The sequence below is a fragment of the Cornus florida genome, unplaced genomic scaffold (genome assembly GCF_030987335.1).
Source record: "Cornus florida cultivar Cherokee Brave unplaced genomic scaffold, ASM3098733v1 CherokeeBrave_3.0.0_Hap2_Chr03, whole genome shotgun sequence".
Taxonomy (NCBI): domain Eukaryota; kingdom Viridiplantae; phylum Streptophyta; class Magnoliopsida; order Cornales; family Cornaceae; genus Cornus; species Cornus florida.
The window spans coordinates 37,966,529-38,038,617 of NW_026775573.1; positions in this window are offsets into that span (position 1 = coordinate 37,966,529).

The following is a 72,089-nucleotide window of genomic DNA, read 5'->3' on the forward strand; positions in this document are numbered from 1 at the left end:
ATGCATAGATCACACTTGTTAATTAAATGATACTAGCATGCACCTACAACCAGATTTATAAATATATACATACTCCATTAAATTGCTAAAACTAAATTAAGCAATTAAACCTCTTCCATCCGTTAACAACCTGCACTGCTGTATACATTCCTACGGTTAAATCCATGCGTTCAGAGACATTAATTTATCAAGTGTGGCTCTAATGTAGCATGGTACAATGATTCAAAACCACGTTCTATCCCTTTTTAATTTCCAGACACCATTTGAACCATTAAATCCTTCCGGTCCGTCAAGTCCGTAAACTGTTGCGACTTGCCCTAGATTTTTCCTACAGTTTAAAACCTTAGCATATAAATAAGTTTATACATCCTAGGGCATTAATATTTCATGGTTTGGTGTTTAAAACCATCACAGTAGCCTAAACACAGTTCTGAAATCCACAGTTGAACCAAACAAGCCCCAAACTGCTTCAGAACACATAAAGAATCACAGAGCCTGCTCTTAGAATCAAAGAGCAGGCTCTAACCTGCCTTGAGCTGGCTCCTACAACCCTTGGATCCGGTTCTAATAGAGTAGGAGCCGGCTCTTTGCTCCCAGAGCCGGCTCTCCCTTTCTGAGAGTCTTTTCCGCCCACTTTTCTTGCTCTATTGCTCCGTTTTGACTATTAGCTTTGTCTCCGGCTATCCCCAACCTTCGGTTCATCTTTAATACTGAGTTTAAGAATCCTATTTACACCCAATATCATCCCCATGACTTGTTCATAATAGTTCAATTCAATTAGAGTGTTTAAAACCTTAACCGATTAAACATGCTTCCACTCCAAACTGCAAACCAGAGGTACAAGAACTTTAACAGAATAATTCCACACATATAGATATCTGATTTAGCATATAACAAACATGTATAATTTAATTATTGATCAATTAACACCCTAGAGACAGTCTAAGGATGCACAGAACGCAGGCAACGGGAGAGAGAAAGGAAAGAACTTGCCTCTGTAAGTTTGGTTTGCCATCCTCTGTCTAGACTTTTCGGTGACCTCTTGACTGTCGTCCATTCCATTGCTGCCCTAAGTTCAATCCCATGAGCAGCACCCCTTCCTCCTCTCATTGGTTCAACCTTAACTCATGACCAAAACCCTCGTTTCCTCCTCTATTTTCCTCACCATCTCTCTCTGTTCCCTCTCTGTTCTCTCTATATTATACTGTACGTATATAGGGTTCTAAACCCTTTGAAGACACATAACAGTGTATATATAGGCACTAAGAAACCCTAAGCCCAATCCTAATCCCCGATGGAAAAACCCTAATTCTAGCCGGCCTTAGTTAACGTAAATTTTAAAACCATTTAACGTAATTAAATAATTAAAATAAACTAAAAAAACAAGCCATAAATTTAAATCATTACCACCAATCAATTAAATCAAGGAATGCAATTAAATTAAATACTACCAATTAAATCATACAAATAAAGTAAATCAAGGAATGCAATTAAATTAAATAACCAAACAACAACCCTAATAAAAAAAATAATTCAGTTAAATAAAATCTGACACATAAGCACTTAGAATAAAATTTAAATTCCAATCTTATCCTTTTGAAAACTAGGGGTATTACAGTTGGCGAGGAGCTCGGTTGCTCCAGGGTGGTTGAGTGTCAGTTCTTATCGAATGGATGGCTTGGTCTTTTAGCTCATGGATTGAGCTATTTGGTTTTTAGCTATTTTTTTTATCCTCTTGTTGCATTTTGTGTGGTGCTTAGAGCACGACTTCGAATGGGTTGCATTTCAAGGCATCGTGACTACATTGTGTGAGAGTTTCATGCTTTGGTGTGTGGGTTCTGGTGACCGTGGAGGTCAGATGTGCGACTGAGGGTTTTAGTGTGATCATAGAAGGTTAGTGTTAGTGACTTGGGTCATGGTTTGGTGCGGAGGTTCTTAACGAACCGGACGTGGTAGGTGTGATAGAGATTATTTTAAGTCACAACTATAGTCTGTGAGTTGTAGATATGAATCATTTGGTACGGTCTAGAGGGATGTTGTTTCGGGCTGTCGTGAAAACTAGTTTATCGAGGGGTGATCCTTGTATTGGAGAACTACATGAGTGTGTTATGGGTAATTGACTCTCGGTGAGTTGATTGCATGGCTCAGTTGATGAGCGGAATTCTGGGTTGGTACGGCTGTCTAGAGAGTCTTGAGGTGGTGTATAGTGGTTAGTTTTAGTTGTGTATAGCGGGATTGCACTATAAGGCAGGTGATAGCTGGTGAGTATGGTATTATTAAATGAATTGTGTTTTAGAATTTGAAAGTTGTGGATTAAGGTTGTATTTCAGATTACGTTGAGTATCAGGAGATAGTGCTTGTTGTTTTAGGATTCGAATGGATAAACTAATAATTGGAGTGATTGGGATGAGGTCAATCTTGTAGGTCAATTGGTAGTCCCATTTGATTTTTGTTGGGACCAATGATGTTTTAGGGAAAGGGAATGGGGAAAACTAACAATGTTGAACTTGGGGTATGGAGTTTTCTTATTGGGATGCGTAGATCACTTAGAAAGAGTGGTTTGATGTTGTCGGTTAAGCATTAATGATTGATGGTATTGAGGTAGCAATTGGGTGTTGAGCATTTTAAGATTTGTGCTCATTTTGTTTTGAGGGTTTATCGGCATGACATTGCCGTATGGAGGTCCTTTTCTAGTGGTATGTAGTGATCATTATGGGGGAGTATCGAGAGTGATGCTTGTTCTTTTGTTACGATGATATTGTCTTAGGGATATTCAAGGAAAAATCCTTTAATAGTGGCTTGATGGTCCGGAGGGATGATGGGATAGTACTGTGATTGGAATGAGTGGCAGTGGAGGTGTTATGATGTTGTAGTGTGATGCTTAGTGCTGAAGAGTATAGTGGTTTAAGGTATGATCCAAATGCGATTTGGAAACTACGAGTTGTTGGTTGTGTCAGTGGGTCATTGTGATTGAGGTCACAGGTTTTGTGTGTACAGTGATTGAGGCAGTGTTGCCTTCAAAGGGTAGAGGTGGAACAGGTGATCATGTGTCGTTGTATTCCATAAAGTTTCTCATAGGGAGATTATTAGGTAAAATGGAACGTGGTGTCCAACGTACAGTGATTATTCCTAGTGTTAGTACGTTGTGGACGTTCATGCCCTTATCTGATTGGTTTGGTTAGCATGGTTGTTGCAGAGTAGTGTATGCGAGGTTCCTGTGTTGACTGTGTATGACGGTCTATCTGTGGTGAGGTCTCCTGGGTTTGTGTTCGTAGTCCCGTATGTGTTTCCAGTTGGTTCTTCTCCTTGTGCGTAAGGAGCTCTTTTCGTCTCAAGTAAGATTGGGTGTCCATGGTTGGATGATTGATGAATAGTGTGTGATAGGTTCTCGAGTGCACTCAGGTGTGAGTCGTTAGTTTCTTTTCCGTTGTTCTAGTCCTGGCAAAGACGTCGTATGTTATGAGTCTTGTTCTCTACTTAGGAGTTGTGCGCGTTCGTGGATGGACGGACCTGTGTGTGGCTTGTTATGTTGTTAGAGTTCACCGGCAAGGTTTGGTTGTATAGGTCGATTCACTCCCATGGAGGGAGGTGAAGTCTTGAGTTTTGTAGTGCTTATTCTGCAAATGGTTTTGACTGGTGGAATAAGAGGCACAGGTAGCCAAATAGGGATTTTGTTTCTGGTGTATGGTACTATCGATGATGGCTAAGAATTATGTGGTGAACGGTAGTTTGAGGATGACAAAGTGATGTAATGTGAGTCGTGTATCCGGATGCTTTTATTGATGTCTGAATTGAGCAGTGCCTTGAGGACAAGTGTTGGTATTGTTTGAATGTTAAGCAGCTAGAGAAAGAGAATGTGTGATTTCATTGAGGAATAATTAGAGTGATTGGCCTTACTTTTGAGGTTTTAGGCATGAGATGGTCGTAGTGTGTATTTTGATAAGGTAAGACTTGAATCGAGTAATGATGAGTCATTTACTTGACATGGGTGTTATGAGGAGATTAGAGATCTTTTATGCTGGTCGATAATTGTGACGTTTGGTGCCTTGTTGTTTCCAGCTTGTTAGGGGTTGTGTGATTAATGCGTGATTGGGATTTTTAGAGCTAGTATGTGACTGTATAGTTATTGAGTTTTGTATAGTGACGGATTAATTAGAGAGTGGATCTCATGGTTGTTTTGTGGACTGTGTGAGGTTGTGTTTAAGGTTTAGACCTGAGGACAGGAACGACGTCTGTGTTGAGAACGAATCGATGATAAGAATGGCCTCGCCAACCATTTCTCCTGAATCAATCCCTCTTTAACACTATGTCGGGTCAAAGGTCAATGATTGTTTCAGGTTGTCAAAAATAGTGAAAGTATGGTATTGGGTGTTGTGTCAGTGTGAGGGTGTGGATTTAGGAAGATGTCTCAGGTGACGAGGTGTGTTAGGTGAAACCAAGTGTCCAATCCGCTTGATTATTAAAGATCTGGTTTTGAGGATTTGAGTCCTGGGCATAGGAGGGTACGCTCTATCAGTTTGGTGGCTTATGATTGTATAATTATTGGGAGATTCATCATTTAGTTACCTTGAGGTTAATCAGTATACTAATTGCGGTTGGTGTGATTGGTGGTCATTGTATGATTATGTAGTCGTATAGCCGTATGTTGGATGGTAAGTGTTGGCCTGACTGAGAGGTGTAGGTCTGAGTTTGAGTCTAATTATGTGGTGGATAAGGCTCCTTGTTTGGGACTTGTGTGTCCTTTAAAGGGATAGGTTGAGATAGGATGTTATATTCAGGGGTCTTGCAACCATTCTTCTTTCGAGCCTTATGTAGCAGTGTAGCGGGGACTAGTGTTGGTTTTAAGTCGAGTGTAGAATTCAGCGGGTTTTGTGTATGATGTTATGAGTGATGAGTACCCTCATACGGTGGTGATCATTGGGTTTTCTGGCGGCAGAGTGTGGTTGCCTGTTGGCGCTGGTGTCAAAGGCAATATAGTTGTTGAGTTCTTAGTTTCGGGGTTTTGTGAGGTGTTCTCGAAAAGTGTGTAGCTGTGAGCCTCATTCTTTTAAGGAGGGTAGATTTTGAGGACGAAATCTCTTTAAGGAAAGTAGATTGTGATGTTTATGATTTTCACCATTTTTCAATTTTCTGGAATTTTGTCGCTGTAGGGGCATTTTTGTCTTTTCACGTTGTGCATACCAAACACCGTGGGGTGTGCCGGTTGTGTCCGAGAGTTGTCTGGGGCATTTCATTGAGTTCAAGACTCTTTAAAATGTAAGGGTGATTTGTTTTGCATATTTCAGTTTTTCGGGCCGGACGGTCCCGTATGGGACCCACTACTAGAACTGTTGCTTACGGGGATTTTAGTTGGGACCATTTGCACCATAATCATTTTTATTTAATGCATTTTATGTGGTGGTAATTTAATATGTGTATGTGTATGTGTATGTATATATATGTGTGTGGTGTAAAATGAGGTCAAAAATAAAAGAAAAAGAAAATAAAATTCTAGGTGGGGCCCACAGCCATTTAAAGTGGTCTAGAGACCACTTGGTCACTCATTCTTCTCACTTTCCCGTAGCCCTCTTTCTCTCTCTCTTCTTCTGGTTTTTTTCTTTTTCTTTTTCTTTTAGGTTTCAATCTTCAATCTAGGATTTGTCCTTCATCCTTTGGAATTTTTGAGTGCCGTTCGCGGCAAAATAAAGCTCACAACGAGACCTTCAAATCCACAGAAGCAATTTCAGTTTTTGGCCACTCTAGAAAGTCTGAAAATTGAGACCTATTTTGAGAGTTTTTGCATCCTAAGAGGCAGGGGTGTTTAATCCACAATCTTTTAGATTTTAGTGAATTATTTTTCATAATTTTTGTTTAATTTGTATTGTAATTTGTGTTATTGTTTTATATTTGTTATGTGTTGTATATGAGATGTGTATATATATATGTTAGTTGTTATGTGATAAAGAACCATGTTAAAGTGATGTTAAATTTCATGCCTATTGTGCTTTAAAATGCTGAATTTTATGATTTTGAAGCATGATGTAAATTTCTAAAATATTCTTATGAGGTATGTATATTGTAAATATTTGACTTGTAAGGAATAAAAATTTCTTTATTGGCATGGCATTGAAATGCATAAAACATATATGCATTCATTGGGAAAGAATGGGAAAAATTGATTTGAAAGAAATGAAATAGATTTTGGGAAAGAATTTTGAAAAGGATTTTGTGAAAAACCCGGCCGCCTAGGAGTTGCCTAGGGACCGCGGCATTAGTGAGGCCTAGAGGGGATTAGGGAGATCGCCCTAGTGTGGTTGAGTTATCTGGGCCCCAAATGATGCCATGGAGTTGCCATGGGTCAGGGACAATGGCTAATCCTCCTCTCGTGCCGCCATGGAGTTGCCATAAGACGGGTTTATTAACGGTTTGAAAATGATGATAGAAATGGTTTTGGAAAATGGGGAGTGACATTGCATGGCATGGCATATTCATTTGTGGTATCAGATTAATGATGTGGTATTGTGGTTATATTTTTTTCCTGCATGGTATGATTCCAATTTCTTTATTCCTATTCATTGTGTGGATTCACGGGATCTCAAGAGGTGCATCTTAAGCACCACCTATGGAGCAATTTGCTCACCCTATTTTATTTAACATTTTTCAGGGCCAGGAAAGGAAATAGTAAATGCCGATCCCTCTCAAGCATGAGAAGGACTAGAGATCTATTTTGTTACCTTTTGTGTTTTAGCTAATCGTTATAAAGTCTCAAATTATGGAAAAGAGTATTTATTTTTTTGTAATCATGGCTCTGTAACATAATTAAGATACTTGACTATTTTTGGATGTAAATTGAGACTATGAAAATGCTTAAGTTGAGTGAGAGGTTGATGTTATGTCTTTGAGAAATTAGTAATGGTTATATATGTGTAATGTGGTACATTTTGCCGTGAATTCGGAAAGATTAGATAAATTCTGAAGGTCCAAGAGAGGCCATTGCATTTTTTTTACGCATTTAAGCAGGTTGGCGTAGGACCCTTTTTGGCAGAGGTCATGCCAAATTTTGTTTTTATAAAATTGGCATCAGTTTAGGGTCGTTACAAAGTCGCAGATAAATTAAATCTAGTGGACTTAAATGTTGCGGCGTACCCAGTTGAAATACAACGTTCGTATTCAACAACTGAGTGGGTTTCTAAATTTGGGGTCAAATGAGGTCAAAATTGTTGTCACATTAGGGTTTGGTGGAAAAGGTAAGACAACAATTGCTAAAGCCATGTATAATCGCATACATCGTCAATTTGAAAGCACTAGTTTTCTCGCAAATATTGGACGAAGTTCAAGTCTTGTTGAACTACAAGAAAAGCTTCTTCGTGATCTCCTTAAGGATGGAAAACATGGAATAAGTAGCGAGGATCATGGAATTGAGGTGATAAAACAGTGAGCATGTGATGACCCTTGATTTTTCAACCTAGTGTGTCCTGCGATGACCCAAAACGGATCCAAAATGCGGATGCAAAAGATAGAACAATGGTCTCTCGAGATACAACACTCCTCTAAGACACCAATGTGACCCTCAACGAGGTCACCCAAAGGAAGAAAATGCGGAAGCAACGTTTCAAAAATGAATAAGAATGAACCTAGGGGCAAAATGGTCATTTTATATTGAAATGGGTGCCACCGTGCATACCATTGGAAAAACAACGAAAAATTAATAAATGTAGACTCAAGAATCACTTGATTCAGAGTATGGACAGCAAAGATATCAAGTCCTAAAGTTGAAGGAATGGAAACCCCATCCCGGTTCGAACCAAATTCTAACACTACTTCACTAAAACTCAAATATCCTGAGCTACAAGAATAATCTGAATATGAAATTGGTACCATTGGAAATCTTACTTTAACGCGGACAATTTAGACTCAAGAATCGCCTGATTCGGAGTTAAAACGAAGAAGATATGATAATTTGAAGTCGGAGGTGCAGTGCTGAACCAAGACACACACACATACACCTGTGAACAGTACCTAGAGCGCTCGAGCAAGGGCTTCAAGTGCTCGAATGGCACACGCCCAAGGGCCAAACTCTCTGCCCCAACTTTGAGTGCTCGAACCCCCTTTAGAGCGCTCGAACTGCTATAGGCTGCACCTAAAATGCAACTTTGAAATGCAATTTTGAGGACTTTCTGGGCCTTTTTGAAAGAAACACAAAGAAGAAACCTCTCTCAAAATCATGTTTTCTGGTCAACCTTGTCAAGACCAACATTTATTTTTCATGTGAAAACCCCAAAATGCCCTTATGCTTAGTTTAGGCTCAAAACGGCAAAAATGTGAATTTGCACCAAACATACATTTGACCCTAAATGCACTTCTAAGCTGAAACGAATATGCAAGCAAACGTAATAAGTGATTTTGAGAGCGCGGGAATGTTCTGCGGCTCCCAGAAATGGTCGAGTCAAAACCCGACCCCCCAACGGCCAAAAAGGCGAAAATGAACTTGAAATTGAAATTTTGAAAACCAAAATTTACAAATGGTTAGAAATTACTGTTTGGCCCTTGGCTTCACTTCATGCATGATTAATGAGATCCTACGGAAGAATCAAAATGGCATTCCCACACCCGATGCAAACATAGTGAGACAATAACTTAACATTTTTCAATATTTTCATAATATTTCATGAAGTCAAAACTACATAAGATACAAATACAAGTCATTGGCCTCCGGCCTCATCTTATACATGTCAAATACATTGTAAGGAGTGCACTCATGTGCACATTACATATATGGAATCAATTATACACATTTTGTCAAATAAAGCTACAATTGGCATTCCGAGCTAACCTTCACAAAAAAGGAACTCTTCAAGTCCACAAGTCATCCAAGCATAATGGGAGTCTCAACTTTAATTCTTATACCTGAAATATGCCCCAGTATCATAGGGGTGAGTAACATAAAGCTACTCGTAGGAAATGAGCATGCATCGACCTACGTTTTACAAGTTTGCATGATTTAATTATTGTGGTTCATTCCACCTAACATCTCTGTCAAAGATGAGACTCAAGGAGCATGCTAGCTACCCAAGGTCATTTCTAGCATCAATCACCTCATTCGTGCAATTTTAGCAACATAGGGTCATACTTACACAAAGCAACAACATAGGAGCATGCTTACACAAAGCAACAACATATAGATTCTCAAGGTAATCAACTTGAAGTCTAAAATGCAACATCAACTAAATATAAAAATTTAACATAATTAGAATATCTAATACCACACATAACAACATCAACTAGAAATCTAAAAGTGTGCAATCAACTAAATATAGCAATTTAGTATGAATGTACTTAACAACATCAAAATGATTCACAAAAATTATAATACATAGATGTATTTAACAACATCAAAATGATTCATTAAAATCATAAACATGGATGTACTTAACAACATCAAAATCGTCAATAACCAAAACCACAAGTTACAATATAAACATGATTGTTAACTTGGAATTAAATGCGAAAACAAATAGTGGAAGACTTGGACATCTAGGCTCGGAATTCTACTGAGACCTCAATGGTTATTCCGGGTACTAACCCGTAGGGAAGACCACCCTAAGTGCGCACTATCTCAATTGGGGAGAACTCATACCTCCCGCACTAGAGCCAAACTCTAGCCATGTTACTAGTAACCATGTCCTAAGAGAATCCAAAATAAACAAAATAAGTTCACAACTTATACATAACTTATATAATGCATGAAAACACCTTCTATGCATAAGTAGGTTGAAACCACACAATCCATGCCTTAGAATTTCAATTCTAAAATGACATACATAATGTCAATTACAAAGTGTGCAATTCACTACATATGGCATCAATATATTCCATAAAGAAAACATATTCTCATGAATATAAATATAACAACAAAGTTGTTCAATGCTGAAAACACAACAAAGTGAAATACATAACAAGTTCAAGTCCATGATTTGAATATAGAAACAACTTCTAAAATATCAATAGATCCATGGAGCCATTAGATAGAATTTAATTAAACAAGATAATCAAATTCTCTAGATTTCAAATAAAATTCGAATAACATCAAGTTAATATATGTTAAACAACATAGCATGCTCATTACATATATCAAATCAAAAGTATCAAATGAGCAAGATAGCATCATATAGAATTTAATTAATTTAAATTAATCAAATCTCTAGATTTCAAAAGTTATTCAAATGATTCCAAATTAATATATATTAAGTACCAAATCATGGTCGTACCATATCTCAAGTCTAAAATGGAATAGAAGTAAAATACAATTTACTAGAATTTAAATCAAATTAAATCCATTTAATCTCTAGATTTGAAAACTCATTTAAATCATCCCAATTTAATATACAACGAAAATCAAGTTATGGCCATGCCATATATCTAGTCCAAAATAAGTTATATGCAAGATATGATAAATCACTAATTTCTTAAATTCACAAAAGACATGCGTACAACTTATATAAGCATCAATAACATGTAAGAAATAAAAATATAACCCTATAACATCCCCTACCTCACTAGAGAAGTGTCTCTCTAAAATCCAAGGCAAAATCAACACAAAATGGCAAACCCTTCTAGGGTTATGAAGAGGAGGATGAAGGAAACAAAAAGTACTCCCAAATTCAAGCTTGGAAATTAATGGAAGGCTCTCAAAAATCAAGGTCAAAGCTTAAAGCTTTAGGCTCCATCCATGGAGGCTAGAGTTTTCTTTACAAGAGAGGAAGGAAATGGAAAATGATCAAGATGATATGTGAGTGGAGGGGATAGAGATCCTCCACTCACTATGTGCTCTTACACTACATTTCACACACACACTAATGCAAGATCAAATTGTGAGCCTACACTTGCCACTCATCCAAGCATCCATTGTAGGCTTAATCCTAAGCCTACACGTGTCAACCATCTAAGCCAACAAATGCACCAATCCTAGGCCAACAAGTGGGTGAATCTTCACCCTCCACATGTCATCATCTAAGGCATCAAGGTGTCCCCACACAAATGTCAACAAGTGAACCAATGAGAGTGTGACACTTGTCACACTTTTCGAAAATTTGCAAAAAGGTCCTTTTTGAAAATTTCTCCCAAATTAAATTGCAAAATGGTTCATAAGACGAAAAATAATTACTTTACAACAATTACACAAAAATCCCTAAAGTTAGGAAAATTACAAAAAGGTTATGCGTCTATATCCTTTACAAGAAAAGTAAGCACTTAGCATGCTTTTCTACAAAAGTAAAAATACACATAGCATGGAATTTAAATATCATGGATGCATGCAAAATCGGAATCAAATCCGAACATTAAAAGTGAGGTTATGCTAACAAAGTGACAACCGAGAAAAAGACAAAAAGTGAATAGTGTCACAAAGTGAAAATGTAAAAATGACTCGGTCCTCAAAGGAAGTCGTCAATCCACGGAAAAGAGTCTCAGAAACCATTCTCGAGTACTCAAGATGACACTAAGTGACGAGAAACTGAACTCAGAAAGGAAAAGATCAACGGAAAAAAAAATATCCGTGAAAATCAGAGAAAAGGAAAGGAAAGAAAATGACCGGGTCATTACAACCTTTCCACCTAAAAAGGAATTTTGTCCCCGAAATCCAGCCCCAACAAAACAAAAGGCGAAACCAAGATAACTACGGAGTACATTTCCGAGTATCCCACACAACATGCTACAAAAGTAATCCCAAAACTGAAAGACAAAGGACAAACCAATGTCATTCGCACCCACGTGCGCGCGACAAGACAACCTCTAAAAAAAAAAGTGACCACTCGGCCACACAATAAGTCTGAACTCACGCACAGAACTCAAGGTCAATCAAAGGAACGGAAGACTACAACCGTAAGCATCCCTCCTGACGAACTATTATACGGATCTGAAAACAACCACCAAAAGAACTCCAAGACATTTACGTATCAAATCAAGGTACTGAACAAAGACGACATGCCAGTACAAATAACGACCAGAACCCGCCCACGACGTACTCAAATGTGTGGTAGCAATGACAATATCTAGTGCCCGCCCACAATTACTCACCAGTAAGGTAGCATCGACGGCAACTAGCACCCACCCACAACATAACTTGTACGGTAGCATGACAGTATAACGCACCAATTTGTAACCTACCCCCCACTAGGTCTGCCCATGAAACCTCTCGATACAAATGACATCAATGTCAAAAATGATCATTACCAAAAGCACTACGGGGACCAACATTTTGTGAGAGTTAAGATATGGTCCAAAGATGTCCGGTCGGACCATCTTGGCCAATCCCAAAACTCTGACAACAATGCTATAGGTACCGCTATGCTTAAGGCCCCAAATCCTCAACACAGCAAAACCAACATCTCCAATGTCTCAAAATACCCCTATTAACAATATTAATCAGGAATCCAAAACCTGACAGGCAAGTCAACGCCTACAGAAGTCAAAACGAACCTCACAATAAGACATTTCATCGAAAGTCCTTCATGTCTCCCTGAAACAGATCAACTACAAGACTACACCGTAATCAAACATCAGATCCGCATCCCTATCATGGATAACTAAATCCTCAAAATACAAATCCACCAAGTGGCACACACATCAGAATGCCAACAACCAAGGTCACAAAATGAATCTCTTAAAATCGTACTTAGAAACACCAAGTTAAATCAAAATTCCTCAATTTTTTATCCACAACCAATCATCAGAACTACGATTCCTCAAAACTATACCTAGTCATAACTAGGACGAGAAACTCCATAGACAAGCCATATCTAATAACGATCTTTCAAAACTCTTCCTAAAAGTCAACCAGATCAAGGTCTCCAAAATTGAAACAAGTCTCTAAAAGGCATCCTCAAAAGAGCATCGAGCTCACCTTACGAATTAAACAAATCCTCAATTAAATGAACACAAGTTCTTGTAAAATGTTCTCACACCAATTCACTCACTCTGACCACCTCAACCAGTCAACAACCATGGCAAAACTCCCCAAGGGAAGACACGAATGAAAGGGGACCACTAGTCCTAAGAAGGACAACACCATGACTCAGTCTCTGAAATGAAAGACAACAAGGTCAAAGACTTCACCCCCTACATGGAAGTAAGTCGACCAAAATCAACCAAATCCTCACCAAGGACTCAAGACAACAATGGTGATCCTCACAGACCAACCAAACCCAAAACCATACACAAGGCAACGAAGAGAAGAGACTCGCTCCTTGTGAAGTCCCTTACTTGAACCAAGAAAGAGAAGAAACCCTATTCTCCCACAAATGTCAACACGATAACCACGAAAAGGGAACAAAAGGGAGAACCAAATATGAAAGTCATGCATATGACAAGGAATGCAACTACCAAATAAATAAATTTACTCACATAGATAAAAATCAAGGTTACAAGCAGCATGTCTCCATGTAAGCAAAAAATCATATCACTAAAGTACAGCAACAACATGGCATCTCTAAGCGTATAAAGAAGGCATGCTAATGCCATACAACAAGAAAGCAAATATGGACACACTTCCACCTACTCATGCGTCACAATATCAGAAATCATACTACTAACATGGTAGTAAATGAAACTACAGAAAATAAAATGATGCAACAATGAACCCCATGGACATCATGTCCTAGAGTGTCTGAGAAAAAGGGAAGACCAGTCCCAGCCATAACTGTCTCCAAAAACCAATGCGACAACAACCTGTCTCAAAACAAACGTGAGCCTTTACCACAATGGTAAGACTCTAACAATCAAACTCCGAATCTAGAGGTGACACTATAAATGACACTAACAATGCAAATCGACTTGATCCCAAAAGCATCATCACATAAAGAGAACTCAAACAAAATGGCCACTTTAGCCATACATTCAGACAACCAAATCAATCTCCAAAATCGTCCTCAAAATGGCCATTAATCACCGTCTCAACACTAGATGCTCAAAACAAAACTCACATCATCGCCAACCTAAAGGACAACGCCTATCACAACAAAACCAACATTGATTCCATCCAAACTGCACTTGTAGCTAGCCAGTACGGTAACATGACAGTGCCATGCACCCGCCCACAAACGTACCCGCCCATGAAAATTGCAATCTCAGAAGAACCTTCCAAAATAACTAAGGATTCTAAGAGGTCCATAACCTCATCATGGCCCAAAACCAACAAATCTACCACTATGGTAACGCCAAATGACTCATCTCACAAGAGCCTAAACAAAAGAGGACCATCCACCTACCTCAAAACCAATGCTAGGTCGACAACAACCTATACTACAACGAGACTGTGACTACAATCACCATCAACCTCAACTCGTGCCTCAATGACCAATCCCATGTCACGCCAAATATGCAACATAATCATGCATATACAATTCTAATCTAGCATACGTCATATGTCATGCTCTTTACATTAGAATAAAACAATGTTAAACAAATGGTATACAACATGTAGTTCGTTAGCACATAAACATGTTATCGACCAAAATATGTTATCATAAAGCATATAAACACATAGTGCATGGCAACAAAAGCATGATATGCACCCAAAACCCATCATCCTAAGGTTTTCGAACCTAGGAGCTCTGATACCACCTGTGACAACCTTGGATTTTTCAACCCAGTGTGTACTGTGATGACCCAAAACGGATCCAAAATGCGGAAGCAAAAGATAGAACAATGGTTTTTAGAGATACAACACTCCTTTAAGACACCAATGTGACCCTCAACGACATTACCCAAAGGAAGAAAATGCGGAAGCAATGTTTCAAAAATGGATAAGAATGAACCTAGGGGCAAAATGGTCATTCCATACTAAAATGGGTGCCACCATTCACACCATTAGAAAGACAATGAAAAATTAATAAATATAGACTCAAGAATCACTTGATTCAGAGTCCGGACAATAAAGATATCAAGTCCTAAAGTTGAAGGAATGGAAACCCCATCCCGATTCGAACCAAATTCTAACACTACTTCACTAAAACTCAAATATATTGAGTTACAAGAATAATCTGAATCTTAAATTGGTAGCATTGGAAAGCCTACTTCAACGCGGTCAATTTAGACTCAAGAATCGCCTGATTTGGAGTTAAAATGAAGAAGATATGATAATTTGAAATCGAAGGTGCAGTGCTGAACCAAGACACACACACACATACACCCGTGAACAGTACCTCGAGCGCTCGAGCAAGGGCTTCGAGCACTCGAATGGCACATGCCCAAGGGCCAAACTCTCTACCCCAATTTTGAGCGCTCGAACCCCCTTTAGAGCGCTCAAACCGCTGTAGGCTGCACTTGAAATGCAACCTTGAAATGCAATTTTGAGGACTTTCTGGGCCTTTTTGAAATAAACACAAAGAAGAAACCCCACCCTCAAAATCATGTTTTTTGGTCAACCATATCAAGACCAACATTTATTTTTCATTTAAAACCCCCAAAATGCCCTTATGCTCAGTTTAGGCTCAAAACGGCAAAAATGTGAACACCCAAATGCACTTCTAGGCTGAAACGAATATGTACGCAAACGTAATAAGTGATTTTGAGTGCGCAGGAACGGTCCGCGGCTCCCAAAAATGGTCGACTCAAAATTCGACCCCCCAACGGCCAAAAAGGCGAAAATGAACTTGAAATGGAAATTTTGAAAACCAAAATTTACAAATGGTTGGAAATTACCGTTTGGCCCTTGGCCACACTTCATGCATGATTAATGAGATCCTGTAGAAGAATCAAAATGGAATTCCCACACTCGATGCAAACATAGTAAGACAATAACTTAACATTTTTCAATATTTTCATATATTTCATGAAGTCAAAACTACATAGGATACAAATACATGTCATTGGCCTCTGGTCTCATCTCATACATGTCAAATACATTGTAAGGAGTGCACTCATGTGCACATTACATATATGGAATCAAATATACACATTTTGTCAAATAAAGCTACAATTGGCATTCTGAGCCAACCTTCACAAAAATGGAAGTCTTCAAGTCCACAAGTCATCCAAGCATAATGGGAGTCTCAACTTTAATTCTTGTACCTGAAATATGCCCCAGTATCGTAGGGGTGAGTAATATAAAGCTACTCATAGGAAATGAGCATGCATCGACCTACGTTTTACAAGTTTGCATGATTTAATTATTGTGGTTCATTCCACCTAACGTCTATGTCAAAGGTGAAACTCAAGGAGAATCCTAGCTACCTAAGATCATTTCTAGCATCAATCACCTCATTCGTGCAATTTTAGCAACATAGGGTCATGCTTACACAAAGCATCAACATAGGAGCATTTTTACACAAAGCAACAACATATAGATTCTCAAAGTAATCAACTTAAAGTCTAAAATGCAACATCAACTAAATATAACAATTTAGCATAATTAGAATATCTAATACCACACATCAAGACATAGGTTCATGAACAGCTCGGGCTCGGCTCGTTAAGGGCTCGGCTCGGGCTCGTTCATTAAGCAAACGAGCCGAGCTTCAGCCCAATTTCTAGGCTCGTTTACTAAACGAGCCGAGCCTGAGCAACGTTGGGCTCGGCTCGCATAGGCTCGTGAACAAAGCTCGTATCAGGCTCGTTACATATATCAGGCCCATTCTATATATATCAGGCCCATTTGTTTTTATTGTACATTTAAAATGTTTAGTCCATATTATTTTAAGTTTGGACCAGCTCATATTTTTCATTAATATGGCCCAAGCATTATAACTCATTAGCCCAAAGAAAATCCACCATAGATTCATAGCCCAAATAAGATTTCGTCTCACCCATTAAATTAGAACCCATCTCATCCACTGATTTTGTAAGATATCAAAAAACCCTAAAACTACATCCCACTATTCAGATCTGCCTCTTCTCCACAACATCGTCAGTCTCTCTCTCTCTATCACTCACTCACGAGTTACGAATCAACTCCACCGGCAACGACAACCCTTCCATCTACACAACTACCTCTCTGTCTCTCTCTAATCAACTCAATCGCCATAACTCTCTCTCTCAGATCTGAATGCATCGTTTGTCATTGTCATCGTCGGCTGTGGTCCTCTGTCTTCGCCATGGACGTCGTCCGTTTCCCACCGTCGTCTGTGCCGCTGTCCCTCCATCCTCGTCATCATCGTTGGCCATCATTTGTCCTCGCCATCAATTAGGTACTGCATCAATTAATTTTTTGGCAAAACTTTATTTTCACTTTAATTCCATGCATCTGGACAACCTTAAAACATTCTTTAGGCAGTTGCAGACAATTTTGTTTAGCCTTTTCTTCTGCTTCCTCTAAATTTATGAAGACTAATGCTCAATGGCCACAGGTAGCTAAATTAATTTATCTCCAACTTATTTTCCTCTGTGATTTCTTTTTCTACTTAATATATACAATGTTTCAATGGTTCTATAGATATTATTATCATGGGAATTTATAACTTTTTGATGTGTTGTATTTTCATAGAAAATGCATAATGCACTCATGCTCAATTTTGTCCTTTTTTCTTTTTTCGAAATTAACCCTTAATTTGTTCTTGAAACATAAAAGCTTGCACTACTACACCTTTTTTTTTTTTTTTTTTGCCCTTTTTCTTTTTGCTTATGTGATAATTGATAAAGCAATGGAAAAAGGTATTGTGGCCTGTAGAATACTACTTAATTTTGAATTTTATATTTATTTTTTTTTTTGTTAAATGAGCCGAGCCCGAGCTGAGCCCGAGCTGAGCCCGAGCTTTTAAAATCAAGATGAGCCCGAGCCCGAGCCCAAATTTTTGAGCTCGTCATGAGCCAAGCCCAAGCTCGAGTTGATCCCATAAACAAACGAGCCAAGCCCGAACAGCCTAAAGCTCGGCTCGACTCGGCTCATTTGCAGCCCTAGATCCATGGAGCCATTAGATAGAATTTAATTAAACATCAAATTCTCTAGATTTCAAATAAAATTTGAATAACATCAAATTAATATATGTTAGACAACATAGCATGCTCATTACACATATCAAATCAAAAGTATCAAATGAGCAAGTTAGCATCATATAGAATTTAATTAATTTAAATTAATCAAATCTCTAGATTTCCAAAGTTACTCAAATGATTCCAAATTAATATATATTAAGTACCAAATCATAGTCATACCATATCTCAAGTCTAAAATGGAATAGAAGTAAAATACAATTTACTAGAATTTAAATCAAATTAAATCCATTTAATCTCTAGATTTGAAAAATCATTTAAATCATCCCAATTTAATAGACAACGAAAATCAAGTCATGGCCATGCCATATATCTAGTCCAAAATGAGTTATATGCAAGATATAATAAATCACTAATTTCTCAAATTCACAAAAGACATGCATACAACTTCTATAAGCATCAATAGCATACAAGAAACAAAAATATAACCCTATAACATCCCCTACCTCACTAGAGAAGTGTCTCTCTAGAATCCAAGGCAAAATCAACACAAAATGGCAAACCCTTCTAGGGTTATGAAGAGGAGGATGAGGGGAACAAAAAGTATTCCCAAGTTTAAGCTTGGAAATCAATGGAAGGCTCTCAAAAATTAAGGTCAAAGCTTAAGGCTTTAGGCTCCATCCATGGAGGCTAGGATTTTCTTTACAAGAGAAGGAGGAAATGGAAAATGATCAAGATGATATGTGAGTGGAGGGGATATAGATCCTCCATTCACTATGTGCTCTTAGACTACCTCTCACACACACACTAATGCAAGATCAAATTGTGAGCCTACACTTGCCACTCATCCAAGCATTCATTGTAGGCTTAATCCTAAGCCTACACTTAACAACCATCCAAGCCAACAAGTGCACCAATCCTAGGCCAACAAGTGGGTGAATCTTCACCCTCCACATGTCATCATCCAAGGCATCAAGGTGTCCCCACACAAATGTCAACAAGTGGACCAATGAGAGTGTGACACTTGTCACACTTTCCGAAAATTTGCAAAAAGGTCCTTTTTGAAAATATCTCCCAAATTAAATTGCAAAATGGTCCCTAAGACGAAAAATAATTACTTTATAGTAATTACACAAAAACCCTTAAAGTTAAGAAAATTACAAAAAGGTTATGCGTCTATATCCTTAACAAAACAAAAGGCGAAACAAGGATAACTATGGAGTACATTTCCGAGTATCCCACACAACATGCTACAAAAGCAATCTCAAAACTGAAAGACAAAGGACAAACCAATGTCATTCGCACCTACGTGCGCACGACAGGATAACCTCTCAAAAGAAAAATGACCATTCAACCACACAACAAGTCTGAACTCGCATACAGAACTCAAGGTCAAACAAAGGAACGGAAAACCACAACCGTAAGCATCCCTCTTGACGAAATATTATACGGATCTATAAACAACCACCAAAAGAACTCTAAGACATTTACGTATCAAATCAAGGTACTGAACAAAGACGACATAGCAGTACAAATAGCGACCAGAACCCACCCACGACGTACTCAAATGTGTGGTAGCAATGACGATACCTAGTGTCTGCCCACACTTACTCGTCAGTAAGGTAGCATCGACGGCAACTAGCACCCGCCCACAACACAACTTGTACGGTAGCACGAAAGTATAAGGCACCAATTCATAACTTGCCACCCACTAGGTCTACCCATGAAACCTCTCGATACAAATGACGTCGATGTCAAAAATGATTATTACCAAAAGCACTACGGGGACCAACATTTTGTGAGAGTTGAGATATGGTCCAAAGATGTCCGGCCGGACCATCCTGGCCAATCCCAAAACTCTGACAACAATGCTATAGGTACCGCTATGCTTAAGGCCCCAAATCCTCAACACAGCAAAATCAACATCTCCAATGTCTCAAAATGCCCCTATTAACAATATTAATCAGGAATCCAAAACCTGACAGGCAAGTCAACGCCTACAGAAATCAAAACGAACCTCACAATAAGACATTTCATCGAAAGTTCTTCATATCTCCCTGAAACAGATCAACTACAAGACTACACAGTAATCAAACATCAGATCCGCATCCCTATCATGGATAACTAAATCCTCAAAATACAAATCCACCAAGTGGCACACACATCAGAATGCCAACAACCAAGGTCACAAAATGAATCTCTCAAAACCATACTTAGAAACACCAAGTTAAATCAAAATTCCTCAATTTTTGATCCACAACCAATCATCAGAACTACGATTCCTCAAAACTATGCCTAGTCATAACTAGGACGAGAAACTCCACAGATAAGCCATATCTAACAACGATCTTTCAAAACTCTTCCTAAGAGTCAACCACATCAAGGTCTCCAAAATTGAAACAAATCTCCAAAAGGCATCTTCAAAAGAGCATCAAGCTCACCTTACGAATTAAACAAATCCTCAATCAAATGAACACAAGTTCTTGTAAAATGATCTCACACCAATCCACTCACTCTGACCACCTCAACCCATCAACAACCACGGTAAAACTCCCCAAGGGAAGACACGAAAGAAAGGGGATAACCAGTCCTAAGAAGGACAACACCATGACTCAGTCTCTGAAATGAAAGACAACAAGGTCAAAGACTTCACCCCCTACATGAAAGTAAGTCGACCAAAATCAACCAAATCCTCACCAAGGACTCAAGACAACAATGGTGATCCTCACAGACCAACCAAACCCAAAACCGTACAAAAGGCAACGAAGAGAAGAGACTCACTCCTTGTGAAGTCCCTTACTTGAACCAAGAAAGAGAAGAAACCCTATTCTCCCACAAATGTCAACATGACAACCACGAAAAGGGAACAAAAGGGAGAACCGAATATGGAAGTCATGCATATAACAAGGAATGCAACTACCAAATAAATAAATCTACTCACATAGATAAAAATCAAGGTTACATGCAACACGTCTCCATGTAAGCACAAAATAATGTCACTAAAGTACAGCAACAACATGGCATCTCTAAGCATATAAAGAAGGCATGCTAATGCCACACAACAAGAAAGCAAATATGGACACACTTCCACCTACTCATGCGTCACAATATCAGAAATCATACTACTAACATTGTAGTAAATGAAACTGCAGAAAATAAAATGATACAACAATGAACCCCATGGACATCGTGTCCTAGAGTGTCTAAGAAAAAAGGAAGACCAGTCCTAGCCATAACTGTCTCCAAAAACCAATGCGACAACAACCTGTCTCAAAATAAACGTGAGCCTTTACCACAATGGTAAGACTCCAACAATCAAACTCCGAATCTAGAGGTGACACTATAAATGACACTAACAATGCAATGCTCTCACCAACCCAAAATATCGATTAATCGACTCGATCCCAAAAGCATCATCACATAAAGAGAACTCAAACAAAATAGCCACTTTAGCCATACAATCAGACAACCAAATCAATCTCCAAAATCGTCCTCAAAATGGCCATCAATCACCGTCTCAACACCAGACGCTCAAAACAAAACTCACATCATCGCCAACCAAAAGGACAACGCCTGTCACAATAAAACCAACATTGATTCCATCCGAACTGCACTTGTCACTAGCCAGTACGGTAACATGACAGTGCCATGCACCCGCCCACAAACGTACCCGCCCACGAAAATTGCAATCTCAGAGGAACCTTCCAAAACAACCAAGGATCCTAAGAGGTCCATAACCTCATCATGACCCAAAACCAACAAATCAACCACTAATTTAAGGAATAAGAAAGGAAAACACTTCTCCAATAAGTAATTACCAAAAAGGTAATTATAAGTTGACCAAAAATAAGTAATATTAATTGATATCTATTTACTTAGCCACCAAGTAATATGTGGCATGTCCAAATTATGTGGGCCACAATTAAATAAATAATCTTACATTCTCCCACTTGGCACATATGATAATTTCTGTAGTGGTTTAGTAAAAAAGTCATTAGTGTGCACCATAAATCAGATTAAGGTATTAAGTTGGTCATCATAAATACCATAGTAAACAAACTACCAATGTGAGTCATAGCGGTTGTATGTCCCTAAATGACACAATCCTTTCCATGTACCACAACACTAGTAACCTATTCAACATAGTCTATAAATGAGAAATATCAATAATGATCTAACAATAATGTCTTTTCCAAGACTATTCCTATTACCACTTATTAAAGCAATACGTACATGTACATTAATTAATAGGAAATATCATAAACACATTTAATGAGAGCAAAATGTCAAATATATATAAGCACTATTAAGCAATCCACAATTAAAAAATAATCATCATTGACTACATTCAAGACCCATTCTTTTAACATGTTCCATAAATGTCTTGGGTGGTAGTTCATTCGTTAATGGATTGCAATCATAAGTTGTGTGCTTATATATTCATTAAACATTCGTTATCTCTAAACATCTTCTTTAATGATAAAGTATTTCAACTTTAGAATACCTATCATTTTTCATACAAGAAGATCAACAATTGCAGCATAAATTTTCAGCAATCTGAAATGGTACCCATAACTTCAAATCCTGAAATAAATTCTACAACCATAAATTGTAGCCTCAAAGCATGCTGCAAATTAAAAAATTCATAATAGACAAAGTAATAATAAATTACTTTGTACTTTTTCATAATATTAGTCCTCCAACCAAAAAGAATAAATAACCAATTGTGAATTAATAATTATCCACATATTCATAAAAATGTCTTCTTAAGTGTGAGCATATAATCTTTTATCTCTTACCAACTTGTATATTTATCAAACTCCACAATATATACATGAGGAATATTTTTCGTTTTTTATTTTATTTTTTATTTTTTATATTCCAGCTAACTCATTCTTTGGAATTGCATTAGGCTGAATTTATCCCCTTTTATGTATGGAGCAATACTGGTTGAATAATGTTCCATACCAAATCTTTTTAGAACTCTTTCAATATATGCTTTCTGAGACAATCCTAAAAATCCACGTGATCTATCATGAAAAATTTCTATTTCTATCACGTAGGATACCTCATCTATATATTTCATTTCAAAGTTCTTAGAGATAACTTTTAGTTTCATATAATAAACTAAGATCACTACTAGCAAACAAAATATTATCAATATATAGAATCAAAAATATAAACTTACTCACACTAACCTTCTAGTATATACACTGATTAACAGTATTTTCCTTAAAACTAAAAGAAATAATAGTATCATTAAACTTAATATACCATTGTTAGAAAGCTTGTTTAAATCCATATATTGACATCTTAAGTTTACAGACCATGAATTCTTTACCCTCTAATGTGAAGCCTTCAGGTTGTTCCATATGGATTTTCTCTTATAAACTCCCATTCATAAAAGTTGTATTCACATTCATTTAATGTAACTCTAAATCATAATAAGTTACTAATGCCATGATATTTTAAAAGATTCCTTCTTCAATACTGGAGAGAAGGTTTCTTTATAATCTCTTCATTTATGGCACTAATCCATTTAGTAAAATCATTATTGTTAATGGTTTGTAAATATGTAACCGGATCCGTATATATCTCACTACATATCAAAATCAAATTCTTGCAAATATATCACATAGTCATCTAGAATAGCAGATCTCCTTTCTCCTTGAGATCGTCTTAATGTTATTCCTTATGATTCTCCTACAATCTATTTATTGGTAACAATCTCATTATAGAGTTGTTGATCATTCAATTGTTCTTCGTTGTTATACGGTTCAACAACTGAAAGGAACAATTATTTCCTTAGAAGTTATGAATAAAGAAATTTATACCATAATTTCTTGAATGATCACATTCTTATTTTTATCACTCCCACTGACTTCACCATTCTCAATGAATCTGACATTACCGGTTTCAATAATTATTGTACTATGTTTAGGATAGTAAAACTTGTACCCTTTAGATTACTTAACATCCACAACATTATGGGTAACGAGGAATTACTTAACATGCTCCTAACCAATTCCATAAGAGTACGATTATACCTTACAGCTACACGCTTCTGCTGTAGCATGTATAGCAAAGTGTATTGAGCACATATGCCATATATTTAAGGAGTTTAGCAAACGGTTAGGGCATTAACCCGTTTCATCATACTTTTCATAATATTCACCACCTCTATATGACTTTATAATTTTCACTTTTCTATCTAGTTATTTTTCAACCTCATTTATGTATACTTCGAGAGTACCCACTGCTTGAGATTTTTCATGGAACAAATAGATATATCCTTAACGTGAAAAAATCAGCTATAAAGGCTATAAAATACTTTTCTCCACCAAAAGATGGAACATCAGAAGGTCTACAAATGTCTGTATGAATAATTTTAAGAAACTCTGTACTTTTTGTGGCTCAATTTTTTTTATTTATTATTATTATTATTATTTTTTATGTGTGTGTTTGGTTTATTTACCCTTAATACAATCTACACACACACCAAAATCAATAAAGTTTAGATACAGAAAAATCTCATCTTTTATTAATTTTCCTAACATTTCACTGAATATTATTTAGTCTTTTATGTCACAAAATAAATGAATTTCATTAATTAAGCTACGTTTAATTCTAACGTTATGATGCAAGGTCAAAATGGTTTTAATAAATAAACTATCAAGTTTGAATTTATAGACATCATAAAAAAAAAAAAAAATTCCATAACTCACAAATTAGAATTTCTTGAATAAACACCATTATCAAACTTAAAGGAAAAATCATTAACATAAAGTTTTGAAATAAAATCAAATTGAGAGAAATTCAAGAAATATAAAGAGTTTAAAACAATTTAAATAAAATCCATTGTCTAAGACTAAACAAAATGTCTCAATGGTTTCAAAATGGTTTCAACAAAACTTTTTCTCAATTCTCATAAATAAGAAATTCTCATTTGAATTTGTAGTTTAGGCCATAAGAAATCATTGTATCTATTAGAAATATAAACATTAGTACCTAAGTCAACATATCATGTATTAGAAGGAATATCAATAAGTGATTCGAAATATACATAAGTTAAAAGACTTATCTTTCTTTTCGAATTATTTTTTATGTTTCATATAATCTTTCTAAAAGTGTTCAATACATAAATGACACTTTTACATTATTACATTCCTTTCTTTTAGTAGATTGACCTAAATCTTTTAATTTTGGGGTTGTTCACTTAATGCCCTTTCAGGCTTATTCCCAAATTTCTTTCTACCTTCTTGAGTCATGAGATAAACATAATGATTACCTGTTGCTTAAGCCTTGTCTCCTCCTAAATTAACATAATAGTCAATTCTTTCACTTTCCACTTATCTTAATAGTGTTAATTCGAAATGACCCATACTGAATAGATAAGAAATTAAGAATAAAATAAGAAAATTCTCATTCACAATCATCCATAAGGTTCTTAATTTTGCAATAACATTAGTCACCTAAAAATACGTTCATACATGATACGAGTATCAATAAAAAATGCATAGTAGTTATATCAATTAATAATTTTCACTTTAGATATTTATCTACAATACGAAAACATTCTTATAATCAAATATTCCTTAGCACTATCACTATGTGGAACAATTATTCACATAACCATAATGCTTAATCTGTTCGATCTCTCCTAAACTTTATGGAGAATCTTTTCTCCCTCACTATCTTTATCAATAATAACAGTATGTTTCTCAATTTAAAATGCTAAATCAAGATTTAACACATCTAAATTTTGAACTCAACTTACTCATTTCATTATGAAAAGTTAGTACTATTAAGAATCAGAACAGATGTCGCATGCGCATTAAGAGATATAATAAGATAAAATGCTCACAACAATAATACTTTGAGTTAACAACACGTTTGTATAACTTAAAAATATAAATACAATGTATAACTATAGTACCCCTTTGGGTGGCAACTATAAAATACTAATAATGATACTTATTTTTATTTATATGTATACCTTCATTGGTGATGCATTATTTAATTAAACAGATAAGTTACGTTTGGATATCCTATATCTACCTATTTAAAAAATACATGCAATTCCTTAATTTTTATTTAATCATTTGAAAATCAATTCCCTTTGGAGAATTATTTCTCATAATTAAATAAACTCAATATTCATGAATATCACAAAAAATAATAAGCATCATAATTCATGAAATATTGCAATTATGTTTACTACTAAAATTAATATTCATCAACCATTATGGTTAGGCTACTTTGGTAGCTACCAACCTTTATATAATATGAATATTAAATTAGATAGAAACTAATTTATGATTAATTATGTCTACTGCAAAAATTAATATTCATCAATCATTATGATTGGGCCACTTTGGTAGCTACTAATCTTCACATAATATGAATATTAAATTAAACAGAGATTAATTCATCATTAAGTTATCTTTACTACTAAAATTAATATTCATCGAACATTATGGTTAGGCCACTTTGGTATCTACTAATCCTCATATAATATGAATATTAAATTAGCTAGTAAGTAATTAATCATTAATTTACCCATTTAATATTATACACACATACTCATGCTGATCGATCCAAATTTAAGTAGGTTCGATCCCAGAAACTTAATAGTTCAAAAATTCAATAAAAAAATATCATTTTACTTTATATACATAATAAAATATGTTATTTTTACTTTCGGACATGAAGATCATAATTGAATCAATTTAAAATTGATTCTCCAATATGTATGTGTGTTTGGATACAACATAATAATTTATTTGTATGTCTAATAAAATTAAATTAAATTTCTAAACTCACAGATTATTCCAGAAATTTAATTTTCTACAATAAAATAAATCATTCTCCATTAATTTATCATATATGTAGTTAATGATATATGATAACAAGTATATATATAAGTTTGTATAAAAACTAGTAGTTAACAATAAAATTCATCACCTCGATTTACATAAAAAGCAAAACCAACTATTTCAATTCCAATTACTATTCTAGTCATAGACTGAATAAAAAAATAAACTCATACATATACTTTAACTATCAGACAATTCAATAAAGATAAGAAATCAATTTATAAAAATCAATTTACAGGCTCAAAAATCGATCATGCAAACCAAAATAAATTAATCAATTGATACATCATACTAATCCATTATGCACCCACGATTCCAAAACAAATTTAATTATTTAATTTTAATTTTAATTTAATATATATTATTTATGCAAACTTTAGTGGAAAATAACAAGTTCCTAAACTCTATACTCTGATACCACATGTAAACTTTAATAATTCGTGTTAAGCCATTAATCACAAATTTACATGAATCCCATATCTTTGAATTTCATGATTTTCACATATCTATAATGCATAAATAAATGGTTAGATATAATACCTGGATTCATAATAGTAAACCTTGTTGAGATTAAATCCAACGTTTAGATCCTTTAATCATGAACTAATATGCAACCCTGATCAACAGGCAAAGGTGGAAACTCGTTTTTCTCTCTTGGCCTTTTGCACACATAAAACTTTTACGTGTTTTATCATTAATCGTACACAATTAATGGAGTATATGCACTTTTATAAAGACAGAGACAGGACCAATTTTCCTTTTAATAACATAATTTTAATTTCCATCAAAGTAAGGAATAAGAAAGGAAAATACTTCTCCAATAAGTAATTACCAAAAAGATAATTATAAATTGACCAAAAATAAATAATATTAATTGATATCTATTTACTTAGCCACCAAGTAATATGTCAGATATTCAAATCATGTAAGTCACAATTAAATAAATAATCTTACATGCAAAACACATTAATGGAATCAAAAGCAGCAGAACTACGATTCCTGACTTTTTATGGTTGTCCCAAATTAATTAGTCAACAACAATGCTGCATATAATTTTAGAAGAAATCTCCTTAGTTATCAGGTACGGTACTCTTTCTTTATCTATGCGTTTTACTAGAAACCAATTAAGCCTCACCTCGTGGGTCTAATGTAGGGACTACGAGGACAAAGAGAGTTGGGTATTTGTCTTCCCGGGAGTGAGGTTCCCAGGTGGTGCAACTACCAGAATGAGGGAGGCGTTCTAGCTTTTCGGGTGCCTCAGCTCGGGGATCGGATAATACAAGGGTTTATTGTCTTTGTTGTTTTTTCTCACCACTGGTGCGGCGTCTTTGAACATGAGTCACATGATGATTTTGTCCCATGCAGAGTTACATATTGCATTTCTAATAAAACTAAGAGCTCTAGGAGAAAAAGTAGAAAAGCAAGCGTAGTTTTCAGTGCACAAAGATCTGAACAAATGTGCCTCTCCTACATACCAAACCCGCCACTTCTATCTTAGGGGGGACCCTCATATGATGACTCACTTCACTCATTCACTCCAGATCATCTAGAAGAAGAAGAATTTATAATTTTAAGGGAAAAAGGTACCCTCACACTGAATAGGCCCAATCGAAGCTCAATCCCAACCCAATTATAGCCCGCTTTTGGGAAAGTTCGGCCCAACCTGACTCCAATCCAAATTCGGGTTTCAGCTGTCGGTTTGAAGGCTTCTAGAGTGAAAGGTTGACGGAAAGTGTGTGCTTCCATGTATTATTTGTATTAATTTGGAAAGTGAAAGTAAATATTGATGCCACTAAAATGTCGGTGGATAGCATCCCCTTCTTTCCTTCTCCACCCCTTCTTTCCTTCTTTTTGACATATGACCCTACGAGTAATGTGTGACGATCTTCCAATAGAGTGCTTAATAGAAAAAGAATACATATGAAATAACTTGTTTACGTTGGGATTGTGTAGGTGCACAAAAGATTGAATATTGGAACGAGCACTAGATCCCAAACCAAAGATTAGTGACTACTTACACTCGAACAATAATAATGAAGAACAATATAAATGATAAAAAATATATATATATATATTCAGGGAGCCAGAATTTGGAGGCTTAGAATTGCTTAATCTTTATTGGGGACTTATGCCCCTATTTATAGAATACAAAACCCTAGCGGAGTTTCCTTAGAACTCCTATTCTTGTTGTACAAGTTCCTCAATGGGGAATTTGAAGGCTACTTTCAAGGAGTTAAGGTCTAAGACAGGGGGATCCACTCTCACCCCCGGCTTATTGTCTTAGCAATGGAGGTTTTAACATCTATCATCACCTATCAAATATCTTGGAGTGCCCCTTATATATGGAGCCAAAAGTGTATTCTTTACCTCGGGGATTGATATTGATTTGACCAATGATATCAAAACCCTACTTGGGTTTGAATGTGGTGAATTACCTATCAAATATCTTGGAGTGCCCCTTATCTCCTCCACACTTAGAGCGACAGAATGCAAAGGATTAGTAGAGAAGATCACTCGCAGAATTGTTCACTGGTCATCTACTTCTTTCTTATGTTGGAAGAATACAGCTCATTCAATCTTGTCTAGCATGTTAAATTATTGGTCACCATTATTCATCCTACATCACTAATCGCAGAAGTTGACAACATCTAAAGGAATTTTCTATGGTCCGGAACAGATTACAAGCATACGGCGGCTAGCTTGGCGAGCAGTGTGCCTGCTTAGAGAATGTGTTGGATTGGGATTCAAGAACCTAGCACTGGCTAATTTGGCTTCTAATCTACAACACCTATGGACTTTTGTTACGCACCGAAGGTATAATCTATGGGCCAGGTGGGTTAATGTTCAGCTAATTAGATCTATGGACAATCAACATACCACAGGCATGCTCAGGAAATTGGAAAAGAATTTTGCAGCTGAGAGGGGTAGCTAGGACAATGATGAGGAAGAGGGTGGGTCCAGAACTAATACTTTCTTTTGGGAGGACAGTTGGATTGGGGGAGTTCCTCTATCACAACGATCCACTACAGAGACTATTCAATTTTCTGGCATTCTTCCCAACCATAAACTCTCATCACTTGAGATCAATAACAAATGGAGCTTCCCAGCTGAGGTAATAGTGGATTTCCCTGAGCTCATGATGCTTGACCATCCGACTGATGCCCGTGACTCTACTATTTGGATTCCCTCTCCAACTGGTACCTTCTCCATAAGCCACACAATATTTTGGCTAACACCGCATCATGAACCAAAATCATGGCAACACCTTGTCTGGAACCCACTCTCAGTCCCTCTCAACTCTTGATCGTAGGTGTATGAGATCTGCCCCTGGCACCAAGCATAATGTTCGTAGGTGTATGCTTTCTATGCCAACAAGTTGACGAATCACATAATCATCTCTTTTTTTAGCGTGATTTCACTCCACTAATATGGATATCCCTTCAAGACAACTGTTGATTTCATTTTCGTCGGTCAACATAGATTGATTTGGTTGATCAGGCCTCAGAATGGTGGAATAATCGAAGCCTCTCTGCTGCGGTTTGTAAGCTCTTACTCTCCACCACAGTCAACAGAATCTGCACAGAGCGCAACAATAGAAAACACAAGGCTTAAAGGTGTACTCAAATGGCAATTCTGAAACAAATTATAGATATGGTTAGACAAAGGCTACTCACCAGAAAGGTGAAGGATTCTGCTCAAGCCAGAAGAGTACAAATCGACTGGGATCTTCCTTCTGCGTTTATTCGTCCGCCACCGGAACCGCCAAACCGATCTTCCGATGGGTCTCATGTAGTCCCATCTTCACCCACTGGATTGTGGTTGGTTTAGTAAACAAGGTTCACCATAAATAGTTACATGATAGATATGTTGGGAAACGTGCTAGTTTTAAAAACTTTTCGAGGGATTTAAATTCATAGATCTTGATTCATCACTTTGAGACAAGTTTTATGCAAAAATAAAACATGATGTATCATTCAATTAAAAGATTGAATACTTACATCAAGGTTTGAGTAAACCTTAGATCTCTCCTCTAAAGTGAATGTTCTCACTTATTGTAGATCCCTTTTGCTAGACACCTTTTCCATGGATCTCCATCTTCTTGGTAATTCTTTTGCCTTTAGGAATCACTCATATGCCTCCATGAATGACCTTGGAAAACTAGGCTTGTGGGAGCCTCCATTAGATGAGAACATAAACCCTAATTTTCTAGAGAGAGAAAATTTATTCCTTTTTCCTTCTCATAAAAATCACCCCCTAAAATATACATAGACCATGTATATTTATAGGCAACATAAAAATAAAGAAAAGGAAACAACAAATCCTTCTCCATCTCTAATTCATATGTCTCAAATCTAATATGATTCCAATATCAAGTTGGGCTATGAGTGAGAATCCATTGGGCCTATTATTTTATTGGCTACAATGAATTAATAATTGGCCCGGTCCATGGACCCAATTCAATTAATTCATAAATTAATTTCTACTCCACTAAAAGAAATTAATTGAACTCCAATTAAATAATAAATAACCTCTAAGTCAATATTGCACTTTGACCCCTCTATGCATAATTAGTTATCGGATAAATATAGCCATCAATCCGACTACTTAATTAATATATTTATTTTGGTACCTTTGATTATTTCTGGCTCGATCACAATAAAACATTTGTTTGACAAAAATAATAATTTAAATAAATAAATATATAATAAATCATTTTGTCTAAAAACACACGAAGGCCTTCGAATTTACTTTGTGATCAACCATAATCAATACAAAATAAATACAAGTAGCAATGATGCAAATATTGAAAATATAACCCTCTAACTATTAATTACATAACTACCCAAAGTGTCGGTCTAAGGATCCCGAAGAATCCGCCGAACAAATCAAAGTAATTATTAATTAATAAAAGAGTCTATACTTTTTTCATGCTTAAGAGTCAAATGCCATGACGGTGATAGGGAGTAATTGCATACGACGGCTCTCGCAATATATCTCAACCTAACGCGGATCCAGTTCAAGTCTTAATTAATTATGAGTCCATCCATAATTACCAACTATGAACAATTTATAATTACTATTTATATATCATGCATTGATTGTCATCACATACATATATATAAATATTTCTTGTAATTAACTGGACACTATCAATTTCATAGTGAATTGAAACATAATACATTGAATTCACCAATTATATAAATCATAAATATTTCAGATATGTCAGGAACATATGTCAATACAATCCAGATAGGAATTTGCTATGCCAGGGCATATAAATCCCAACAGCTCCCACTTGCCCTCATAGCCAATTCAAATTGCACCTAACTTCAATGTTATCCAGATGATGATCAAAATTATTGATCAATCACACCTTTGATAATGGATCAACAAAGTTGTGTTCCAATGCAATGTTTTAACTACAAGTGCATTTTCTTGCCGGACAATATCATGTCGAACATGATACTTCCTCTCAGTGTATCTTGTTCCTCTATGGAACCTTGTGTCATTGGTTTGGACTACTTCTGCACTATTGTCACAATATAGCTCGATAGGCAGGCTAGTATGCTCCACAACCTCTAAATCAGTGAGATCAAACCAATAGGCTTATATTGCCACCTTTAAGGCTGCAATATGTTCCACCTGCAGGTTTGAGTCAACAGTTGAAATCTGTTTGACAATCTACCAACTGATTTCCCTTCCATTAAGTGAACATACACTAAGTCATGAACCTCATAGTATCTACTTCTGATTGAAAATCAGAACTAGCATACCTGACTAGGACCATATCATCACATCCATAAATGGGTATGATATCATTGATTCTCCTTAGGTATTTGATGATATTTTTCACAATAGACCAGTTGTCAAGTCCAGTATTGGACTGATCTCTACTGACTATCCCTACCATGTAGCGGATGTCCTGTTTGGTATAGACCATGGCATATATGAGACTCTCATATGCCGAAACATATTGTTCCAGTCTCATTTGCTCAATCTCCTCTGCTAGTCTTGAAAAACTACTTACTAGAGAGAGCGATCCATATCAATAAAGCAAGAACTCATTCTTTGAGTTATGCATACCAAACCAGGTCAAAACTTTATCAATGTAGGATTATTAAGATAAGCCTATTTTCCTTTTAACCTGATCTTGCAAAAGCTTGATCCTAGGAATATAGCTTACATCTTGAAAATCCTTCATTTAAAAGTAATTGAACAACTACCTTATAATTGATGACAAAACTTCCACGTCATTATAAATGAGTAGGATGTCATCAATATATAGAATTAAGAAAAATAATAACATTCCCTTGTATACTCATGATTTATTCACTAAGAAATCTTCTGGTATCTTTTTGTAGATTAACTTGCCTTCCATAGGAATCACCCTACTAGAAAGTTCTACAAGATCCCAGAATTTATTAGAATACATAGATTCCAACTCTGATTTCATAGTAACTCACCAAAACGATCTGTATCCACATCAGTTCACGCTTCCGTGTAGCTTACTGGGTCCAACTCATGTTTAACAGGGATGTCCATAATGGTCTCACCTAAAAACATGATTCTGTCGAATTGGATGACAATCCTCCCACTACATCAATGTACCGATGCAAGAATCTGTGTAGTAGATGATGCTAACGCATCAATAGGGAATTCATATATTATTCTCAATCTCTATAATAAGTGTGTTCACATGTGGTACACCTGGTACTCATACCAAATTCTCTAACATTATGCTACTAGGTATGTGATTCATAATATGATTCTCCTATAGATAAACAATGAGTGAAAACAATCAACTTTTATCTTTGAGATCATAAAATAATCCATCCTAGTGACATTTAGAGTAGCTATCAAATCTAGCATGCCTATGATCTGCTTCCAACTTACTTGTCCATATCAAGCGCACATGTGCAAGACTACCCCATATGTGCATATGATTCAAACTAATATTTAGTCAAAAACACAGCTCAACGGTATCCTTGAGACAGACTAAGATGGAATGCAGTTCATAATGCGCATCGATGTCATTAACGCTAAACTCTTAAATGAAAGAGATAATGTGGCATTACTGATCATAGATCTAACCATGTTAAGTGGAATTCTGTTATTCCTATTTGACACCTAAATTAATTTAGCGTCAATTGCGGAAAACTGGTACACAACACCCTCATTGACCATATAGTCTTTGCACTATCCCAAGAAATACTCAAATACTCGATCAGATCGAAAGTGTCTTGATAAGTTTACCTAATCTGAGATCCACATTAGTCTTGACCCTCTCAGAATATACCAAAAGTATAAGACTTGTGTCGCAACAGGTAAATTTATCCAAAACGTGAGTAATCTTGATTGGATGTTCATAAGACTACACGTGTACGTGTGTACCGACTCCAATTGTTCTTTATGTCTATTTCATTTGGCTGATTAAGCCCTTAGAGTTATCTATCCTTCAAAACAAGATTCACAAGTTTGGTTTAGGCTCCTCTGCCTCACTAGGTAATAAACCTTCTTTAACCAATCTTTAAATCTCATTTTGATTGATTACAACCCAAAAATAGACACCAAAAATACAATGAGTCAGGAATAACAAATTTTCTCTTAACATTCAATCTAGAAGATGCAACATTAGTTTCTACATCCTGCAAATCTTAAGAGCTTGTGATTATAGTATATTAACCATCTTTCAATACACCAGAAGCAATCACATATCTATTCAATTTTATAAAACCAGTTTTACAAAATAACGATCTAGTTTTTATAAGCCAAAAGTGAAATAAGAATGAGATTGCGTTTCACTTCTGTGCATAAAGATAGTTCTTTAATACTAATATCCTCATACTCTCTAATTTCAGATGTAATACTCCCACTGACTTAGTTACAACCTTGGCATCAGGTCAAAAGATAAATATATACCCATATCATCAAGGCTTCTGGATTCCTGAAATCCTTACAATAAATTGCAAACATGTTTAGTGGCTCCAGAATCTATCCATCAGGAATTAATAGATACAACCACATAACATGGCTCAATGATTAAATATATATTTTCCTATGCCACGTCATTGCTTAGACAGTTTGTCCTTTAGTGTCTTAGTTAACAGCAAAAGAAACAGTTTCATTCGCCCTCAACATACACTGCCTTATTCCCTTTAACCTTTTAGATACCTATGTTTTGTGCTAGCCTAGTCCTATTATCATCCTTCTTCTTTGCTTTGCCCATCCACTTGGGCCTAGAAGAAGATGGTATAGACTAGGTTAGATTGATAGGAACGCCCATACTCTTGATTATCCCTTCTTCTGTTACCAATTCTATAAGAATATCAGCGAGTGTGAACTCAAACTGATTCCTTATTTAGTTCACTCTAACAGAGTCGAATGAGTTTGGTAACAAGGCAATAATCATGTCAACTTGAAACTTACCACCCAAGTCAGCCTTATTGATCTCCAGCTAATTTTTAAATAATAAACAATCATTTTCCAAAATTTGATTTCAAACTGGAGTTCATCAGGCTATCTTGATGGTATTTAAATTTGACACAGTACTTAGGCATATGCTCTATCTAATCTCACCAAAATATCTCATTGACATTTAATATGATGCTTGAAGAAAATAAAATAATACAAATGTTAGCTTTGGAGTATATTCGAGCTAAACTCTAGAATATTGCACCAAGTCATATCATTTGCCTTATCTAATTTATTAAAAGCATTAATGTCAAATTTGGTATCTCAAAGTAAAAGAGATAGGTATAGGAGTAATAAACACATTTTGTACCCTTACGTTGTGAATAAAATATCTAAGTTCATTTTCCAGTCATTATAAATAAGGTCCAATATCATAGAATATGTAAGCAAGTAGATAAACTGGATTAGACATAATTAATCTGAATATAAATGCATTCATACAATATGCAAGGTGAATTATTAATTCTGTCATGCATATTTAAAATTAAAATGAGTTTGTTAACCACATAATATAATAAATCTCAATCAAACAAGAGATCATTATCATTATTGGTGAACAATCCCTTTTAATTAATGCGGGTCCCTCAACTCTGTAGCATAATAAATCAACCAATCAATATGTCAATAACTTATCCTGTTGGAGGAGTTCATTATTACTATTGTTGAGATTCATTTACTATTAGGTGAGCACTTCCATTAAAATAGTATGTGGGTCCCTTAACCACTGCATGAAAAATCGGATAACCAATACACCAATAACTTATTCGGTTGGCGAAGTTCATTATTGCTATCGGCGGGCAAATCCCATCATCTCCATATCTCTTAAAACAATGCCTTGTCTATCTATATGAAATGACTCCCGATTATGTTTAGCCTTTCTAAAATCACCTAGTGTAGACCACTCCGTTGGGGAGCTAACACTATTGATTTTAGATTGAGTGTATAACATTATTAATGCTCTAATGAAAAATAAAACATTAAATATGTTGTCATTATAATCTAGACTCTTTAAATCATGCGTAGGGCCTTATTTTTAAAGATCTAATTACAATGAACATTTAATATTTTTATTTTCATGAGACAACCATTCTTGTAATATTAAGACTCTTCAAATCATGCGTGGGGCCTTATTTTTGAAGTTCTAATTACAATGATTTTAATAACGAAGGCCATGGGGCAATGTATAAAAATCCCCGCTCCCACTCAATTTTTAATCATTCATAATTAGGGTTTTCATTTTATTCATTTACATGATATAATGCATGCAAAACGTCTTGATTTTAATCCAATTAAATTTAGAAAATATTTGGACTTTAAACGATTCACTAATATTTAACTTGAGGCACACTTCAAAAATAATTTATAAAAATAATTTTTCGTTTCCCAATAAGTGCCCTCTAATTAATTAGTAATCAAATCCAATTAATTTTCATAATTTAACTAATATAAATCAAGCCATTTAAATAAATATCATGGATCCAATGCATGAACAATAATAATTAGCAATTAATTATTTCATGCATCTCATACAACAATAAATGACAGATAAAGCAAATAAAATGGCCAATGGAATCAGCTTTTAACATTTAATTGCTCTAATCACTGCGCGAAGATCTTCCATCAGCTTGCAAACACCCACATAAGGTTGGTACGCACCAGGAGAAGCAAAACACGGCTTGGAACGCGACTGGAGGGCCCCACACGCGCTCACACGCGCCTGGGGCATGCTGCAGGTGAAGCCACGCGCCCCCACGCGCTGGCACGCGCCTGGGGCGCGTGGGACGCGCCCCCACGCGCTGGCACGCGCATGGGGCGCGTGGGACGCGCCTCCACGCGCCTGCACGCGCGTGGAGGCCATACACATTTGGCTGGCGCGTGCAATGCACGCGCCAGCAGATGTCACCTCCTGGCGCGTGTTCCTCACGCGCCAGGCTCACCCCAGATGCACTACACTTGATTCTAGCCTCCTCCGACGTCTCTTCTCGCCGCCGGTGATGCTCCGGCCACCGGAAAAACGCCGAAAAATCCAGAAAAATTAATAAAAATTTCCAGAAATTAAATTAGGCCTTAAAAAATTCCAGAAAAATTTCGAAAAATTGCTAAAAAATCCCAGAAAATTTCTGAAGCCTAATTTAACCCTCTTGGACCTTCTTGAAGCTTCATAGCATCCTTTGACGAAGATTACATGGCTTTAAAAATATTTACAATTTGAAATACAATGGAAAAAATTAAATTACATCATTGAACTTTCAAACGGCTAAATCAAAGCCTTAATTACATTCATCCAAAGATAAAATTACATTAATTTAACCTATAAGCTTCATCCATGGCCCAACCATACATCATCATTCATTCACAATCATTCATACATCATTATGTATCAATATATATCAACATATTAAATCATACATCAACATACATCAATAAAAATATATATGAATATAATTTTGGATCCATGAATGATGATTTTCATAAAATCATGATCTCTAATAATGAATCAAACCATGCTCTGATACCACTGTTGGGAAACGTGCTAGTTTTAAAAACTTTTCGAGGGATTTAAATTCATAGATCTTGATTTATCACTTAGAGACAAGTTTTATGCAAAAATAAAACATGATGTATCATTCAATTAAAAGATTGAATACTTACATCAAGGTTTGAGTAAACCTTAGATCTCTCCTCTAAAGTGAATGTTCTCACTTATTGTAGATCCCTTTTGCTAGACACCTTTTCCATGGATCTCCATCTTCTTGGTAATTCTTTTGCCTTTAGGAATCACTCATATGCCTCCATGAATGACCTTGGAAAACTAGGCTTGTGGGAGCCTCCATTAGATGAGAACATAAACCCTAATTTTCTAGAGAGAGAAAATTTATTCCTTTTTCCTTCTCATAAAAATCACCCCCTAAAATATACATAGACCATGTATATTTATAGGCAACATAAAAATAAAGAAAAGGAAACAACAAATCCTTCTCCATCTCTAATTCATATGTCTCAAATCTAATATGATTCCAATATCAAGTTGGGCTATGAGTGAGAATCCATTGGGCCTATTATTTTATTGGCTACAATGAATTAATAATTGGCCCGGTCCATGGACCCAATTCAATTAATTCATAAATTAATTTCTACTCCACTAAAAGAAATTAATTGAACTCTAATTAAATAATAAATAACCTCTAAGTCAATATTGCACTTTGACCCCTCTATGCATAATTAGTTATCGGATAAATATAGCCATCAATCCGACTACTTAATTAATATATTTATTTTGGTACCTTTGATTATTTCTAGCTCGATCACAATAAAACATTTGTTTGACAAAAATAATAATTTAAATAAATAAATATATAATAAATCATTTTGTCTAAAAACACACGAAGGCCTTCGAATTTACTTTGTGATCAACCATAATCAATACAAAATAAATACAAGTAGCAATGATGCAAATATTGAAAATATAACCCTCTAACTATTAATTACATAACTACCCAAAGTGTCGGTCTAAGGATCCCGAAGAATCCGCCGAACAAATCAAAGTAATTATTAATTAATAAAAGAGTCTATACTTTTTTCATGCTTAAGAGTCAAATGCCATGACGGTGATAGGGAGTAATTGCATACGACGGCTCTCGCAATATATCTCAACCTAACGCGGATCCAGTTCAAATCTTAATTAATTATGAGTCCATCCATAATTACCAACTATGAACAATTTATAATTACTATTTATATATCATGCATTGATTGTCATCACATACATATATATAAATATTTCTTGTAATTAACTGGACACTATCAATTTCATAGTGAATTGAAACATAATACATTGAATTCACCAATTATATAAATCATAAATATTTCAGATATGTCAGGAACATATGTCAATACAATCCAGATAGGAATTTGCTATGCCAGGGCATATAAATCCCAACAAGATAATCATATGAAACTATAATTGATCCTCATTGTTCCAATCAATCTTTGCATTGAAAAGTATATTGGCATCAAACTAAACTTGTTCAACTTTGGTTACCAAAATGTGCCATTTTCACCGCAAGGCCATGTGATCCCTATGATGCAACTAGTATTATAATATTTTTTTGGTAAAGATGAATACAACTTTGGTTATCAAAATGTGCCATTTCCAGCACAAGGCCAAGTGATCATATTATGCAACTTAGGTTACCAAAATATGCAATTTCCAGCACAAGCCATGTAATCCCAATGATGCAACTAGCAATACTTCTAAACTCAATAGGTTTTATATTTGAAAATAGCAAACCTTCGTACAATTGCATCCATTTGAAAATTACAATTCAAATGATATAAAACTGATCCAAAACACATACAAAAAATTACAATAATTTAAAATTTTCATTGAATAAATTGTGCACTACTGATACTTGTGGTACTCACTCGTCCTCTCCTCGCATTTTAAGCAAACTTGTCAAGTAGGTATTTTTGTGATAACCAACAGCCTTGAATAGGATTATAAAAGTTTCCTTTACCAAGGGTATTTGTTTCTGAATTATGGTTAAAAATCTATTATAATTGAGACCATACTTGAGTGCAAGTAAATAAAAATTAATGTAAGAAATTAAACTTACTTAGTTTGTAATTTTGAAAACACTTTTTAATAACAGAAAAAATAAAAAATTATTTTTAAAAAATTATAAAAGACAGTGCTTGATTCAAATTTTTGAAAACTCAATATAAAAATATAAGTACTACGAAATTATAGTATAATTTATAACAATAAACGGGACAATATTGAAAGGGTTGACTCAATATTCTTATTCATCCACTTGATATTTTGAAAATGGGTTGATTCGATTGAATGAAACCAACAAAATCTGAGTGCTAACTCCCATTTCTTATTGAATTAACCAATCAAGTCACTATCCAACATTAATTTTGAATTCTATAATTTTCTCAAACAATTTCAACATATTTTAATTTATTATCACGAGAATCAATCCTACTACTTTTGGTCCTGGAATTCCCAATGCTTAAAAATATGTAAATAAATAAAATAAAACCCCGCATCTCTTGCCCATAATCATGTGAAATTTAATCCTATTCAAAATTATTTAACCATCCTCGTAATAGTTTTAAATTCCTAATCATGAATGGTTTGGGTGATAAAGAAACTACGTTACAATGATACTTGTGATACCACTCGTCCTCTCCTCGCATATTTAAGCAAACTTGTCAGGCAGGTATTTTTGTGATAACTAACAGATGATAAAAGTTTCCTTTACCAAGGGTAGTTTCAGAATTATGGTTAAAAATCTATTATAATTGAGATTATACTTGAGTGCAAGTAAATAAGAATTAATGTAAGAAATTAAACTTATTGGTCTGTAATTTTGAAATTCAAAAAATAAAAAATAAAAATTTTTAAATTATAAAAGAAGTGCTTGGTTCAAAATTTTGAAACCTCAATATATTTTTATATTGTCAAGCACTATTTTTGTACAATTTTCTATTTTCAGTTATTTGATAACAGAAAATTATTTTCAAAATTACAAACTAGCTAAGCCAAATAAATTGTCCTACAAGGGAAGTGAGAGACCAATTAAATAGCATTGGTATATCCTTAACAAATGCTTTTGTGTATGGGACAACCTGAAATATACGTCAAAAAAGTTTCATGTTTAATTTCCAATCCTCAAAACTGCGTGTATTTGTTTTTCTATTCTTTAAAATAAATAAATAAAAACTACTTTCTTCATTGAAGAAAGATCAGATGCTACTATTCAACGAGCTGTTTATGTATCAGCAAGCAATTCATTTAATTATTCCCGTGAGTGCACCAAAGTGTTATTAAAAAATAAAATAAAATTCTAAGTCCGAGAGACTTTATTCATCACATTAAATCTTTTATTATTGCAGACCCATCTCCAAGAGATGGCAGAAATGTCGTCACTTTATGTCCTTATTGATCCCAGATGCGAAACTCAGTCGGAAAGTTAGGACTTCCTTAATTTGTAATTATTGAAACAATTTTTTGTTCTTGAAAAATTGAAAACAAAAAATTTTAAGAAAAACTAATGCTTGGTTTAATTTTTTTGTAAACTCAGTTATAAAAAAACCTATTTTCAGAAAACAATATTTTATAATTTTTTAAAAATTATTATCCATTTTTTGAATTTGTGAAAACTGTTTTTAAAGTTAAAAATTAAACACCTCCTTATTTGCGTTCATTTTGGGTGAAGGAGTCAAAGACGATGAGAACAATGATTCCATCTATACCGACCAAACCTTGACTTATATTGTTTAGTGGCCCAAACGTGTTCCATGGATTTGGACACAAAAGTAAATAAATTCATTTTGGGCCAAGGAAGTCAAATGGGAATATTATTCCATCTTTACCCACCAAACCTGACTTATAGGGCCTTAGTGGCCCAAACGTGTTCCATGATTTTGGACACAAAAATAAATAAATAAATTAGTTTTGAGGTTCCAACGACTAAGTGGGTTAGACTATTCACAATCGTCAGTCTACTTTCACTTACGTCAATCTTCTAAAAAAAAAAAAAAAAGATAAATTATACTTTTATAAAATCTGGACAAATTTCATATGGATGGACGGTTTAATATTTATTATTTTAAATTGACGGATGTATTCAGTAGTATAATGGGGTTGGGGGCATTTAGTAACGTTCTAATTTTTTTTTTTTTTTTTAAATCACTTTTTATAAATACTTGTAAGAAACATCTATCCTTTATAGCACGTCATAGAAAAAATAATGAAGGTGTTGTCAAAATTTTGAAAGCACAAAAAAAATTATATTTTTAATAACTCATATTTGTATATATATATTTTCAAGGATTACATATTTTATATATATATATATATATATATATATATATATTTACTTTAACTTATCTATTGGTATTAAATGTGGACCGTGTCTGCTATTTCAGCATGTGGATAAGTGAAAAAGAGAGCATTAAGAACTTTTACTACTTTGTATTGTTACGCTATAATGGAATGGCATATATATATGGAATGCACATGCTAACTTATTATTTCCTTTCTCATGTTTGACAAGGCACATTATAACAAGAATGTTCATTTTTTTGAAATTATCATTCCCAATGTTTAAATGATCATATCTCTTCAAGAATTAAGAATGAACATCCATTTCAATTTATAATCTAATAATATAAATATGATATATAATATTCTATTTTGTGATGATATGTCTATATTAATATATAACACAAATAATAATAATTATATATAATATTCATTGTGTGATGATATGTTAATATTATTATATAACATAAATAAAAATAATTATAATTATAATATTTTTGTCTAAAAAGTTCATTCACACTATTATATAATATTATATAATCTATTAAAAATATTTATTATTAACATTTTAATATTACAAATAATAGGTATCATTAGTATATAATACTAATTTCTATTTGGAATGAACAATGCCCGTATGGTAAACATAGTTGTTGATGCAAAAAATTTGCATGGTCCAAAGCCACTTGTGGTCATTGCTGCAAGACAAGAAAGGTGATGACCAGCGTGGTGCCGGCCGGGTGCACTCTGACGATCAAGTTAGTACATTGAATATTAAACATGAAATTTATGGCATACCTTTTTTGGGTTGACGAATGACTTATTTTATAGAAGTATTAATGGTGGTAGTCCCCCTGGGGAACTAGTTCCTTTGACCTTTTCTATCACGATGTAGGAGAGTCCTCGGAAAAAGGTAATCATCATTAATTCTGCCACTTGTGGTCTATCCAAAAATTAGGACTTTTGTGTCGCTTGTACTTCGTAATCAGTTAAATATCCCGTGTACTTCGTAATCGGTTAAATATCCCGTATCAATAGCAAACATAAAAAGAAAATAAAAAAATAAAAAGATGTTTCCTTTTTCTTTAGAAAAATAAAAAATATTTTCAACTTTAGAAAAATAAAAGCATATTTTTGAACACGTTCTGTTTTTTATTTTTCCTTTTAAGGATTTGATAATAGAAAATAAAACAAAATTATTATTATTGAAGTTGATATTTCAATTTTAAAAAATCAAAATCATAATTTTGCTTTCACCAAAAGTAAAAGTAGGTAACAAACTCTGTTACTAAACGCATCATAGGGTTTAACACATTTACCTTTTCAATACATGTTTGTGTGTGTGTGTGTGTGTATATATATAAAAGTTTATCTAATAATTTAGGAATTCTTTCTTGCTAAATTATTATTCTATCTTTACCTTGACTTAATGTGTTAGTGGCCTCAAACGTGTTCCATGGTTTTGGACATAAAAATAAATAAATAATTTGTTTTGAGGTTCTAATGACTAGTTAGACTATTCAATATTGTCATATTTGATATGACATGCTAAAATAATAATGTTTATTTATTTATTTATTATTATTGATAGATGACTTGAAAGGTTGAAAGTAGCATTCTTTCTGAATTGTTCGTGGGGGCTGATTTTCTAAATATCTGAAAATTATTTTTAGAGTTACAAATCAAACATACCTTTATTTGCATTCATTTTGGGCCAAATAGGCAAAGTCAAGTAGGACAATTATTCCATTTTACCTAACAAACCTTGACTTACAGCGCCTTAGTGGCCCTAAACATGTTCCATGGTTTTGGACACAAAAATATATAAATAATTTGTTTTGAGGTTCCAACGACTGTTAGACTATTCAATATTGTCATCTTTGGTAGGACACGTTAAAATAACAATGTATATTTATTATTATTTATTATTATTGATAAATGCTTTAAAAGGTTGAAGGTAACATTCTTTCTGAATTGTTCGTGACTTATTTGCGGTTGATTTTCTGAATTTCTAAAAACTATTTTTAGAATTACAAATCAAACATACCCTTATTTGCGTTCATTTTAGGCCAAGGAGTCAAAGTCAAGTGGGACAATTATTCCATCTTTACATGTAACGACCCAAATCCACTGGATCCGGATCATTAAACAGATTCTTACCCGACCCAAAATCATCCAAGGGTAATACGGTCCTTTCATGTTAAATTTATATATTAAAGTCTAACAAGGATAAGATGGTCATTTATCACAATTCTAATGGTTTGAGACTCCAAGGGTAAAATAGTAATTTACTCGTGTCACATAATAAATAAGGTAATGTCCGGGGACAATACAGTCTTTTTTGTGATTAAAATATAATTATTGAATTATACTAGGTGTGCTACCCTTCGACTCCGAAACATGGGTTGATCAGACTCAAACCCAAACCTGAAGAAATATCAAACAATTAAAGTATTTAAACAAACACTGAATACAAAATAGATTTAAGAATAAAGAATAAAGTTGAAAGAATACTAAATAATAAATCATCATTAATTAATCTAATAAAAATTCTCAATTAACTAAATTCTATGATGCCAGTAATTAATTAAAATTACAACTTGGGAATCCATCATGTGGACCCCTAATCGAAAATCCAACTGAAATAAAATAATATCTGACTAAAACAATAATAAGGAAATCCTACGTTAAGCCAGATGAGTGAATAGATCGTCTCTGCTCAGTACGAACAATCCTTAAGCTTGGAACTGACGAACACCTAAAAAAATAATGATGGGTCAAACCCACAAACAAGTTCTAATATACTACATCCCAAATAGAGACTCAGAATTCATATACATCATAGTCAATCTAACAATAACTACATAGTCCGCACATATATAGATACACACTAAAAGAACCTCACTAGACTATAGGGTTGTCTCAACCTGAATAGTAGGTAACATGTAAAATGCACATATTGTAGGCATGAGTACCTAGACCTACCAAAGTACACAACTACATTATATCTAGCCACACATCTAGCAATATACGCACCCTAACCATGATCTTGAGACTTAAACTCATATCATGACATATAACTATATATATATATATATATATATATATAATCCGTCCTATCCAAATATAAAATAAATATTCGGTATGTCATCCAACTGATTCAGTTGACCTGACATGAAAATATGTAGGATTTAACATTTTAGTTAATCCATTCCGTTATACATGAATAAGTAGGACTTAACGTTTTAAGTTAATCCATCCCTAATATGCCATCATCCCATACTAATGTATATAATGCATACAAATCATAAATGATGCTACAGTTATAATATCACATCAAATAAATCCATATATAGCATGATAAAAATCATACAAATATTCTTTTGCATTTAATTGAGCAAAATATAACAATTCTAAGTAGCATGCATTGAATTTATCTCATAAAAATTATATATCTCAAATAATTGTACTCTTCCACAATTTGATTAAATTTATTTAAAACCAAATAATTTATTAAAATAATTTAATCCAATCATATTAAGTATTAAATTTCATACTTAATATGTGTACTTTAATCATGTTTTTAAAATCCCCCATAAATCTAATTTAACAATTTAAAAATCATTAAAACAGATTTAATAACATATTGTGAACAGTAGGCAAAATCCCAAACAAAACCCAAATAATTCCAACACAGTTTATAAACATTATTTAAACATTGTAGAATACACACCATGCATCAATTTGTTTAAATTACCAAGCATATACACAAACCCATTACACATATACATACACTGCAATTTCAGTTTTTAATCATGCAAATATGTTCAATTAATTTAATTAATTAATCCTGGAATTAATTTAGCATGTATATAATTTGAATCAAAGGAGAAGAAAAGAAAAAAACTTACTTTAAGGATTTTGATAAAACCTTAGCCTCCTTCTTCCTTTTTCTGTTCCTTTTTCTTCCTTCTTTCTCTCTCTAAACTCTATGCCTTTTTCCTCTAAAATATACTGTGTGATTTAATTTATAACCCCCTTTTTCTAACCTATATATATATATATAGGCTAAATAAAATAACCCAATCATTTTCCCAATCCAAGTTAACTTAATAAAAAAATAATAATAAAATTAAAATATTAAAAAGGTAACTAAAAATATATTACGTATATAATCTATGTATATCCTTATTATAAAAATATATAAGATATATATATCAGATTATTATTACTAAGTTACAATAACATTAAGTAATAAATTACTTTCCTTTTATATATCTAGATATATATATAATTATCCATAGGTAACTAAATATATGTTACGGATATAATCTATATATATCTTTATTATACAATTATAAAATATATACATCAGATTATTAATTAATATTAAAGTTACCATAATATTAATAAATAAATTACTTTTCTTATATATATATACACACACATACACACACACACACATAAAATTATCCATACCCATTAAACCTCCTATCCAAATAGTCTAATGGACCCAACTGGTTAGTCCATTACTACTAACCATATCCATAAAATAAAATAAAATAAAATAAAATAAATATTTAATTATTTAATCTACAATTAATTATAAATAAAAAAACACATTCATTAAATCAACTAATTCAAATAACATTCAGCACATATTTTTAATTAATCAGTTAAGTCAAATAAAACATTTAAGCAAATAAAACATTTAATTAACCAATTCAATTAAATATGTAATCAAATAGCCAAATAATCAAGTAAATAAATAAAAATGCAATTAAAACACTTAATATAATACTAAAACTATCCTTTTAAAATTAGGGGTATAACATGGGGTCTTATAATGTGTGACAATACACTTGAGTGAGTGGTTAAGGGCAAAATGGAAAAATAAGTCACAAAGATTTACTACACAGGAACCGGTCAACGTATAACATTTACACGTCGACTGGTTGAGTGACTCAGTTAACGTAAAAACAATTTCACGTCAACTGGGTTGAGACGTGTACAGTAGAAAAGCTCACTGCCCATGCTGTGGTCAAGACCAAAGCATGCAAAAAACAAGCTAAAATGTGTAGTGTGATGGCCAAGTTTGAATTTGTAAAGTGCCAGTATTACCTCTAACTACTAATATAGCTAAGGTGAGTAAGGATCGTCCTAAGGGAAAGGAAGCAATATTTGATATGGAAACAACATTAGACTAGTAGGTCGAGTGATCAAAGATATTTTGATTGGTTAATTAAACTACAATGTTAAACAAATTCAATACAAAGCAATTAAAGTAAATAAATGGTAGAGAATAAGAGAGAATGATCTTGGGGTTTAGAGGTCATCACTAAACATTACCTTTCTAGACACTCAATGTGTAATGAATGAGGGAAAATATATGTTGTAATACTAATATGTGTGATTGATTGAATCAACAAGCATAGATGACTAATTAAGTATACATTGTCTAGACAAACTAATGAATAGCACAACATATCAAATTAAGACATTGTTCCTTCCTCTAAGTTCACAATCAAAATACATCAACAAGCTAGAGAAATATACTACTTGCATTCATAAGCATGGAACATCAAACAACAAGCATGGATTGTCCTCCCATCTAAGAAAGTAAAGCAACTACATTACAACCAAGCTAGGGACATGAAAATTAAACTAAGGTAGAGGTACAATCCATTAAGAAATGAGTATGAACTATCAAACAAACCACAAGAGTATTCCATTTTAAGCACCATGCCTTGACAATATCTAGATTCATAGCATCAACACACATAGACATGCATCAATAACACAAAATCTAGAGATAAACACATGAACATCTATTCTAGCATACACAGATATATGAATAGAATAAAATGATCAATTGGAAGCATTAAACCACATAAATCATTGTAGAAACAAGATTCATATATAAATCAAATGTCAAAACAAGAATTACAACACAAATCCCCTCAAAATACAAAACATCAAGGTCTAGAAGGCATGCTTAGGGCTAACTCTAGCCCCAAGAAGATGTTTAGCCACTCATTGATATAGTCATCTAACCCTTAAGGGCCAGCTCCATGAACTTCTTCTCGATGGAAACCCTAGATGAATGGAAGAACTCCTAAATGGTGTGTATCTCTCTAATCTCTCGACTCCTCTAACCTCTCTTGTGTATGTCTCTTTGCTCTATGATTGTATATGTGTAAAAATGGCTCAAAATCCTTATATAGGTAGCTTAAGTGTCATACCCAATGGTCAGGTCTCGTGCACTAGGGCCTCTTCAATGATTACACCACGAGCCATCTTTTAATGAGCTGGACTCTGTTTTTTTTTTTTTTTTCCGAACTTGAGGGGGTTCGATCGATCGAAGTTTGGTGAGATCGATCGAACCATGGCGGCGCCTTTTGGAATACTGATAGATTTGAGATATTTTCGGGATATTTTGGAAAAAAGATAAAAGTGGTAGTTAGGGATAAGATCAAATAAGTTTGATCGATCGAAAAGATGTTCGATCAATCGAAGATGGAATTTTTTTAGGATAAGGACAAGGGGTTTGACCCATCTTGGTGAGGCTAGATTGATCACTATGAGATCGATTGAATGTTGGTCTGATCTAAAAAACTTGCTGTTTTCCATCACTTTGCTTCCACTTTGCTTATTTCTTCCATTCAGCTTGAGATTGCTTCTTTTATACTCTAATTTGACTGAATTAACTTATTTTGGAGATAAGTGCCTGAAAAGGGCAATAACAGGAAATTAGTCTAAAACGGGAAAATAAGATAGATAAAGGTCCTAGAACACTTAAGCTTAAAGGATTTAAATGTGCACTTTTCAGCGCTCATCACACTCCCAAACTTAAATATTGCTAGTCCCTAGCAATGAACTACAAAGTAAAGGAATGAAATGAACAACTATACAACCATTAACTAAAATGCAATAAATGGATAACGCCACTTTCGTAGGGAACACAATTGCATTTAGCGTATACAACAAGCTTTTCCCTAGGTTACCCCTAGTGGACGAGTGAAGTCTCGTAAGGGTTTCCAGAAATGATACCCACAAGCATTAAGATCATTCTCACAAAAGAGGCACCAATATTGTAAACAAGTATTATGAAAAAACTTGTAACAACCCAAATCCACTGGATCCGGATCATTAATCGGGTCCTTACACGACCCAAAATCATCCAAGGATAATAGAGTTCTTTCACGTTAAATTCAATTATCATGGTCCAAAAAGGGTAAGATGGTAATTTTCTACAATTCAAGTAGTTTGGGACTCAAAGGGTATAATAGTCATTTACATGTAACACGTACTAAGTAAAATAAAGTCTGGGACAATATAGTCTTTTCGGTGGTTAAAATATAATTAATCATTTTATTGGGTCATAAAATAATTATTCGCAACGTTAATTTGGTGCTAAAGGGTAATTAGGGAAACCAAATAAAAATTTTATATGTGGAAGAACCAGTTGACGTATGGAAATTCACACGTCAACTGGTTTGGGTTATGAACAATGGAAAACCCACTGCCGAGATACTGATCGACGTGTGGGAAGCTACACATCGACTGGTTTGGAACATGCATAGTGAAAAAACCTACTGTCAGGATACCGGTCGACGTGTGGGAAGCTACACGTCAACTGGTTCACGTAACTCGGTCGACGTATGGGATTTTACGTCGACCGGTTTGGGTTATCATCACTCAATTGCCACTGTCCAAAGAAAACTAGAATATACCACTTTTGTAACCGACCCCCACACCACAACACTTACGTACGCACTAAAATACATTTCAGCATCAACAATAACAACCATTGTTAACTTAAATTATAACACGTTACTTAAAATACACTGAAGGGTTTAATGAGAGTAAAACTTCATTACATTCCCTCACTAGCCTTATACAAAATGAACCTAAATACATCACATGCTAGAAAATAATACATTTTAAGTCATCACGTTTACAAAATTAATCCCAATTACAAAAGATAGCAAAAAGAAACATTTTTTCTACTTCTGATAGGGCAAGGGTGGATCGTCGTCCGCTATTTCTTTACCATGACCTGAAAAATGTTAAGTATAATGGGGTGAGCGAATCGCTCAATAGGCGGCACCTAAGACACACCTCTTGTGTCCCCGTGAATCTAAACAAAGAATAGGACAATGGAAAGCAGGATCATATCATGTCTGGAAAATACAACATCATACCCAATCTCATTATAAACAATACGATGCGATGTAAATGCAATGCATGCCGATGTCGTTCCCCATTTTCAGCATTCAAATCCATTACTTTTCAAACTGTTAATGTAACCCCCTTTGGTACCCCCTCAGCGCCGAGAGAAGGATTAGCTACTGTCCCTGACCGTTGGTACCTTCGTAGCGTCATTTTGGGGCCCAGATAGCTCAACCACGTTAGGGCAATCTCCCTAATTCCCTCTAGGTTATATTAACCTACCGGCCCTTTGGTGACTCCGCGGCGATTGGGTTTTCATAAAACCAATTTAATCAAAACTTTTTCCCCAAATTTCCCCTTTTTCATTTCAAAACACTTGTTCCCATTTTCTTCCCAATGCTATGCATGAATGCTTCATGCCATATGGTTCAACATTCTATAACAAATTTAACATTTAACCATACATCATACTATACAAGAATTTCTAAAGGAGTACAACATAGTTTTCTCGCACAATATGAATTAAACACATAAACGCACTTTCCACATAGTAGTGTTAACGAGTTATCAAGCACATAAGCATATAAAATCAACAATTAAGCATGCTTTTCACACCAATCTACTCACATACTTGATCATGAATTCCACATACAAACAAAAATCAAATCATTTTAGAAGTATTTTTCTCAAATTAAGCATGCTTAGTTACAAATAACAAAGATTAATTCATAAGGGGGCAAGAAACTCATGGATTAGAAACCCCTACCTCAAGTTTGCACAAAACCCTCAAAATGGGTCTCCAATTTTGAAATTCCTATGAAGCACCAAATTTGAAATTGCTGGTATGGATCTGAAGGCCTCGTCGTGGGCTTCGATTTACCGCAAACGGCTTCCAAAAGCTCCAAGTATCGAAGGTGGAATCTAGACTTAAAGTTTGGTACAAAATGAAAAAGAAAAATGAAGAAGAGAAGAGAGTAAGAGAGGGTTGCGGAAGAGTGAGAGATTTTAAAGACCAAAAGGTGGTCTCAAGGCCCTAAGTGGTCTAGTGGCGGGTCCTGCTTATTTTCTTTTGTTTTCTCTTTCTCTTTTGTCTCCATTATACACCACATACACGTAGAAAATGCACAATTAACAAGCAATCAATACATAAAATAATTATAATGTAAATGGACCCAATTAAAATCCTGTATGCAAAACGTGAAAAGACTAAATTGCCCTCGCATCAACGAAATTCCGAAAAAACGAAAATGCTAAAAATTGGAAACATCACAGTCTACCCTCCTTAATGAGATTTTGTCCTCGAAATCTACCCTCCTTAAGAAGAAGGTCAACAGCCACACATTCTTCAAGAACACCTAACAAACTCTGAGACTATGAACCCAACGACATTGTTGCCTTTGACACCAGACGTTGTCAGACAAGTACATACCACTGTCACCAATACCCAAAATGGTACTCATTTCTCATCTCATCATAACATAAGACCAACTAGGCCATACGTTTGAGTCATAATGGACATCGGTCCACACAACACTGCCACGAAAGGCTCATGCCTAAAAGAAAAATGGTCACCAAATCACCAATTAAGACGATATCCAACCACAACTCATCCTCTAAAGAACACACACACTAAACCACAAACAAGGAGTCCCATCCATCTCTCAATCAATTTCAAATTTAATCTACACATCTCTGATAAACCAAATACTTGCTATCAAATACGTAGCCACACCACCACATAACAATACAAGCGACCACTAACCGCACTATTCGGCAACCATTACAATCAACAACCTCAAGATGGTTAAACAATGAATCTCCTTACGACTACATAATCATGAGTCACCAAAATAATTAATGTATTTGAAAGGTTTGTGATACGATCATTGATTATTGAAGATCTTGTTTTGAAAATTCATCTCCTGGGCACTGGATAATCTACACATCCATCTCTCAATCAATTTCAAATTTAATCTACACATCTCTGACAGACCAAATACTTGCTATCAAATACGTAGCCACACCACCACATAACAATACAAGCGACCACTATCCGCACTATTCGGCAACCATTACAATCAACAACCTCAAGATGGTTAAACAATGAATCTCCTTACGACTACATAATCATGAGTCACCAAAATAATAAATGTATTATCCAGTGCCCAGGAGATGAATTTTCAAAACAAGATCTTCAATAATTAATGATCGTATCACAAACCTTTTATCAGACACTTGGTGCCATCTAACACACCTCATCACCCAAGATCAACCACTTAAATCCACACTATCATACCAACTCAACCTGCGATACCGTACTCTCACTATTTATGACAACTCAAGACAATTATTGACCTTTAACCCGACATCATGCTAAAGAAGGATTGATTCAAGAGAAATGGTTGGCCAGGCCATTCTCATTATCGATCCAATCTCAACATAGACGTCATTCCTGTCCTCAGGTCCAAACCTCAAACACAGTCTTATATAGTCCATAAAACAACTATGAGATCCGCTAACTATCCATCCATTGTTATACATAACCTCAATAACTGTACAATCATATACTTATCCTCAGAATCCCAATCATATCTCAATCACATAACCATAATAAACAAAAGCAACACAGTATGAAATGTCCCAATCATCTACCAATAATCAAAGCTCTCTAACCTTCTCATAATACTCATACCAGGTAAACAATTCCATAACATCATTCGATCTAATTCTTATTTCTTCAAAACGCACAATACGACAGTCTCATGTCAGAATCCTCAAAACTAAAGTCAATCCCTCCTATTATTCCTCAGTAAAATCCATGATCATTCTCTGATTGCATAACGTACATTCGACAATACCAGCACCTGTCCTTAAGACATCGTTAGAATCAATCACCTATAAAAAAAACATCTGTATACATAAGTCGCATCACATCACCTATTCATCCTCAACCTTTCATTCATGACAATATCCTTGCCGCCACCACAATTATCAAACCTTAGAGACGCAACCCCCATTCGGCAACCCGCGCCTCATATCCTACCAGTCAAAACCGTTCTCAAAACAAACAACGAACTCTAACAGCGTAACACCCACTCACAAATTCGTCCATCCACGGACGCGCACAACTCCTAGACAGAGACAAGACCCACAACAAACGACGTCTTTGCCAAGTCTAGAACAAACGGAAGGGTAATAAACCCCACTCTCATATGAGACCAACAACACGCACCTTAATGAACCAGATACCCTATCACACACTACCTACCAGTCGTCCAACCATGGACACCCAATCTCACCTGAGATGAAATAAACTCCTTATACCCAAGAAGTAGAACCAACTTGGAATGCATACGGAATCACGAACACCGATTTAAGTGGGCTCTCCCATTATCGGACCGTCCTACACAATCAACACAAAAACCTCGCACACACTTCTCCGCAACACTATGCTAATCCAAAACTAATCAAATAAAAACACCAATGCCCTTAACATACTGACACTAGGAACCATCACTATACGTTGGACACTGCGTTCCATCCTACCCGATAACCTCCCAATGAGAAACTCTATGAAATACGACGACACTTGATTACCTGTTCCATTTCTACCCTTTGAAGTTGACACTGCCTCAATTGCTGTACACGCAAGACCCATGACCTCAGTCACAATAACCCACTGACTCTTCAAGGAAAAAGATGCCTACATGGCAACACCTATCTATTTGGTTCTAAAGATTAAGCCGTCCACCATTACCTCAACTGATGGACAATCCCATCACATATCTATCAACACACAACAACACTCAGAATTTTCAGCCTACATTCGGATCATACCTCAATCCATTATACTCATCAATGCAAAACATCACGTCATAATGCCTCAACCACCATTCTTTCCAAACCACAATCCAAACCTATCGTCCTACCGGACTATCAAGCCATAACTAAACGATTCCTCCCCAAGTATTCTTGAGACATTACCATGCTAACAAGAAAATAACCATTATTCTTGATACTCCCCTGCAACAACCACCACATACCACTAGAAAAGATCATCCATACGGCAATGTCATGCCGACAAATCCTCAAAACAAAAATGAGCTTAAAGTTCCAGAATGCTTCTCACCCGTCTATTCCTTAAAACCATCAACAATGCAATCAATCACCACTTTCCTCCAGAATAATGGGGTCACCCCTAATTTGACCCACTCCTCAACTCAAGAACCTCAAGTTCCAACACCCCCATGATCATCCTTTTTCCAAAATAACTGCATAACTCCTCCAATCCCTTGGAAACAACAAACTTCCACTACCAACCACTCCTTCAGAAGTGACGCTAACTTGACATGAAAACACATGTCATTCATAACACCCAACACCATAGTCAACAACCCGTTACAAGAAAAAGGAATCATACGTGGCACACTACAGAAACTGTCCCTAAGAAGAAAACAAACACTACGCTAAATGGTCGATCACAAAAACTGTAGTAGACAACGACTACAAAACAACAGTCTCTCATTGGTATTTAACTAGATATTCAAGTCATACCTACAACCATGACTAATATCCATCACAATGGAATGTTCACATCGATTTCATCTGAGTTGTGTGCCTGTAGCTCACTCAGTGTGGTAGCCTTCTGGTGCCACCTGCACACACTCACACACATCCGCCCATAAGACCACAAAACAAAGAAATCAAATAGAACAGGCCACCAAGCCCAAGAGGTTACTCCTCATCCTAGCTCAACACAATCTGTGACCAACACTCTATGGTCACCAAACAACATCACACTTAGCTTTTGCCTTCTTCACTGGAAATCATAACAAAAGGTGTAACCTATTCATCTCATCACCAACTCAAGATCAACCTCAACTTTTACTCCCAAAACGGCAATCTAAGAGACAAATTTGCAATTTTAACATTAATGAACTTCTAAATAAAAATCCAAATACAAACCTTGTTCAACTCGCACAATACCTGAACCTCACAAGTCATACACTACATACCACCTCACATCCTGTGACATCAAATCAAATTTGTGTATGTGAAAGGATCCCATGACTCACACACCATACCCTATTAATCCATCACCCCAAGAGTCCACTCACAATACCAAGGAAACACAACACAAACTCTTGCCCGTACAAGAAAATGAGGACTTCCATCTCGGAAGACACCTAAGATCAAACCCTTTCACCGTTGCCAGTTTCTAGGGAAAGACTCTTAATGAAACAACGCATTCAAATCAAACTAGACTCAAAAGATCGCACAACTCACATCACCCTTACTCACAATGCTGATACCTACCCCAGTCATTGGTGGTAACTCACAGAATTAATATAACATAGAAGTGCGCATGCTAGAAAATTACATACTGAAAATGTAACACCTACTCGTGGATCATTTAAGTCAGTACTATACACATATAACATATAAACATGTGATCACGTAAACAAATTTACACATAGGTAAGCAAGTAAACAAGTAGGCATGCTACTCAAACATTTAAACACTTTAACATGTAGCACATAGGCAAGTAAACGATTTAGCTTGCTTCTTCAAATATCTAAACACGTAACAAATAATCTCATACGCAATGCAAACAACTTCCCATGCAATCCTACAAAGGCCTCTACCCGTCATCCTAAGATTTTCGAACCATGGCTCTGATACCATTCTGTAATGACCCAAATCCACTAGATCCGAATCATTAATCAGGTCCTTACCCGACCCAAAATCATCCAAGGGTAATACAGTCCTTTCATGTTAAATTCAATTATCATGGTCCAAAAAGGGCAAGATGGTAATTTGCTACAATTCAAGTAGTTTGGGACTCAAAGGGTATAATAGTCATTTACATGTATCACGTAATAAATAAAATAAGGTCCAGGACAATATAGTCTTTTCGGTGGTTAAAATATAATTAATGCATTTTATTGGGTCATAAAATAATTATTCGCAACGTTAATTTGGTGCTAAAGGGTAATTAGGAAACCAAATAAAAATTTTATATGTGGAAGAACCGGTTGACATATGGAAATTCACACGTTAACTAGTTTGGGTTATGAACAGTGGAAAAACCCATTGCCGAGACATCGGTCGACGTGTGGGAAGCTACACGTCGACTGGCTTGGAACATGTACAGTGAAAAAGCCTACTGTCAGGATACCGGTTGATGTGTGGGAAGCTGCAAGTCGACTGGTTCACGCAACTCGATCGACGTATGGGATTTTACGTTAACCGGTTTGGGTTATAATCACTCAATTGCCACTGTCCAAAGAAAACTAGAATATACCACTTTTGTAACCAACCCCCACGCCACAACACTCACGTACGCACTAAAATACATTTCAGCATCAACAATAACAACCATTGTTAACTTAAATTATAACACGTTACTTAAAATACACTGAAGGGTTTAGTGAGAGTAAAACTTCATTACATTCCCCCACTAGCCTTATACAAAATGAACCTAAATACATCATATGCTAGAAAATAATACATTTTAAGTCATCACGTTTACAAAATTAATCCCAATTACAAAAAATAGCAAAAAGAAACATTTTTTCTACTCCAAGATAGGGCAAGGGTGGATCGTCGTCCACTATTTCTTTACCATAACTTGAAAAATGTTAAGTTTAATGGGGTGAGCGAATCGCTCAGTAGGCGGCACCTAAGATACACCTCTTGTGTCCCCGTGAAACCAAACAAAGAATAAGACAATGGAAAGAGGGATCATATCATGTCGGGAAAATACAACATCATACCCAATCTCCTTTTTTCATTTCAAAACATTTGTTCCCATTTTTTACCCAATGCTATGCATGAATGCTTCATGCCATATGGTTTAGCATTCTATAACAAATTTAACATTTAACCATACATCATACTATACAAGAATTTCTAAAGGAGTACAACATGGTTTTCTCACACAATATGAATTAAACACATAAACACACTTTCCACATAGTAGTGTTAACGAGTTATCAAGCACATAAGCATATAAAATCAACAATTAAGCATGCTTTTCACACCAATCTACTCACATACTTGATCATGAATTCCACATACAAACAAAAATCAAATCATTTTAGAAGTATTTTTCTCAAATTAAGCATGCTTAGTTACGAATAACAAAGATTAATTCACAAGGGGGCAAAAAACTCATGGATTAGAAACCCCTACCTCAAGTTTGCACAAAACCCTCAAAATGGGTCTCTAATTTTGAAATTCCTATGAAGCACCAAATCTGAAATTGCTGGTATGGATCTGAAGGCCTCGTCGTGGTTTTCAATTTGCCGCAAACGGCTTCCAAACGCTCCAAGTATCGAAGGTGGAATCTAGACTTAAAGTTTGGTGCAAAATGAAAATGAAAAATGAAAAAGAGAAGAGAGGAAGAGAGGGTTGCGGGACAGTAAGAGATTTTAGAGACCAAAATGTGGTCTCGAGGCCTTAAGTGGTCTAGTGGTGGGCCCCGCTTATTTTCTTTTCTTTTCTCTATATTTTTTTTTTTTTTTTTTTTTTTTTTTTTTTTTTTTTTTTTTTTGTGTCTCCATTATACACCACACACATACATAAAAAATGCACAATTAATATGTAATCAATACATAAAATAATTATAATGTAAATGGACCCAACTAAAATCCCGTACGCAAAACGTGAAAAGACTAAATTGCCCTCGCATCAATAAAATTTCAGAAAAACGAAAATGCTGAAAATTGGAAACATCACAAAACTACCTTAAGTGTGCAAATTTTCAACCATTTTCAAGTAATCTCCCAAAATTTCAACATCAAGCAAGCAAGTATGGTCCTCCACACATCAAAAAAATGATTATGCAAATTAAAACAATTCTAGAATCCTTTTTGAGTGAACCGACATCAAATATGTTGCTATCTAAGCCAACTAAAGAAATGATCACATCCTTGCCCTTAAACTAGCACACTAATCTAGTACTGATCATTAAGACAAAGAGTGGACCTTTTATTAAAACTTTATTGATCTAGGTGCGCTTATTCTTTTCACTCAATTTTTTTTTTTTTTTACTAACCCGAAGGATAAAAAATGGAAGCATAGTGCAATGTGTTGATCTATTAAGCTTTCTAGTGATCCACGAGGTCGAGCGTTAGGTCAATGACTCCCAAACCAAACGGCTTTAAGGCATTAGGTGTTTAAACACCTCTAAGGACTTACAAACTCAAATCAACTAGGCTACAACTCAAAACATCTTCCATCTAATCATTTCCCACTTCTCACCTTTCGGGAGAAATCCTCAATTTTTTATTTGCTTTTGCAACAACTTTTTTTTTTTTTTTTTTTTTTTTTTTTTTTTTTTTTTTTTTTTTCAATTATTAACCTATCTTTTGGGCCCTTCACCTTTCAGCGCGAGAAATTCAGTGCTTGATGAGGCTAGAATCCTGGCTACTCAATGAAAAGGGATTGTTATTAACTTTTATCAAGAATAAAAGCTTTCAATGCACTACTAGCTCAATTAGGATATAACAAAATCAATAATCAACCAAGCATGTACCCTATAAATGAATACTAGTGTGTGCATGTGCTAGTGTAGAATCCTAGAGTGAATCTCAAAATAATCACAAAATCAAGATGATGTGGACCGCAAGTACAAGCAAGATATCAATTTTTCAAAAAATTTACTCCTAAATGGCATCCATAGGGCATACAAGGAGTATTGGACTCTCAAGTCAAGCAATTTTTAAATTCTAAGCATTATAGTCCTCAAAAGATCAAAATCATAGCTAGTTATGGACCAATCATAGAAAATCCCTCAAATACACAACTCATGCTCAAAATTTTGAATTGAAAACAAACACTGCAAAGAACACACATTACCCCCAAACTTGAATGGCACAGTGTCTTTAATGTGCAAAGAGAACAAAATAAAGAGGAAAGAATATACCAGTACAGCTATGTCAAAAAATGGTCGGGACAGAAGTATTCAAATTGGGTGGTATAACCCCCCCAAACTTGGGATTGACCACAGTCCTGAAAAGATGGCACTAGGATAAAACCTCATCAGATAACAAAGGGGATAATAATAGTGCACCGTGACATGCAAGTGTAAATGGGATAATAAATGAACTAAGGAGAGAGGAATAAGGATAGTCCTAAAAAATTTAGGCAGCACTCTCTCACTAAAGTCACTGGGATGCACCTAATAATGGAGTTAATCACAGAAAAATATATCAATATAAAAATCTGAAATCCAAAATAGCATGCATGGAGAATAAAATAAAAACAGTATCAGGTACATCACAATATCGGGCCAATAGACTGACCGCAAAAATATAATAACAGTATCAAAAGAGCAGTCAAGTATCACAGATATATAAAATGAAAGAAAGATATAGAGATTAAGTAGAGGAAGTTTATGGAGTAGGGCGTGATCCTCGAATATCTCTGGAAATGCCCTGTAGCGTAGCTAGGAAGTCCGCACGAAGAGTAGTCACATCAGTGCTAAGGGAGGCCACATCTACTCGGAGAGAGATTGCCGCATCTTCCAAGGTCTGAATACACTCTCCTAGGCTGGGTGTCTGAGCTGGAGCGTCAAGGATGACTTGATCAGGAAACTGAGGTATATCCTGACTCTGCTCCTGAGAATGTACTGGTAACCCTGCCAGAGAGTGATGGGGTGACTCCTCTGTGCTTGGCTCTTGTTCTTCCTTTTTTGGGTGCAAAGATTTTTCAAGAATTTGGCATAAGGCAGAATTTGTTTAATTGCATCCAAAAGGGGAAGATTAATCTTCACTTGCCTAAACACTTCAATGATTTCATTCACTTTGGTCTTTTGCTTATCAAGAGAAATGGATCATTTCAACGCATTCGAAAATGGAGCCTTTAGCTCAAAAAACCTTTTCAAAATTTTGTTTCACAACATTTTCAACACAAGAATTTTTCAAATCATTGTTCAAATCATTTTTCACCACTTTCTCAACAAGATGATCATGCACATGCAATGAAGGAGGAATAAAATATGAAATGAAATGGGTGTCAACTTTTAGTTGCACCAGTTCACTCTCTTCATTTGATTCACCAACTTAGTTGTCAACAATTTTCCCACTTCTTAAGGTTGTCACCGCATTGACATGTTCAATTGTGGGACCTTCCAATGAAGAATTGGTTTCCACAACAAATTGTTGTTTTGGTAGGGTATTTAGAGGCATCTTTCCTTTCTCTCTAGCATTTAAAGTACTAGCTATTTGTCTGACTTAGGTTTTTAGCTTAACAATGGATTGAGAATGAGAGTGAAACAATTGAGTATTGGCCTCTAAAGTACCCAAAGCGGTCAACATTTTTTCCTCAAAAGTGGGACTCCTAGAATTTCCTTGATAATAAGATGATTGATTAGGAAAATGAGAGTTAGAAAATTGGTTTCCATGTGATGATTGAAACGACGATCTATAACCTTGGGAACTTTGGCCTTGCATCAGGGGCGGAACATGCTTGCCTTGAAAACCACCTTGGGGAGGGTTTGAGCCTTCCTCTTGGTTTTTCCAAGAGAAGTTTGGATGGTTCCTCCACCCGAGATTATAATGTGTGCCATAAGGATTATTCCCTTGGTGAACAAAAGTGGCATTCACTTGTTCATGGTGCTCACTTTACACATGCCCATGGGGACAATTGGAAGTAGAATGTAAGATACTAGAACAAGTCATGCAAGATTCATTTGAAACATGATGAGTATGACTAGGGGAGGAAAACACTTGATTCACTGAATTTTGGTTGATCAAAAATTGATCAAACCTTTAAGATAAGGACTTGACTTCGGTGGCTATGTCATTGGAATTGCCAACTTGATATAAGCTAACATTCTTCCTTCTATCTAAATTTCTACCATTTTTTGAAAACAAAGATCGATGCATGGAATTTTCACTCATACGTTCATACAATTGCCAAACATTGTCCTCATACTTATCAAGATAAGAACCACCCATAGATGCATCAACCACACCCTTGTGATTATCCGACAAACTTTCAAAGAAGTATTGAACTAATTGCTATTTAGGAATGCTATGATGTGGACACTTTCTAAGCAAGTCATTAAATCTTTCTCATGCCTCATGAAATAATTCCCCATCCCCTTGAGAAAATTCACGAATGGAAGTTCTCATAGCTTTAGTCTTTGATACCGGATAGTACTTTTTTAAGAACTCTTGTTGCATCTCTGCCCAAGAAGTTATTGAAAAAGGCCTAAGATTGTTGAACCAATATTTTGCCTTATCTTTAAGGGTAAAGGGAAAATTTTAAGTCTTAACACATCTTCAGGCATGTCCGTGTATTTCACGGTGGAGCATACTTCAAAAAACTCATCGAAATGCTTGTAAGGTTTTTCACGTTGAAGTCCATGATAGTTAGGAAACATTTGAAGAGTTTGCAATTTAATTTCATAGTGATGTACTCTAAAAGGGGAAATTGAATGCATGTAGGTGCATTATATTCATTCGGCACATAATGATCACGCAAAGCTAGAGGAGGATTCACAACCGGTGATACTACATAAGCACCTTGATTGCCTTGAATAATGGGAGGTTGTGGAACAAAAATTGGCCAAGGCATTCCCAATGGAACTTGGCCTTGTTGTTGTGGTGGAATAAAAGGCCTTGGCATGCCTAATGGTACTTGGATAATGTTATGATGCACATTAAGGTGGAGGATACCTTGTTGGTCTATGTGACCAAGGTCCTTCACATAGTCCACATTGATGTCTTCCATTGATGAAATGGAATGACTAGAATTACCCCTTCCCTTAGAATTACGAACAATGAATTCAAGATTCAAATGAAGTGGGATAGGAGTAGGATTTAACGACCCACGATCATGCATGCACAAATAAAACAAAAACAAGCAACAAGCAAGAAGCAATCATTTCTCCTCCCTAATAAATCAACAATCAACAATCCTCCACATACAATAATCTCATACTCCCATGCTTTAAACAATATGCAAGAAAAATTAAATTACCTCCATGCGGGCTCACGGTCTATCTAAGAAATGAAAAACTTGCCACCACGCGGGCTCACGATTTAACTAGAGATTGAGTTTAGAAAAGCTCACAAATGGTCCTTAAGCAACTTCAATTTATTTTTCAATTTTCGCTTAGCTTTGCAATTTTTTTAAATTTTAGCCTTTTTATGCTTTGCTTAGCTCCTTGCTTTAGAATTCTCCTTTGCTTACCCCTTTTGGCTAAATGCACCAAGCCAATCAAGAACAAACACAATAAGTAAATAAAATAAAATAAAGTAAAAACACGATCAAAACAGTACTAATTCCTAATTGTTTCCAAAATACGGCGTTGCCTATCCCCGGCAACGGCGCCAAAACTTGGTGTGGTCAAGACCAAAGCATGCAAAAACAAGCTAAAATGTGTAGTGTGATGGCCAAGTTTGAATTTGTAAAGTGCCACTACTACCTCTAACTACTAATATAGTTAGGGTGAGTAAGGATCGTCCCAAGGGAAAAGAAGCAATATTTGATATGGAAACAACGTTGGACTAGTAGGTCGAGTGATCAAAGATATTTTGATTGGTTAATTAAACTACGATATTAAACAAATTCAATATAAAGCAATTAAAGTAAATAAAGGGTAGAGAATAAGAGAGAGGGATCTTGGGATTTAGAGGTCACCACTAAATATCACCTTTCTAGACACTCAATGTGTAATGAATGAGGGGAAGTATATGTTGCAATACTAGTATGTGTGATTGATTGAATCAACAAGCATGGATGACTAATTAAGTATACATTGTTTAGACAAACTAATGAATATCATAACATATCAAATTAAGCCATTGTTCCTTCCTCTAAGTTCACAATCAAAACATATCAACAAGCTAGAGAAATATACTACTTGCATTCATAAGCATGGATTGTCCTCCCATTTAAGAAAGTAAAGAAACTACACTACAACTAAGCTAGGGACATGAAAATTAAACTAATTAAACTAAGGTAAAGGTACAATCCATAAAAAAATGAGTATGAACCATCAAACAAACCACAAGAGTATTCCATTTAAGCAACATGTGTTGACAATATCTAGATTCATAGCATCAACACACATAGACATGCATCAATAACACAAAATCTAGAGATAAACATATAAACATCTATTCTAGCATACATAGACATATGAATAGAATGAAATGATCAATTGGAAGCATTAAACCACATAAATCATTGTAGAAAAAAGATTCATATATAAATCAAATGTCAAAATAAGAATTACAACACAAATCCCCTCAAAATATAAAACATCAAGGTCTAGAAGGCATGCTTAGGCTAACTCTAGCCCTAGAAAATGTTTAGCCACTCATTGATGTAGTCATCCAACCTTCAAGGGCAATGTCCATGAACTTCTTCTTGATGGAAACCCTAGATGAATGGAAAAACTCTCAAATGGTGTGTATCTTTCTAATCTCTAGACTCCTCCAACCTCTCTTGTGTATATCTCTTTGCTTTATGATTGTATATCTGTAAAAATGGTTCAAAATCCTTATATAGGTAGCTCAAGTGTCACACCCAATGGTCAGGTCTCGTGCACTAGGGCCCCTTCAATGATTGCACCACGAGCCATCTTTTAATGAGCTGGACTCTATTTTTTTTTCGAACTTAAGGGGGTTCGATCAATCGAACCATGGTGGCGTCTTTTGGAATACTGACAGATCTGAGATATTTTCAGGATATTTTGGGAAAAAGACAAAAGTGGTATGTGGGGATAAGATCAAAGAAGTTCGATTGATCGAAGATGGAAATTCTTAAGGATAAGGATAAAGGGTTTGATCTATCTTGGTGAGGCTGAATCGATCACTTTGAGATCGATCGAATATTGGTCTGATCAATCGAAGCTTGCTGTTTTCCACCACTTTTCAGCGCTCATCAGCCCATATACTGGTCGACGTGTGAGAATTTCACGTCAACTGGGTCAAGTCATTCGGTCGACATATGGGGATTTCACGTCGACTAGTTTTGGGTTATCCACGCTTAAATGCTCACTGTCCAAAGGAAACTAAGATACACTAACATTTGGTAACCAACCACCCAACACTACCATACCCATGTACATATTTATATACATTTCAACACCTAATACAATAACAACAAAAACATTGTTAACATGAATCACAACACGTTACATAAAATATACTAAAGGATTTAGTGTAATTAAACTTAATTACATCCCCAATGGCCATATACAAAATGAATCTAAATACTTCACATGTTACAAAATAATACATTTTGAGTTAACACTTTACAAAATGAGGCCTAAATAAAAAAATAGCAAAAAGAGAAATTCTTTTATTCCAAGCTAAGGCTGTGGTGGATTGTCGTCTGCCACTTTTTTTCTATATCCTGAAAAATATTAATAAATAAATAATAGGGTGAATATAAGCTCAGTAGGAGCTGCCTAAGGCACACCTCTCAAGACCCTGTGAATCCACACAATGAATAGGAATAAGGGATTGGGATCATGCTACGTTCGGGTAGAATATAACCACATAGCAAAACTAACAAATCCAAATCATGAATACAAATGCCGTGGAATGGGATGCAATGTCACTCCCTGTTTCCAAAACTACTTCCATTGTCATTTCCAAACCGTTAGTGAAACCCATCCCTTGGTGACCCTACGGCGGCACGAGAGAAGAATTAGCTATTGTCCCTAACCCATGGTAACCCTGTGGCGTCATTTGGGTCCAGATAACTTAACCACGCTTGGGAAGTCTTTCTAGTTCCCTCTACGTCACACTAGCACCACAGCCCTTCGGTAACCCCTAGGCGACCGGGTTTTTCATAAAACTTTTTGAAATTTTTCCTAAAAGCCCCATTTCATTTCATTCAAAATCAACTTCCCATTTCTTCCCAATGAAGTGTATGAATCCTACATGCTTTATAAATGTCATGGGGTTGTACAATTCTACCTTAACATGTGCATGCTCAAATATGGAACTTCATACATAACATAACATATTTGTACATGACAAAATCACAACAATTACACCTCTAAAGTAAAAATATGATCATTTAAGCATGCATATACCATATTTCATCAATAATCAAGCATATACATCACTAAGCATAAAGTACACATGAAATTACAACTCATACACATAGCATAGAATCAACTTAGTATGAATTAATCACAATTTAACATATAATATACTACAATTTATGAGAGAATAATTCACTAAGATTCAAGAAATTGTAAATTAAGCACCCCTACTTCAAAATGATGAAAAAAACCCCAAATCCAAGCACTAGGTACAAAATTCCAATGTTGGCCAAACAAGGATTTGCTTGTATCAAAGCGTAGATCTCGCCATGCTCTCCGTTTTACCGCAAACGGCACCCAAAATTCTCACCGGTTGAAGAGTAATTAAAGTTTGAAATTTGAGAAGAAAAGAAAAAAGAAAAAGAGAAGTAAAAGGGAGAAGGAGCCGGGAGAAGAGAGAATGAGAGGCCAAAATGGTGGCCTCTTGGCCACATAAGCATTAGTGGTGGGTCCCACCACTAAAAGAATCCTTTTTGACTTTTCTTTTTCCTTTCATTTCCCACCACACACACATATATGCAAAAAACTATACAAATACCACATAAAAGACATTAAATAAAAATAATTGAAATGCAAATGAACCCAAATAATAACCCCGTACGCAACAATTCCGGTAGTGGATCCCACACGGGACTTTTCGACCCGAAAAACGAAAAAATGTCAAAATGGCAATCGATACATTTCCAAGAGCCCTAACTCAATAGAATGCCCCAACCACCTCTTGGACACACTCGGCACACCCTATGATGTTCGGCACGCAAAACGTGAAAAGATGAAAATGAAAAATGAAAAATGGTGAAAAACAAAATATTATATTACCTACCAAACCTTGACTTATAGCGCCTTAGTAGCCCCAAACATGTTCCATGGTTTTGGACACAAAAATAAATACATAATTTGTTTTGAGGTTACAACCACTGGTTAGACTATTCAATATTGTCATGTTTGGCAGCATTCTTTCTGAATTGTTCGTGATTTACTTGTAGATTGATTTTTTGAATTTCTGAAAAATAATTTTTAGAATTACAAATCATGCATACCCTTATTTACATTAATTTTGGGCCGAGTCGTTAAAGTCAAGCGGGACAATTATTCCATCTTTACCTACCAAACCTTGACTTATAATACCTTAGTGACCCCAAACGTGTTCCATGGTTTTGGACACAAAAATAAATAAATAATTTGTTTTGATGTTCCAACTAGTGATTAGACTATTCATAATTGTCACACTACATTCACTTAAACCAATCTTCTAAATAATAATAAAAATAAAAAAGGATAAATTATACTTTTTATAAAATTTGGACAAATTTCATATGGTTGGACTGTTAAATATTTATTATTTAATTTTTTTTATTTTATAAATTGATACATGTATTCAATAATGTAATGGGGGTTGGGGCATTTAGTAACGTTCTAATTTTCTATTTTTTTTATAAAAAAAAATTGATACATGTATTCAATAATGTGATGGGGTTGGGGCATTTAGTAATGTTCTAATTTTCTAATATTCTATTTTTAAAAAAATTACTTCTTATGAATTCTTTTTAGAAACACCTATCCATGGTGTTGTCATAATTTAGAAAGAACAAAAAGAATTATATTTTTAATAACTCATATTTGTTGCAAGAAATATGTAACCTTTGTATATATATATATATACTTATGTTACTTTAATTAATCTATTGGTATTAAATATGGACGCTTTTTTAGTATGGACAAGTGAGAGGGCATTGTGTATTGTTACGCTATAATTGACTGAAATATATGGAATGCACATGCTAACTTATCACATTCCTTTTCTCATGTTTGATAAGACACGTTATAATAAGACTGTTGATAAATGTTTAAATGATCATATCTATTCTAGAGTTAAGAATGAGCATTTCATTTCAATATATAACATAATAATATAAATATGACATATAATATTCTAAAATATCTATTGCATGATAATATGTTATATTATTATATAAAATAAATAAAAATAATTATAATTATAAATTATTTGTCTAAAAAATTCATTCACACTATTATATAATCTATTAAAAATATTTATTATTGACATTTGAATATTACAAATAATAGGTATCATTAGTATATAATACTAATTTCTATTTGGAATGAACAATGTCGATATGGTAAACATAGTGTAATATCCCTAATTTCAAAAGGATAGTCTCGGTATTATTTTAATTGTTTTAATTGCATTTTAATTATTTATTTGATTTCTTAGCTAATTGTTGACTCGTTTAATTGATTTACTTATTAATGTATATTTGTTTAGGAATTTAATTATTTTTATTTTTATTTTTATTTTTATTTTTATGTTTATAAGGAATTGGATATGGATAGTAGTAATGGACTAACCAATTGGGCTCCATGGACTACTTGGATAAGGGGTTTAATGGGTACGGATAATTACCCATGGATATATAAATAAATAAATAAATATATATATATATAAGGAAAGTCCTTTAGTAATAATGTGATGTATATATTTATATTTTTTTTTTATATAAAAAAGGATTACACATAGATTATACGTAAAATATATTTTAGTTACCTTTTTAGTATTTAAATTTTATTTTATTTTTATTATTAGTTTGACTTGGATTGAGAAAAGGATTTAGGTTATTTTATTTAGCCTATAAATAGATAGCTATAGGTTAGAAAATAATCACGTAATATATTCTAGAGAGAGAAAGAATGAAGACAAAGGAAGAGAAAGAGGAAGAAAGAGGCTAGGGTTTTTATCAAATCCCTAAAGGCAAGTTCTAATTCTTCTCTTCTCCTTTGATTCGTACCCTATGTATGCTAGATTAATTATAGGTTCTTTAAATAAATTAATTGGATCAAACTTTATGAATTAATTTAAAATTTAAAATTCATGTTTTAATAATTGGATTTAATTCTTTTATTGGGCCGAATTTAGCATTGTTGGTGACCTTGGTTTTAATCTAATTGATCTATTCGGTTTTATTTATTTTTTTTATTTTAATTTTTTTTCACATGAATTAATTGTAGTGTGAATCAGTTGGGATATATATTGAATTGTTGTTTTTAAAACCAAAAGGGTGCGCCAAACGAGGTGAACTTTGTGTTCGCAGGAATCAGTTATTACCATAACTATGAAATTAAACTTTTGTTTCTTTAATAAATTGAGCACGCCGAACGAGAAAGGAAAAAAATACTATGCTGCCACACATGCAACTAAGTGTATTAGATTGGTTATTGTAGTTGGTAATTGAAATTTTACTTATTTTATTGCTTTGTCTTCATAAGGCACACGCTACTCGAGGAGGAAAACAAGCAACAACTACAAACTGATATGTTATATGTGATAGGAATGAATCTTGTACATGAAAAACAATAATAATAATAATAATTAGTTATGTATTAAATATTTTGTTTAAATGTTATTTTGATTAATGTTAGGATATTAAATTAATATTTATTGTTTGTTATTGATGAATCTGAATTAAATATTTATTTAATTTAATTAGATTCATTAAGAATTGGAATGCATGATTTAAGTTTACATGCTAAGCATGGAATTTAATTAATTTTAAAAGGATAAATTAATTAAATATTGTTGGATTAAATTATTTTAATCAATTGTTTAGATTTAAATTAATTTATTCAGAACATGGAGATGTACAATTTAGTTGAGATGCATGTTAATTTCTTGTGATGTAAATTAAATGCATGATATTTTAGAATTGATATTTTGCTCAAGTAAATGCAAAGGATGTGTATAAGATTTATATCATGTTTATTTGGTTTATTAGATGTAAAAATTATTTACATTATCCTTGGATTTGAAACTTTGATTTGGTTATGATATGGATTAATGCACTATTATGGGATGGGGGCATATTAGGGACGAATTAACTTAAGAGTTAAGTCCTACCTATTCTTAATAAGGGAACGGATTAACCATAGTGTTAAGTCCTACTTATTCGTGTCAGGTCAATGGAACAGTTGGATGACATATTATTCAAATAATAATTGGATAGTTTATTTTGATAGTTGGATAGGACGGATTTTATATATATAATTATACGTCATGATATGAGCTTGAGTCTCAGGATCAGTGGTTAGGGTGCGTATATTGCCAGGGATGTGTAGCTAGATATAATGTAGTTATGTACCCGGTAGATTTAGGTACTCATGCCCACTATATATACGTTTTGCATGTTGCTTACTATTTAGGTTGAGACAACTCTATAGTCTAGTGAGGTTCCTTCAGTGTGTATATATCTATTTATGGACTATTTAATTATTGTTCAATTAATTAGGATGTATATGTGTATCGGGTCTCTGTTTAGGATATAGTAGATTAGAACTTGTATATGGGCCTGACCCACCATTATTTTTCAGGTGTTTGTCAGTTCTAGTCTTAGAGATTGTTTATGCCGAGCAGAGACAATCATTCACTCTTCCGACTCTACGTAGGACTCTTCTTCATGTTTTAGTTATTAGTTTTATTTCAGTTCAGTTATTTCAGTTAGGATTTTATTAGGGGTCCAAAGTATGAATTCCCGAATTGTAGTTTTAATTAATTACTGGTATTAGAGGATTGGAGGATTTTAGTATGGGATTCGTAAATATTATTTATTTGAGGATTTTAAAATAACGATTTATTATTTAGTTTCCTTCAGCGTATTATTTATTTATTTATTTATTATTCTTTTTGTATTCAAATACTTGTTTAAATATTAATTGTTTAACATCTCTTGTATTCTGTGCTCGGATTTGATCACCCGTGGCTCTAGAATCAAAGGGTATCACGCATAGCAAACATAAAATAATAATAATAATAATAAAAAAAAAATTAAAAGATGTTTCCTTTTTCTTCACAAAAATAAAAATAAAAACATTTTCAACTTTAGGAAAATTAAAACATATTTTTGAACACGTTCAGTTTTTTATTTTGCCTTTTAAGAATTTGATAACAGCAAATAAAACAAAATTATTATAATTGAAGTTGATATTTCAATTTTAAAAAATCCAAATCATAATTTTGCATTCACCAAAAGTAAAAGTAGGTAACAGACTCGTTACTAAACGCGTCATTTACCTTTAACCATTTCAATATATATATATAATAATTTAGGAATCATTTCTTCCTAAATTATTATTCTATCTTTACCCTGACTTAGTGCGTTAGTGGCCCCCAATGTGTTCCATGGTTTTAGACACAAAAATAAATAAATAAATTGTTCAGAGGTTCAAACGACTAGTTAGACGGTTCAGTATTGTCATGTTTGGTAGAACACGTTAAAATAATAATGCTTATTTATTATTATTATTATTGATAGATGTTTTGAAAGTTTGAAGGCAACATTCTTTTTGAATTGTTTGTTAATTATTTGAGGATTGATGCTTGAATCTTACTAATGTCTCCATAACTTACCTTATAGGAGTGAGTCCAATGCACCTTGCCTTAGTTCCGCTGTTATTAAAAATAATAATAATAATAATAATAAAAATAATGTCATTTTTTGAAAGATCATTCTCATCAAGAATTAAAGAATGAACATTTCATTCAAACATATAATATAATAATATAAATATGATATATGATATTTTAATATATCTATGGCTGTGATGGTATATTAATATTATATACCACAAATAAATATAATTATAATGATAATATTTTTATCTAAAAATTTCATTCACGCTATTATATATTCTATTAAAAATATTTATGATTAACATTTGAATATTAAAAATACTACATCATGATAATATAATACTAATTTATATTTGGAATGAACAATGCCCGTATGGTTAAATCACTATCTTTCGGGAATCTTTTCAATACATGCATATGTATAAATATAAGTTTTTATAATTGTCTTATCTGCTAAATCACTATCTTCCGCGTAGAGGAATCTTTTCTTCCTATTTCTCTCTGGACCAGGATCAGCTCTATTCCCACAGTGCCCCTTTTCTTCCATTTTGGGTCAATGAACAGTGTTAACCATGTTTGAGAAAAAAATATAATTTTGAAATACAGAATTGTGGTGTAGATATATATATATATATATATATATATATATGTATTTACTGTTGAAGAATATCCTTTTTCTTCCCTCCTTTATTTCTTCTTCTTCTTCCCTCCCTTATTTCAGGCGACATTTGAAATAGAAATAAAATCCCGCCCTAGCATTCTTCTGTCCCAAAATATGAATAAAGCCATTTTAGAAATTTATTTCTTTCCAAATAGAATTCGGAAGCAGCGATTGTTGTCTAAATCAACCCAAAATGTGGATGCTAAAAATTGTTTCCAAATAGAAGCAGCACTTCTATCAGTGGCAATGAAATTATAGATCTTGATTTCCTTCCAAAAAGAAGCAGCAGTGTATTTCCAAAGCTAAGCAGGAGTATATTTCCAAATCGAAGCAGGAGATCGCGTTAATTCCAACCTTAAATAGGTATGATTTAAAATTTTGAGATTTTATTTTGAAGGAAATCATCTTATTTCCATAAGAACTGAATCGCAGAATCAAATATATATAGACACAATTTTGGTAAGAAACCCAGAAATAGAAAAATATTGTTGAATTTGAAGTGATCGCTATTTTATTATGCAGTTATTAGGGGTTTTAATGTTTGTTTGTGAGGAAAAAAAATGAGAGGATTTGTAGGGTACATGACTTGCAGGAAAACAGTGTTTCAGAGTGTTACAATGTTAAAAAAATATTTGGTTGTTGGGCTTGCATCGCAATATTTTCCTAAGCTA